The sequence below is a fragment of the Aegilops tauschii genome, chromosome 1, assembly GCF_002575655.3.
Source record: "Aegilops tauschii subsp. strangulata cultivar AL8/78 chromosome 1, Aet v6.0, whole genome shotgun sequence".
NCBI classification, from domain to species: Eukaryota; Viridiplantae; Streptophyta; class Magnoliopsida; order Poales; family Poaceae; genus Aegilops; species Aegilops tauschii.
In genome coordinates, this window is record NC_053035.3 from 75848680 (window position 1) to 75920768 (window position 72089).

A 72089-nucleotide genomic window follows, 5' to 3' on the forward strand; every position below is an offset into this window, starting at 1 on the left:
GTGCTCGCATTTATCCTGGATTTATTTCAGGAATTCCGGCGAAAAGCTTTCAGTGAGAGGAGACGTTCCCGTCGACTACGAGGCGCCTACAGTGACTTCGTAAAATCTCAAGATGATATGCCGGCTCAGTCTCTCGGAGGTGCTTATAGGGGTAGGGTGTGCGTGTGTGCGTTCATAGGGGTGAGTGTATGCGCGTTTATATGAGCGCTTGTGTCTGTACTGTGTTAAAAAAAACATCCCTGCGATCAGATAAAAGATAGCAGCCTCACGAACGATGTGTGCCTCGCCGGGCAGGGCTCCCATAGCGATTGCACCTCTGTCCGACCGACGCGAGCGATAGGTTCATCTCGATGGGTGATGCCATGGGCGATGGTGGAGGAAGCGAAGCATCCGCTATCGATTGGAATCCATTTGCTGGCGATCGAGGATGTAAATCACAATGGAATAATGGCAATTGACGACCGATAATTACAGGTCAGTTACCATGCTGATTCGTGCTTGTTAGAGATATATTTGGGTTATATGTATTTGTTAGTCTAGGATTTGTAATCCATCTCCTACCTTATCTTCAGAAGAGACTTCTTGCCCTTCGAGTCTTGTACTCAATATATACTCGCTCTCGAGACTCAATAATACATCCATCATATTACACCAATCTCTTTATATCCCTCATAACATGGTATCAGAGCCAAGAGGTCTTGAGTTTAAGACCCAGCTGGCGCAATTAAATTGCAGCCCATTTTCAATCCACATTTAGGCCTAAGGGAGCCACACGTGTGGGGGAGTGTTGACATATAAATGTATTGTCCAGTCTCTTCCACCAGATCGGTCTTTTGGTTGCATTGGCTAGAGCATGCACTTCAACATGGTATCAGCCTAATCGATCCAACCCTAGCCGCCGCCCACCGCTTCAGCCCCGCACGCCTCCCAAGGGGCGGTCGGCCTCCATGACCGCTGTCGGGGGCCGCGCCGCCCGTACCTAGGGTTCGTCCATCGGTCGTGTTGACCGACTGTCCTAGAGTCTTTTTTCCCGAGCCCTTGCTCTGGGTTTTTCTCATTTTCGCCGGTCATCTTGATCGGTGTTTACTCTTTGGTTTTCTGATCTAAGATCGGTTTGCGTTGCCCGCCGCCGCCGTCGAACCCCGTGCGCCTTTACTCCAACGCCGGCACGACCGGCTGACTCCATCACCGACCCGGCGGCCTCGCATGACAGGCGGCCCCTCATGCCCGTCGTCCGCACGCCGGCCCGCCCGTGATCTACGCCGGTCGTCTCCGCCCTGCTCCGACTGGGACTCCTGCATCGCCTCTGTTGGAAATATGCCCTAGAGGCAATAATAAAATGGTTATTATTATATTTCTTTGTTCATGATAATTGTCTATTATTCATGCTATAATTGTGTTATCCGGAAATCATAATACATGTGTGAATACATAGACCACAACATGTCCCTAGTGAGCCTCTAGTTGACTAGCTCGTTGATCAACAGATAGTCATGGTTTCTAGACTATGGACATTGGATGTCATTGATAATGGGATCACATCATTAGGAGAATGATGTGATGGACAAGACCCAATCCTAAGCATAGCGCAAAGATCGTGTAGTTCGTTTGCTAGAGCTTTTCCAATGTCAAGTATATTTTCCTTAGACCATGAGATCGTGTGACTCCCGGATGCCGTAGGAGTGCTTTGGGTGTACCAAACGTCACAACGTAACTGGGTGACTATAAAGGTACACTACAGGTATCTCTGAAAGTGTCTGTTGGGTTGACACGGATCGAGACTGGGATTTGTCACTCCGTATGACGGAGAGGTATCTCTGGGCCCACTCGGTAATGCATCATCATAATGAGCTCAATGTGACTAAGGAGTTAGCCACGGGATCATGCATTACGGTACGAGTAAAGAGACTTGCCGGTAACGAGATTGAACAAGGTATTGGGATACCGACGATCGAATCTCGGGCACGTAACATACCGATTGACAAAGGGAATTGTATACGGGATTGATTGAATCCTCGACATCGTGGTTCATCCGATGAGATCATTGTGGAACATGTGGGAGCCAACATGGGTATCCAGATCGCGCTGTTGGTTATTGACCGGAGAGTCATCTCGGTCATGTCTGCATGTCTCCCGAACCCGTAGGGTCTACAAACTTAAGGTTCGGTGATGCTAGGGTTGTAGAGATATTAGTATGCGGAAACCCGAAAGTTGTTCGGAGTCCCGGATGAGATCCCGGACGTCACGAGGAGTTCCGGAATGGTCCAGAGGTGAAGAATTATATATAGGAAGTCCAGTTTCGGCCACCGGGAAAGTTTCGGGGGTTATTGGTATTGTACCGGAACCACTGGAAGGGTCCCGGGGGTCCACCGGGTGGGGCCACCTATCCCGGAAGGCCCCATGGGCTGAAGTGGGAGGGGAACCAGCCCCTGGTGGGCTGGTGCGCCCCCCATGGGCCTCCCCCTGCGCCTAGGGTTGGAAACCCTGGGGGTGGGGGGCGCCCCACCTGGCTTGGGGGGCAAGTTTCCCCCCTTGGCCGCCCCCCCCCCATGTAGATGGGATCCTAGGGCCGGCGCCCCCCCAGGGGGCCTATATATAGTGGGGGGAGGGAGGGCAGCAGTACCCTAGCCCCTGGCGCCTCCCTCTCCCTCCCGTGACACCTCTCCCTCCCGCTTGCGCTTGGCGAAGCCCTGCCAGGATCCCCGCTACTTCCACCACCACGCCGTCGTGCTGCTGGATCTCCATCAACCTCTCCTTCCCCCTTGCTGGATCAAGAAGGAGGAGATGTCCCTGCTCCGTACGTGTGTTGAACGCGGAGGTGCCGTCCGTTCGGTGCTCGGTCATCAGTGATTTGGATCACGACGAGTACGACTCCATCAACCCCGTTCACTTGAACGCTTCCGCTCGCGATCTACAAGGGTATGTAGATGCACTCCTTCCCTCTCGTTGCTAGTAAACTCCATAGATGGATCTTGGTGATGCGTAGAAAATTTTAAAATTCTGCAACGATCCCCAACAGCCTCGACCTGGCGGCCTTGCCCCATGTGGTAGCCCATCATAGCTGTCGTTCGCGTGCCGACCCGCCCATCAATCCACGCCACCCACCTCTGCCGCATCTGCATGGCGGCCCTGCGTCTGCCTCGCCGGCCTCGTCCCCGGCTGCGTCAGGCTCGTCGGCTGCCTCAGCTCGGGCGCTGCTGCTATGTTGGTCGCTTCAGCCTCGCTGCCAGGGCGTTTCCGCTCTTTTGGCAGCCCGGGTGCTGACGCGCTAGTACGCACGTCGTCCCATGTTGTTCGTCATCGTTGGTCTCATCTCGGACTTTGCTGCCACCCCGCCTCCACTAAGCGGCGTCCCCGATCTCGGGTGCGATCGGCTTGATCACTCGCTCGCCGCCGCGATCCACCTCATCTATGCTGCGAGACTGATCTGGTCCGTGGATTGCGCGCGCCTTCGCAGGTCCCGTGAAGACTGTCCCGAGTACAGCATGTCTCTCCACCGATCGAGCATCGGGCTGCCGCTGCGTCACCCAGTTGGGCCGCAGCGTCGCCGCCCCATGGTTCTACCCATGGCTGCATCGACCCACGTGCTGCCGCTGCGTCGCCTCTTTGGGCCATAGTGCCGCGGCCCGCGGTCCACCGCCGCCCCAAGGATGTGCATTCCAGGTCGTCTCCATGGCTGCACCGACCCTCGCACTACCGCTACGTCGCCCCATCGGGTCGTAGCGAGCGTGGCACGCAGTCTACACTACAGCCCGAGGCCGTCCCTGTGGTTGTACTGACTCGCGCGTCGTCGTTGTGTCACCCCTTCGGGCCGCATCGCTATTGCACACGGTCCTCGCCGTCGCCCCGAACCGCCCGCCCACCTCTCCTGCGTCGCCCCTTTGGGCCGTAGCGCCGCGACACGCGGTCCACCGTCGTCCCCGTGCGTCGACTCCCTGTTGTACGTGCCGCGCCGCCTTCCTTGGCACGGGAACACCACCGTCCGCACCGGTCTTCATCATCTTGTCGGGTTTCTCGCCTACTTCGACTATCGCCGCCGCGCTACTAACCTAGCCGCCGCCGCTGCCGCTCTTCTTCAGCCGCCGCCGCTGCTACCCCTGTAGCCGCCGCCACCGGTCCACCCCCTTCGTCTTTGTCCAGCACCAGCCTGTCACCAGCGTCACCGTCATCTACCCCGACCACTTCATCTACTCCGACAACCGCGGGCGACATTGGCCCCGCACCGATTGGCACTGCAACCGTCATCGAGTCCTTCTCTGCTGGCCTCTCTGACTTCTCCGATGTGGCGTATAGCTCGTGCAGGTCCCAGTCTACGCATGCCTGGTGCTGACAACAAAAATGTGTGCCTTCGTCCACGACGTGTCCCCCAGGCTGGCAAGCCTGGTGCGGCGCTTCAACTTCGCCTTCGTCCGTCTACGCATACCCGGTACTGGCAACGCCGATGCGTACCTTCGTCTACGACGTGTCCCCGGGTTTGGCAAACCTGACGCGACGCTTCATCAACACCGTCTTCTTCCCGGCGCACCACTACTTCGACACCACTGCGCCCATGGCTAACTCGGCACGTCCTTGCGCCCGCGGCTCCACGACGACTTCCTTGACACCGGCCACCCCGACTCGATATCGACCACGGTGTTTTCCGCACGACTATCTCGACCACGGCTACACCACCCACACTCTTGGCTACCTCGACAACGTCATAAAGGGCTATCACCTCGCTTGAGCAACTCGTCGGCTTCCTCTATAGCCCGCTGCAACTGCGGGGGATGTCAGCCCGTCGGCTGCTAGTCTCTCCAGTCTGACCGTCCGCGACGCTCCTATTGTCTGCGACACTACAGCTACGACTGCAGGGGATGTTAGAGATATATTTGGGTTACATGTATTTGGTAGTCTAGGATTTGTAATCCGTCTGCTACGTTATCTTCAGAAGAGGTTTCTTGCCTCCAAGTCTTGTATTCAATATATACTCGCCCTCTAAGCTCAATAATACATCCATCATGTTACACCAATCCTTCTATATCCCTCCTAACAGTGCTCTTCTGTTTCTACAGGCGCGACCATATACATAGTCTCGACTGTGGCGAGGTTCCTTCCATATCCCCTCCTTACTTCGTCAATACCGTCTTCGGCAGCCATGGTTGATGCTTCATCTATTCCATACTGCCAGTCTCCCCACACCCCTCTCCCCAATTTTATCTCCATCGAATTTAGTATTCTTTAGGTCGACGGATTAGAGCTCGGTTCTGCTAGCTTAGTTCTCACTTCTTGCGGAGTAGCATTCTAGCATTCTTCTTGCAACATATGCTTTCCTGCGTGCACATCTACCTTTTCTCAAATGTCTACGACGCTCCCATCTGACTCCAATTATTAAGTTCTGAATAGCACAAATTTTGGTTCTCTTAATAACCAGCGAACAGTAGCAGCAAGGCCGTGCAATTTTGTAGTTTCAGACCAACCCGACTGCTACTCTGTGTGATTCGGTATGATTAAAAGACGATTGAATTAGAGGTTTCTTATCAATGTGGCTGCTGAATCTACTACTACTTTCAATAATTATCTCTGTCATCTCTTTCCAATTTTGCTGATCGATAGGATTCTGTGTATGGCTGCAAACCCGAATTTATGTTCCTTTACTGAATGTTCAGTTGACAAGAATATTCTGTTAATAATAATTTATATAATAATTCGAAATATTGCACTTAGATTTATTATCCTGTCCATATAATTAAAATTTGGATTCTTTTATGCAGCTTTTGCTAGGCCTTCATGAAATATAGAAGGTTTACACATGCTCTCTTCTTTTGTGCATTGTGGAGTGTGGCTGCCCTCCCTAAGCTGTCATGCTCTTTTCTCTATCTGCAACTCATGATCCCTTGTATGCAATCTTTGATTTTTTATCTACTAATGAGAGGGAGGTTGATATGGAGCTCTTGATGGGCATTATGTATGGTGTAATATCGCTCAGAAGTAAATTTCTTAGTGAAAATGATGCTCTCCGAGCTAATTTTTTTTAAATAATACATTTTTTTATTAAATTACACAAATATTACGCCGAAAAAATATTTTTCACAAATAATACACCGTCGGCCCGCAGCGGGCCGACTGGACCTTACCGGCCCACAGCAGGCCGATCGGCTTGCTGCTGGCCGACTGCTGGCCCGCCTGGCACGCGTCGGCCTCGGATTGGGCTGGCCACGTCGCGAGGGGGAGGGAGGGAGCTGTCGGCGCGGGCGTGCCCCTGTCGGCCTACCGCGGGCCGATCGGCCAGCTGCTGGCCGACAGGGTGCGGCCCCACCTCGCGCGCGGCTGGCCGGCTCCCTGCGGCCTTATCCTCCCCTTCCTCCATTCTTCTTCTGTTCTTACCTTCTCCTCTCTCTACACAAAAATGCCACCAATTTATACACCTAAATGAGCAAGTTTTTCGCGATTTTGGCACCGTGAATGGATTCAACTCAGTTAGGGCAGCCAAAAGAGGTCTCGATCTACTGATGGGATAGCTCGTGGTGGTCGTGGTGAGCATTTTGGTGGAGGTGGTGGTGGTGAAGTTGGGGCAGTGTGGTGGAGGTGAAGCTCATCGTTCGTCGTTCTTCGTTGGAGGCGGAGCACCGGTAGTTTGGTGGCCGCCGTTCGTCGTTCTTCGTTCGCATGCACGCTTCAAGGGTATATTTCAGCAAACATTTTATTTTTCATAGGTGCTCCGGTAGTATTTGTTAATATGTTTTGATGTGAAATAAATTAGGTGTGAGATTATTGTTATTTGCCCCGGTAGTATACGTAAATATATTTAGATGTCAACTAATTAGTTGTGTAAAAATGTGTAGTTGCTCCGGTAATATTCCGTACTATATGTGGATGTCAAGTATTTAGGAGTGTCAGTATTTGTAGTAGTTCCGAAAAAAGGTCCGTAATATAGGCAGTCCAGTCAAATATATTAATCTGTCAATATTTGTAGTTGGTACGGCAAATATTCGTAATATACTTGTAGGTGCGTGAATTGTATTAGTTGCTCCGTTAATATTCTGTAATATATAGCTAGGTAATATATAGACATGTCTAATATTTGTTAGTGGGGTATATTAAGTTGTTGCTTAATACTTGTATTTCGTTGTTGAAAAAAAAATAGGTGAGTCGAGATGTCCGATGTAGTGAAGTTCAGATTTTACTACGGTCCTGGTACTGTCCAAACAACTGAGATGGGAGCAGATCTGAGTGAATTTACTCACATAGAGGTGCCAATGAGCGCACCACAAACATGGTCTGTCAGTCAGTTGAAAGAATGGATTGCGGCAAGTTTAGATCTTGATACTGAAACACACACCGTCGGTGTTCATGCATTGTGGACACGGTCAAGTTCAATAATTTACTTTTATTTGAGGCCAATAGAGGGAGACTCCGATTGGGTGCGGTGGTTACAAGGTTGTGAACGAATGGGATGCAATCCTGTTGCTTTAGTGCTTCCCGTCGTGAAGGAGGTCACTGCACATGAAGGCGAGGGTGGTCGTGGGAGAGGTTCTCTATAGGGCGACCAGATGTACGTGTTCGTGAGCCTATAGACGCCATATTTGATGTTAACGGCTTCGACATGCCTACTTTCGGTCTGTGTTGGACACGTCGCGAAGTATGCACCGTGTTGTAGTTTAATGCAACTTTTTTCTGCACAAGAGATAGTTCGATGCTAGCGGCCACTAACTTTTGTTTTCTGCAGAGACCCTTTGCTAGTGATCAGACCAGGAAGGCATACACATCATTGAACGAGCAGTTCGATGCATACACCGGGGTCATCTGGCAGCCCTACACGGAAGCAGCCATACAAGCGAGATACCCTGGTGGTATGTCTGTGCTATGCACAAGGGACCAAGATTACTGGATGACAAAATCAAAGGTCATCTTTGATGTCTTCGTCGAGGAGATGGCACAACAGAGGGTTATGAGGCAATTTGGTCTTCTGCAGTTGGAGCTGCCTCCCCCTATAGAGAACCCGGTGCCAGCACACATCCACAGGTATTAACCAGTTTTTCAATGTTGCATTATCTTCATAGTACTCCATTGGAGCTTTAGGTAATTGTTGAACACACACCACAATTTTAGGACGACAAGGAAGGACATGACCAGGACAACTGCTGACTGGCTAGTTAGACTAGAGCCGTATGTTATAGAATGGGAGACAGCAAACACACATCTATGGCACAAGAATCACGATTTTGATCTGGATGAATTCAATCTCTATTTGCGGCGCTACATGACCGGAACACGGTTACGCATCGTTGAGCATTCCCACCCAGAGGAGATACCGGATCCTACTCCGTCGGATATGTACCCGAGCTATGACACTTCGGGCTCTAGGCAGTACGCGGTAAGATTTATTTTCTTTAAGTAATGTTGTCACATACTTTGACGTGCAAGAGACAGACATTATTAATCGTCATGGAAATTTGCAGGCTACCTTGACACACGAACTCTACGCAGACGTGACCACCTTTGGACGATCACTGTCGTCTGGACCTCTTCTTCAGCACCGTCCAATGCTACAGCCCTTCTTGGAAAGAATTCAGAATAAGATACGGACTGTGTACGAGGCTATCACGTGCACCCGGAGAACCGACGTTGTTCAGCACCAGCAGCAGCAACCGCGTCACTCCACGCACCGACATCAACCACGTCCACGTCTAGCACATCAGCCGACAACCAGGCCACCCCGTCCTGACCAACCTTGCAGTTCAACGTGGCAGCAACCACAGCACTATGGTCCCACGTCGAGCTTCGTGTTTTCTCCATAGCCACAGCAGCACGGTCCCTCGTCGAGCTTCGTGTTTTCTCCACAGCCACAGCAGCACGGTCCCTCGTCCAGCTTCGCGTTTGAGCCAAAGCAGCCGTCACATCCAGCAGGTATGTGTCTTCATATTTTTTGTTTTCAATATTAATTGACGCGACCTCATTCTTCATGATGAAACGTTCCATCGCACAGGAGCATACGGATATCAGGCATCTACGTCGGCATCACATGATACGTGGGGGAGTGATCAACATCCCGAGAAGAACATACAGGCTCAGATGTCGCAGCACACCCAGTGGATGAACATGTTTTCGACTCCTCCACCAGGCCCCACACAGGATGCACAACATGACCAGGAAGAGTCTGAGATTTCTCCTCGTCACATTAGGCCACCCAACAGGTGGGGATGGTCGCCGCTTCCAGATCCGCCTCCCCGCCAGGCCAGACGTCGTCACTGACGCTTCTATCTATCCGTACAGACATTACCATCTATTTCTGTGTGAGACTTATGTCTATTCTATGTATGAGACAAATGACTATGTACTTATGTATGAGACATATGCCTACTCTATTTTAGTATTCTGTTATCTGAACTACAAGATCATATTTAGATAGAACATAATGCTCATACAACAAGACATTACAAACAACTAGATAGAACAAAATTAAACGGTACGTACGACTGAACTTGCAACATACAGCATAAAAACTACATGAAGTCATCATCGTCATTCTCGATCGATGCAGAACTCTTGCCCTTCGACGGTGAAGAACTCTTGCCCTTCGACGGTGAAGAACTCTTGCCCTTCGACGATGCAGAAACCTTGCCCTTCGACGATGCAGAACCCGGAAGCGGCGGCATGAAGATATCATCTTCGTCCTCGCTCTCCTCAGTCCATAAACATGGATTATTTGCTGCAATCCTTCTGAAAGTTTCACTCTTCGGCACCACTACCTTCTTCCACCTTTCATGCAACCTAAGAAGTTCTTTACGTACCTCCTCATAGGTCCTTTCAGGCCACCCAGACCGACGTAATTCGTGAGCCAACTCATTCATTATGGTGTCACTACCGGTGAGTTCGTCCCATGGAACTATCCTATTGTCCATCCTGAAATCGGTAGCTAGCCTCAGAAGAGTCCTGCTCATCCCAGGGTGAAAACTAGGATCGAAAGGATAATGCGACATCTCAACTACACTACACTGGAATGCTTATCCACCTCCGTCCGAAGGGGGTTTTATAGGTAGAGAGGACAAATTGGCGGGAAAGAACGACTGCAGTATGGCGGGAAAGAGTTGGCGGGAACATATGGCAGGAAACGGGTGGCGGGAAAGAGTTGGCGGGAACATGGTATGGGGCAAAAAAAATCTGTAATATGGTATGCATGCACCAGTCGGCCCACAGCAGGCCAATTAGTCCCTGTCGGCCCACAGCAGGCCAATTAGTTCCAGTCGGCCTGCTGCAGGCCGACTGGACCCTTGTCAGCCCCGAGTCCCCAGTCGGCCTGCTGTGGGCCGACTAGGACCAGTCGGCCTGCTGCGGGCCGACGGTGTATTATTTTTTAAAATCATTTTTTGAGCGTAATATTTGTGCAAATTAATAAAAAAATGTATTACTTAAAAAAATTAGCGCTCTCCGACACATACATGTGCAGATATGCTTACTACTATAGGGAAAGTTCTAAATGGATTGTGCAATACACTATGCCAGATTATCTTGCTAAGTTGTGTGAGACTATGCAGTATCTGTGTATTCACGAGGGAGATAACTCAAAGCTCTGTTTTAATGTTCTTTTTAATTAAGAAAATGTATGTTATGTCCTATTCTATTTCATTAGTTATGGCCATTTTAGTGTAGCTTTTAAAATTCCAATATATCAGTGTGTTTCCAGCCTTAGTTTGTGCTAATTTAGGACACTACAAATTTACAATTCAAGTAAAGTTAAAGCTGATAAGGTTATACAAGCTTGTCATGCCACTTTTGGCTGTCAGGTTCAGGTGAACAAAAGTCCATGATTAGACGTGCTTATCTTCAGTCTTCTATGTGGATGTTCTACCCTCATTTAAACTTTGATTATTTTAATCAAGCTGAACCCATGGGCAAGAACTGTCATGTGTACTGATACTAATATGTATCTTACTTCTTTTTCTGCGTTCATTTTTTCCGAGTCGGTTTGGAGATTAAGGGGGTGTTTGGTTCAGAAGTCCTAGGACTTTTTCTACTCCCAGGGACTAATCAAAAAAGACTCTCTAGTAGAGTCTTTTTCTAGTCCCTGTAGAAAAAGTCCCTCCCGTTTGGTTCCTAGGGACTTTTTAGGGACTTTTTCTAGTCTCTGGGACTAAAAAGTCCCTGAACCAAACACCCCCTAAAGTAATCTGCAGCTCAAGTATGGTAAGAGCACTAACCCTGGAAGGTGCTTTGACTTGGACAAACTTGCTATTTTTTGGAAGATCGAGGAATACATAATAAGCTCTTGAAAAGAAAAAGAAAGGGGATACTAAACTGCTCATATTCAGATATTAGGATGGTCTTTCAAGTTTGCAATTTTGCAAATTTTGTATTTAGGTTATCTATGCAAAAAATTGTCCTTGTGCTTCCGTGCTCGACTACACCATGTGTGGTTGATTAGTTTTTTATTCATGGCTATATTCTTGACTGCATGTTAGATGTAATGATGATGGCCATTTGTTAGATTACAGAGGAAAGACTCACTGATATCTTCCTCGACGTCCATACGCTCCAGTCACTGACCAGATTTACAGTTGCCTCGAGGCAAATTGGAACGTATCATGAAGTACTATGGTCGCTTAACTTAAATTTCTTGTGGTATAACTTCTTAGACTGTTCTGGTAGGTTGACACATATGCTAATGACAAGTTGTTGCAGTTTGGGGACATGATTGCTACTGTGTAATCTTTAAATTTCAGAATTAGATTTATACTAATTTGTAGTATTTGATACAATTTGTTCAGAATTCCCGAAAGTGTCTTGACAGGGCTAGCACACTACTCTTTTTGTTCATGATGAAGTTAAGATTGTAAGTAAGAAACGTATGATGAACAGAAATTGGTTGTTGAATAGTTATATTAGTTACTACTCCCAAGTATATCATTATCCCTAAGCTTATGTTGAACTTGCTCCAAAAGATCGATGTGGAACATACCAAAGAAGTCATGTCTGCTACGCTTTTGTGTTTTACTGTGAGAGTCTAATGTCAAAAACCAGATATGATCTAATGTTAGCCAATTTATTTCTTGGTGTTATATCACTTGTTCTAAATGGCTGGATTTGGTCCATTGGCTCCTTTCCATGGTCTTCTTCAGAATAATGAATGATTTGAAGCACTAAAAACTCACGACGCATGCCTCTCTGTATTTTTGTAACTCCTACCATCTTACTGTCAAAATTGACGGGCACGGCAACGCGTGCCATAATGGTCTAGTCTACCCGTATAATGACAGCATGCACCTGTCTGGCCGTCGTCTCGGCAAATCAGAATGAGGCAGGCCCAAATCTGCTACTCTTAAGCAGCGGCAGCGCAAAACAGAAGAAAAACAGTCTCTCCCGATTAACCCACCCAGTATCCTGACTATCAAAAGAAATGAGTTTGTAAAGTCTAGTAATAAGACTGTGATTTTCTTCGTCGAGAAACGAGAAGAAATCAGAAGTTCAATGCGTGGGTGTACAACTCCCCCCTGAACATGCATGGCAAGCTCGAAGACTTAAAGGCAGGCTAAGAAGATCTGCAAGTAGATGTGCAGTCTGACTGGGTGAGCTACACAGCCATCCGTAGATCCAAGAGTGCCACCAGCTGCCTCACCTGCTCGACCTCAGGAGGAGGCGCGCGGAAACCCCGGGCGAAGGACAGCAGAGGGCCTTGGGCAGTGACGCGCCAGGGACCAGGACCGGGGTGGCAGTGTGCAGAGGACCTCAGATGCGTGGGTCGCCGGCCGGGAGGAGGATGGCAATGGGAGGTTGTATCCGGCTGTGTGGGCCGCGACGGCCGGCGCACTGGGGCCGGCGGCGGCGGGAGGCGCGCTGCGTTCGGGAGGTTGGGATGGGGTTCTAGTCCTAGGACAATTCTTTTGGGAGAGACACGAACAAAGCGAATAGTGATTGAGGGTAGTCCAGGTGCGGATGCAAATTGTGGTCTGAATCGATGACATTTGGAATACGAAACGAGTGCTAAGTTTGTGGTTCGTGGATGGCAGGTATGATTTCCTTCTTTGGCGTATTAGTCGTGGTGGGGTAAGAGATCTGGAGTTCGATGGCGTGTCCGGGGTGTTGCCCCGGTCCGATTCGTTCAACGGTAAGGGCTTTACTATTAGCTATGGAGGTGAACTGTCATTCTTTTCTTTGGTGGCTGTTGTGTGGTGCCGGAGGTAGGTGACGGCGTTGGTGTCAAGCTCAGAAATGTTTTGCTATATTTTTAGTTTTGTCATATCGATTCTTACATGACTTTGTATTTTGATTTTTATGATGTGAATAAGACATATATTACCATGCAACAAAAGAATCGATTGGGCTGTTTGTCTCCTAACACGGTCGCTACGGTTGGGATAAAATCGCGTGTGCACTGTTGCCGGCCGGGCCGTGTTTGATCGAGGGGCGAGCATCCGGCCACTCGTTTCAGCCAGAAATCGCGTGGGCACTTTCAAGATTTTAGGAAACATTTATCACGCTATATCTAAACACGCTCTGTGCTTAGCTGCAAATGATCACGAAGCACGCCAACAAGCGTTCCGTTTCCCCTGAATTTGAGCGCATACCTCCATACGGGCACGGGTGCTGCGCTTCGCATATCTATACTGACATGTATGACCCATCCTGGACCATGCAAACCTCTTCACATACTGCGTACGCCCGGTGCATAGGGTCTACAGCAAACTTGGAAACCTGTAGTCGGAACATTATTGCCATGTGGGACACCTCCTGATCGCGTGATGAGGAGCTGGGGGCGGGGAATGGACGGGCCGATGGGGGTATGGGCGTCGTCCCCTTCTATATCAGGCGCATACCCATCGACCCGTCTCTGACACAGGCATTTCTCCCGCAGAAGAGCCAGAGACTACTCCACTTCTTCTTGCTTTGCTTGCCCCATCTTTACCGCAAGTGTTCCTGCTGCCATTGCTCTGATCCGACCTCGGGGGCTGCACCGATGGCTGAATGGAGTGCCTGTTTCGACTGGGACGTGGCGGCCTCGGCGGCCGAGAACCACTACACGAGCTCCGGGCATGGCGGTGTTGCACAATACTTCGTCCATAATGATGGTGGTGCTCCAGTCGGGGTGGTCGTCATCCCGGGCGCCAGATCAAGAGCTTCTGGTTGCATCAGCGAGATGGATCCCACCAGCTTCCCTGGCTACGGGAGCAGCAACGTCCCTATGGCAATCGCGGCGCCTGCTCGGGGGCCGCCGCGTGCCAGATCTAGCGGCCAGCAGCTGAGACAGTTCAGAGGGTCGTGGACCGTGGAGGAAGACACGTATGTAGAAAATCCAACCCTAATTGCAAACCTTTTTCTTTGTCCTTCATTGGCGGCAACATCGTTAGTTTTCTTTGTGATTTTATTGCAGGCTGCTGAGGGCGAAGGTGCATGAGTTTGGCATAGGGAAGTGGACGAATATCGCGATGTACCTCCCTGGCCGGAGCGGGAAGCAGTGCCGGGAGAGATGGACCAACCAACTTGACCTGAACATTGAGGTGATCTCGCAAGATCTAAATTTCTTAACTCCCTAGTCCTTTCTAGCAGCTTGATCTGGGGAATTTTGATGATCTATGATCGAGTGTGCTTACAAAAGAAATTCTTCGTTGCGTTAATCTGATTCGTCACCATTTGGAAGTGGGTATTAACTCCCGGATAAATAGTTAGTAGTCTTGCATGTCTTTAGTCTAATGAGTAAATGTGGCAATTAATTTCTTCATTTAGGCTAGTAAATGATCACCCAAGTAATTTTTTGAAGAAAGAAATTTGTAGGGAAGTAATTTTCTAAATTAATAGGGATTGATGTTCCTGCCCACACATTAGCATTTGAAACGTGTACAAGGATTCTGTGTTCAATCCGTAGATAAATAAAATCTCACTTGCATGTACAAATATCCAAATTTACTACTCTCTCTATTTACAAATGTAAGATGTTTTAGATATTTTAATATGGACTGCAATGATGACTGGATAAGTGAACAAACACGCTAAAACAAATCTATATGCATACAATTCAAAAAAAGTTAGAACATCTTATATTTGTGAACGAAGGAGTAATTGACATTGTGTCTCATTTTTTATTAAACTAGATAATTGCCCGTGCATTGCAAAAGGAGTATAAACACTCTCATAGATTAGCCTGTGATTGCACATCTATTATTATAATCTTGGGAAGTTTTTGTATGCAATTATCATGATTTACCTGTCATCTTATTGTTAAGCACTTATTTGGTAAGAATTTATAGAACTACCAAAGAAAATATTATTTAGGAGAAATATCAGAGATGGGAGTCAAAATGTCATCTTATTGTTAATCACTTATTTGGTAATAATTTATTGACTTGCCAAAATATATTATTATCTAAGAGAAAAATCATATATACGAGGAAAAAATCAAACAGGAGAACGGAAGGGGGAACTATATATAGAGAGAGGTTTGACAAAGGAGAGGGTGAAATGTGAACATTAGGTTCTTTTTAAGTAGTAGAGAAGAGAAAATATTCTTAGCCACTAAGTGATAACCCAATTAAAAAACTATCTTGATTATTTGTCAAATTATTGCTTCTACCTATTTGTGACTTGCGACAATTTGGTATCCCTAAAGTAAGAGTCGATGTTCCAGCCCACAAATTAGCATTTGAGATGAGGTACTTTCTTTAGTTGAATCATATGATTATACATCAAAATTTGCACCTATAGTTTGGTCACCATTCGGAAGTGGGTATTAACTCCCGAAAAAATAGTTAGTAGTATTGCATGTATTTAGTCTACTCAGTAAATGTGGTAATTACTTTCTTCATTTAGACCACTAAAAGTAATTTTGGGAAATTAATAGGGACCGATGTTCCTGCCCACACATTAGCATTTGAAATGTGTATGTGAATTTTGTGTTCAATACATTAATAAAAAATCACACTTGCACTTTTACAAATATCCAAATTTGCTAATTGACATAGTGTGTCCTAATTTTTAAATTCTTGGCCACTAAGTGATCGCCCAAACATTACCGAATTTGGACCGCAATAGCCATGGACCGTTCGTTGTCCAGGATGGCATTTGCAAATGGCAGGGCTGGTAGTTTTAGTGTTCGGGGTTGGTATTTTTGACAACAACAACAAAAAGCATGGCATTTTGTTTATTTTAGTGCATTTTTATCAAATAAACTGCCGGCATCAGATCTTGATCCTATGGTATGTGGGGAATTTGCTGGGATTTCGTCCCCATGAATGTTCCCCGAATAGAGATAAGACTGCCAATTTTTTTTGTCTTGGTTATTTGTCAAATTATTGCTGCTGCATATTTGCAGCTTGCCTCAATTGGGTATTCCCTAATGTAAGAGTCGTTCCAGCACACAAATTGCATTTGAGATGTGGTACTTTTATTAGTTCAATCATATAGATAAAATAAGTCACATGCTGATAGTCGGATGATACACATGTTCCAAAAACTTGATGGTGTTTATTTGTGGAATTGCTGCTTTTTATTTATTATGGTTTTCCTGAATTTGGTGAATATGAGTAGATGTTCCTGCTCCCGGGTTAGCATTTGAGATATGTGTGGGCTGCAACAAAATTTAGCTCCCCTCCACTCCCTCCAGACCGAACTGACTGCGCAAGGCGGACCCTACTTCGGTATGCAGGTGCAGTCTCCTTCGCCGAGGGAAATTTGCACGCCACCAGCCCGTGCACCAAGCCCCCTACCCACTGCCATGAGCCCTATGATGAGTTGTGCACGCATAAACCCATGCACCGACCCCCACCCCCGTTCCTCTTTGGGCATGATGAAGAACCGCATGCCCATCTTCATACCTCGCTTCACGGCATTCCCAGTGCTCTTGCACAACAACCCAATGATGACATGATTGGATGCTTTGCATGCAAGTTGCACTCCCGGCAGGGCCAACGCCTGGCGCGCCACTTTTTGTGTCAGTGTTGCCTCCCATTCTCCCTGCTCCTAGCTCCACTCCGCCCTAGTCACCCACAACAAGGAGGGAGACACTCGTGAAGGTCACCGACTTCGACAAGTCAGCATAGCCCATGCTTGCATGCCAAGAATAGGGTCATTCCCATTGCCCAGCTCCTGCAGAGGCTTCTCTACCAACGGATGGGAGTCATTGGTGAGGTTGAACAAGTCAAAGAGGAAGAGGTTGAATCTTTGTGGCTCTGTTCTAGGAGAGTCTACCAGACATAGCGTCGCGCTCCAGACGCTTTTCAAACTTGACTAAGATTTGACGACGATTGTGGAGTGTAGAAATATATTGCCCATCTCTCTCAACCGGTTCGGTTTTCTGGATGTGCTGGTGGAGCATGAGTTCAATATGGTATCCGAGCCAAGAGGTCTCAAGTTCAAGACCCTACTAACATAGTATTAGTAAAGACTCTGCGGCCTACATCGATCCCACGCCTAAGGACTAAAATAGCCTAGACGTGAGGGGAAGTGTTGAAACATATTGCCCATCTCTCTTCAGCAATACAGATTTTTGGATGAACCGCCTGGTGAATGAATATAGTATGGAGGATGCTTTGATGGAGAATTATGGCAAAGGTGGCCATGTGATGCCATCGCCGACGAGTGAGTATGTCACGGGGACAACCTGGTCCCTTGGTTCACCTAATGATGCATTCATGATCCATCACCCAGTCACTCCCATGTTTGAGACAATGTATAAGATTTTTCCTCCTCCGCCCATTGATCCTCGGGTGACAGTAACAAGTGTTAGCATCTCTCTCTTTAAGACCTGTGATCCTCGAGATTGGTGCCTTGGTTCCCACAACCTGATCCCTTGTTCACTGAATCAGTATTTTGGGCTTATTAGCCTTATGCATGGAGTGGCCAAGCTCATTGACAAAACTCTTTGCATGAGGTTGGTTCTGCACATGCACAAATTTCTTTCATTAAGATGAGAAGAATCCATGATAACTTCATTTATGTGCCCAATGTGGCTAGAAGATTTTTACCACATCAATACACACATGCTCCTCTTCAAGCTCAACGTAAAGAAGGCCTTGGATTACTTTAGGTGGGGACATTTTACATAAATGTTTAGTCACCATGGCTTCCAAGGCCACATCCGGGGATGGATCTCGACCCTCCCCTCCTTGACTTCTTCTCGAGTTTTCCTCAATGGGATTGCCGAGGACTAGATCAAGCATGGTTGTGGACATTTTCAGGGGTGCATTGTCCCATTTGCTCTTTGAGCTCTCCATTGACGTGTTGCACCATATATTTAGCAATTATATGACCTAAGGAAAACCTCATCCTCTTGGTGGGCATCACACGAGCATTCGTGGTTCCCTTTACCTTGACGATGTGGTTGTTTTATGTTCCATCAAGCAAGAAGTCTGATTCCTCACCACGATTGCCTCTTCTGGATATACTATTAGCCTTGTTACAAATTGTAGAAAGATCCATGTTGCACCTATCTGGTGCAATAACTGTTGGGAACGTAGTAATTTCAAAAAAATTCCTACGCACACGCAAGATCATGGTGATGCATAGCAACGAGAGGGGAGAGTGTTGTCCACGTACCCTCGTAGACCGACAGCGGAAGCGTTATCACAACGCGGTAGATGTAGTCGTACGTCTTCACGATCCAACCGATCAAGTACCGAACGTACGGCACCTCCGAGTTCTACACACGTTCAGCTCGATGATGTCCCTCGAACTCCGATCCAGCCGAGTGTTGAGGGAGAGTTTCGTCAGCACGACGGCGTGGTGACGATGATGATGTTCCACCGACGCAGGGCTTCGCCTAAGCTCCGCAACGGTATTATCGAGGTGTAATATGGTGGAGGGGGGCACCGCACACAGCTAAGAGATCTCAAGGATCAATTGTTGTGTCTCTGGGGTGCCCCCCTGCCCCCGTATATAAAGGAGCAAGGGGGAGGCAGCCGGCCAAGGGGAGAGGCGCGCCATAGGGGGGAGTCCTACTCCCACCGGGAGTAGGACTCCTCCTTTCCTTGTGGGAGTAGGAGAAGGGAAGGGGAAAGGAGAAAGAAGGAAGGGTGCGCCCCCTTCCCTAGTCCAATTCGGACCAGACCATGGGGAGGGGTGCGGCCACCTTTTGAGGCCTTTCTCTCCTTTCCCGTATGGCCCATTAAGGCCCAATACGAATTCCCGTAACTCTCCGGTACTCCGAAAAATACCCGAATCACTCGGAACCTTTCCGAAGTCCGAATATAGTCGTCCAATATATCGATTTTTACGTCTCGACCATTTCGAAACTCCTCGTCATATCCCCGATCTCATCCGGGACTCCGAACTCCTTCGGTACATCAAAACTCAATAAAACTGTCATCGTAACGTTAAGTGTGCGGACCCTACGGGTTCGAGAACTATGTAGACATGACCGAGACACGTCTCCGGTCAATAACCAATAGCGGGACCTGGATGCCCATATTGGCTCCCACATATTCTACGAAGATCTTTATCGGTCAGACCGCATAACAACATACGTTGTTCCCTTTGTCACCGGTATGTTACTTGCCCGAGATTTGATCGTCGGTATCTCGATACCTAGTTCAATCTCGTTACCGGCAAGTCTCTTTACTCGTTCCGTAACACATCATCCCGCAACTAACTCATTAGTCACAATGCTTGCAAGGCTTATAGTGATGTGCATTACCGAGTGGGCCCAGAGATACCTCTCCGACAATTGGAGTGACAAATCCTAATCTCGAAATACGCCAACCCAACAAGTACCTTTGGAGACACCTGTAGAGCACCTTTATAATCACCCATTTACGTTGTGACGTTTGGTAGCACACAAAGTGTTCCTCCGGTAAACGGGAGTTGCATAATCTCATAGTCATAGGAACATGTATAAGTCATGAAGAAAGCAATAGCAACATACTGAACGATCGGGTGCTAAGCTAACGGAATGGGTCAAGTCAATCACGTCATTCTCCTAATGAGGTGACCCCGTTAATCAAATGACAACTCATGTCTATGGCTAGGAAACATAACCATCTTTGATTAACGAGCTAGTCAAGTAGAGGCATACTAGTGACACTCTGTTTGTCTATGTATTCACACATGTATTATGTTTCCGGTTAATATAATTCTAGCATGAATAATAAACATTTATCATGATATAAGGAAATAAATAATACTTTATTATTGCCTCTAGGGCATATTTCCTTCAGTATCCCACTTGCACTAGAGTCAATAATCTAGTTCACATCGCCATGTGATTTAACATTAATAATTCACATCACCATGTGATTAACACCCATAGTTCACATCTCTATGTGACCAACACTCAAAGGGTTTACTAGAGTCAATAATCTAGTTCACATCGCTATGTGATTAACACCCAAAGAGTACTAAGGTGTGATCATGTTTTGATTGTGAGATAATTTTAGTCAACGGGTCTGTCATATTCAGATCCGTAAGTATTTTGCAAATTTCTATGTTTACAATGCTCTGCACGGAGCTACTCTTAGCTAATTGCTCCCACTATCAATATGTATCTAGACCGAGACTTAGAGTCATCTAGATTAGTGTCAAAACTTGCATCGACGTAACCCTTTACGACGAACCTTTTGTCACTTCCATAATCGAGAAACATATCCTTATTCCATTAAGGATAATTTTGTCCGTTGTCCAGTGATCTACTCCTAGATCACTATTGTACTCCCTTGCCAAAATCAGTGTAGGGTATACAATAGATCTGGTACACAGCATGGCATACTTTATAGAACCTATGGCCAAGGCATAGGGAATGACTTTCATTCTCTTTCTATCTTCTGTCGTGGTCGGGCTTTGAGTCTTACTCAATTTCACACCTTGTAACACAGGCAAGAACTCTTTCTTTGACTGTTCTATTTTGAACTACTTCAAAATCTTGTTAAGGTATGTACTCATTGAAAAAACTTATCAAGCGCCTTCATCTATCTCTATAGATCTTGATGCTCAATATGTAAGCAGCTTCACCGAGGTCTTTCTTTGAAAAACTCCTTTCAAACACTCCTTTATGCTTTGCAGAATAATTCTACATTATTTCCGATCTACAATATGTCATTCACATATACTTATCAGAAATGTTGTAGTGCTCCCACTCACTTTCTTGTAAATACAGGCTTCACCGCAAGTCTGTATAAAACTATATCTTTTGATCAACTTATCAAAGTGTATATTCCAACTCCGAGATGCTTGCACCAGTCCATAGATGGATCGCTGGAGCTTGCATATTTTGTTAGCACCTTTAGGATTGAAAAAACCTCCTGGTTGCATCATATACAACTCTTCTTTAATAAATCCATTAAGGAATGCAGTTTTGTTTATCCATTTGCCATATTTCATAAAATGCGGCAATTGCTAACATGATTCGGACAGACTTAAGCATCGCTACGGGTGAGAAGGTCTCATCGTAGTCAATCCCTTGAACTTGTCGAAAACCTTTCGCAACAAGTCGAGCTTTATAGACAGTAACATTACCATCAGCGTCAGTCTTCTTCTTGAAGATCCATTTATTTTCAATGGCTTGCCGATCATTGGGCAAGTCAACCAAAGTCCATACTTTGTTCTCATACATGGATCCCATCTCAGATTTCATGGCCTCAAGCCATTTTGCGGAATCTGGGCTCACCATCGCTTCTTCATAGTTCGTAGGTTCGTCATGGTCTAGTAACATAACTTCCAGAACAGGATTACCGTACCACTCTGGTGCGGATCTTACTCTGGTTGATCTACGAGGTTCAGTAATAACTTGATCTGAAGTTTCATGATCATCATCATTAACTTCCTCACTAATTGGTGTAGGTGTCTCAGAAACTGGTTTCTGTGATGAACTACTTTCCAATAAGGGAGCAGGTGTAGTTACCTCATCAAGTTCTACTTTCCTCCCACTCACTTCTTTCGAGAGAAACTCCTTCTCTAGAAAATTTTCGAATTTAGCAACAAAAGTTTTGCCTTCAGATCTGTGATAGAAGGTATACCCAACAGTCTCCTTTGGGTATCCTATGAAGACACATCTCCGATTTGGGTTCGAGCTTATCAGGTTGAAGTTTCTTCACATAAGCATCGCAGCCCCAAACTTTAAGAAACGACAACTTTGGTTTCTTGCCAAACCACAATTCATAAGGCGCCGTCTCAACGGATTTTGATGGTGCCCTATTTAACGTGAATGCAGCCGTCTCTAAAGCATAACCCCAAAACGATAGCGGTAAATCAGTAAGAGACATCATAGATCGCACCATATCTAGTAAAGTGCGATTATGACGTTCGGACACACCATTACGCTGTGGTGTTCCGGGTGGCGTGAGTTGCGAAACTATTCCGCATTGTTTCAAATGTAGACCAAACTCGTAACTCAAATATTCTCCTCCACGATCTGATCGTAGAAACTTTATTTTCTTGTTACGATGATTTTCAACTTCACTCTGAAATTCTTTGAACTTTTCAAATGTTTCAGACTTATGTTTCATTAAGTAGATATACCCATATCTGCTTAAATCATCTGTGAAGGTGAGAAAATAACGATATCCGCCACGAGCCTCAACATTCATCGGACCACATACATCTGTATGTATGATTTCCAACAAATCTGTTGCTCTCTCCATAGTTCCGGAGAACGGTGTTTTAGTCATCTTGCCCATGAGGCACGGTTCGCAAGTACCAAGTGATTCATAATCAAGTGGTTCCAAAAGTCCATCAGTATGGAGTTTCTTCATGCGCTTTACACCGATATGACCTAAACGGCAGTGCCACAAATAAGTTGCACTATCATTATCAACTCTACATCTTTTGGTTTCAATATTATGAATATGTGTATCACTACTATCGAGATTCAACAAAAGTAGACCACTCTTCAAGGGTGCATGACCATAAAAGATATTACTCATATAAATAGAACAACCATTATTCTCTGATTTAAATGAATAACCGTCTCGCATCAAACAAGATCTAGATATAATGTTCATGCTCAACGCTGGCACCAAATAACAATTATTTAGGTCTAAAACTAATCCCGAAGGTAGATGTAGAGGTAGCGTGCCGACCGCGATCACATCGACTTTGGAACCATTTCCCACGCGCATCATCACCTCGTCCTTAGCCAATCTTCGCTTAATCCGTAGCCCCTGTTTCAAGTTGCAAATATTAGCAACAGAACCAGTATCAAATACCCAGGTGCTACTGCGAGCATTAGTAAGGTACACATCAATAACATGTATATCACATATACCTTTGTTCACCTTGCCATCCTTCTTATCCGCCAAATACTTTGGGCAGTTCCGCTTCCAGTGACCAGTTTGCTTGCAGTAGAAGCACTCAGTTTCAGGCTTAGGTCCAGACTTGGGTTTCTTCTCCTGAGCAGCAACTTGTTTGCTGTTCTTCTTGAAGTTCCCTTTCTTCTTCCCTTTACCCTTTTTCTTGAAACTGGTGGTCTTATTGACCATCAACACTTGATGCTCCTTTTTGATTTCTACCTCCGCAGCCTTTAGCATTGCGAAGAGCTCGGAAATTGTCTTACTCATCCCTTGCATATTATAGTTCATCACGAAGCTCTTGTAGCTTGGTGGCAGTGATTGAAGAATTCTGTCAATAACGCTATCATCCGGAAGATTAACTCCCAGTTGAATTAAGTGATTGTTATACCCAGACATTTTGAGTATATGCTCACTGACAGAACTATTCTCTTCCATCTTGCAGCTAAAGAACTTATTGGAGACTTCAAATCTCTCAATTCGGGCATTTGCTTGAAATATTAACTTCAACTCTTGGAACATCTCATATGGTCCATGACGTTCAAAACGTCTTTGAAGTCCCGATTCTAAGCCGTTAAGCATGGTGCACTAAACTATCAAGTAGTCATCATATTGAGCTAGCCAAACGTTCATAACGTCTGCATCTACTCCTGCAATAGGTCTGTCACCTAGCGGTGCATCAAGGACATAATTCTTCTGTGCAGCAATGAGGATAATCCTCAGATCACGGATCCAATCCGCATCTTTGCTACTAACATCTTTCAACATAATTTTTCTCTAGGAACATATCAATAATAAACACAGGGAAGCAACAACGCGAGCTATTGATCTACAACATAATTTGCAAAATACTATCAGGACTAAGTTCATGATAAATTTAAGTTCAATTAATCATATTACTTAAGAACTCCCACTTAGATAGACATCCCTCTAATCATCTAAGTGATTACGTGATCCAAAGCAACTAAACCATGTCCGATCATCACATGAGATGGAGTAGTTTCAATGGTGAACATCACTATGTTGATCATATCTACTATATGATTCACGCTCGACCTTTCGGTCTCCGTGTTCCGAGGCCATATCTGTTATATGCTAGGCTCATCAAGTTTAACCTGAGTACTCCGCGTGTGCAACTGTTTTGCACCCGTTGTATTTGAACGTAGAGCTTATCACACCCGATCATCACGTGGTGTCTCAGCACGAAGAACTTTCGCAACGGTGCATACTCAGGGAGAACACTTATACTTTGATAATTTAGTGAAGGATCATCTTATAATGCTACCGTCAAACAAAGCAAGATAAGATGCATAAAGGATTAACATCACATGCAATCAATATAAGTGATATGATATGGCCATCATCATCTTGTGCTTGTGATCTCCATCTCCGAAGCACCGTGCTTGTGATCTCCATCTCCGAAGCACCGTCATGATCACCATCGTCACCGGCGCGACACCTTGATCTCCATCATAGCATCGTTGTCGTCTCGTCAATCTTATGCTTCTACGACTATCGCTACCGCTTAGTGATAAAGTAAAGCATTACATGGCGATTGCATTGCATACAATAAAACGACAACCATATGGCTCCTGCCAGTTGCCGATAACTCGGTTACAAAACATGATCATCTCATACAACAAATTATATCACATCATGTCTTGACCATATCACATCACAACATGCCCTGCAAAAACAAGTTAGACGTCCTCTACTTTGTTGTTGCAACTTTTACGTGGCTGCTACGGGCTTAGCAAGAACCGTTCTTACCTACGCATCAAAACCACAACGATAATTTGTCAAGTTGGTGCTGTTTTAACCTTCGCAAGGACCGGGCGTAGCCATACTCGGTTCAACTAAAGTGAGAGAGACAGACACCCGCCAGTCACCTTTAAGCAACGAGTGCTCGCAACGGTGAAACCAGTCTCGCGTAAGCGTACGCGTAATGTCGGTCCGGGCCGCTTCATCTCACAATACTGCTGAACCAAAGTATGACTTATATCGCCCACAACTCACTTGTGTTCTACTCGTGCATAGCATCAACGCATAAAACCAGGCTCGGATGCCACTGTTGGGAACGTAGTAATTTCAAAAAAAAATCCTACGCACACGCAAGATCATGGTGATGCATAGCAACGAGAGGGGAGAGTGTTGTCCACGTACCCTCGTAGACCGACAGCGGAAGCGTTATCACAACGCGGTTGATATAGTCGTACGTCTTCACGATCCGACCGATCAAGTACCGAACGTACGGCACCTCCGAGTTCTACACACGTTCAGCTCGATGACGTCCCTCGAACTCCGATCCAGCCGAGTGTTGAGGGAGAGTTTCGTCGGCACGACGGCGTGGTGACGATGATGATGTTCCACCGACGCAGGGCTTCGCCTAAGCTCCGCAACGGTATTATCGAGGTGTAATATGGTGGAGGGGGGCACCGCACACGGCTAAGAGATCTCAAGGATCAATTGTTGTGTCTCTGGGGTGCCCCCCTGCCCCCGTATATAAAGGAGCAAGGGGGAGGCAGCCGGCCAAGGGGAGAGGCGCGCCATAGGGGGGAGTCCTACTCCCACCGGGAGTAGGACTCCTCCTTTCCTTGTGGGAGTAGGAGAAGGGAAGGGGAAAGGAGAAAGAAGGAAGGGTGTGCCCCCCTTCCCTAGTCCAATTCGGACCAGACCATGGGGAGGGTGCGGCCACCTTTTGAGGCCTTTCTCTCCTTTCCCGTATGGCCCATTAAGGCCCAATACGAATTCCCGTAACTCTCCGGTACTCCGAAAAATACCCGAATCACTCGGAACATTTCCGAAGTCCGAATATAGTCGTCCAATATATCGATTTTTACGTCTCGACCATTTCGAGACTCCTCGTCATATCCCCGATCTCATCCGGGACTCCAAACTCCTTCGGTACATCAAAACTCAATAAAACTGTCATCGTAACGGTAAGCGTGCGGACCCTACGGGTTCGAGAACTATGTAGACATGACCGAGACACGTCTCCGGTCAATAACCAATAGCGGGACCTGGATTCCCATATTGGCTCCCACATATTCTACGAAGATCTTTATCGGTCAGACCGCATAACAACATACGTTGTTCCCTTTGTCACCGGTATGTTACTTGCCTGAGATTTGATCGTCGGTATCTCGATACCTAGTTCAATCTCGTTACCGGCAAGTCTCTTTACTCGTTCCGTAACTGATCATCCCGCAACTAACTCATTAGTCACAATGCTTGCAAGGCTTATAGTGATGTGCATTACCGAGTGGGCCCAGAGATACCTCTCCGACAATTGGAGTGACAAATCCTAATCTCGAAATACGCCAACCCAACAAGTACCTTTGGAGACACCTGTAGAGCACCTTTATAATCACCCATTTACGTTGTGACGTTTGGTAGCACACAAAGTGTTCCTCCGGTAAACGGGAGTTGCATAATCTCATAGTCATAGGAACATGTATAAGTCATGAAGAAAGCAATAGCAACATACTGAACGATCGGGTGCTAAGCTAACGGAATGGGTCAAGTCAATCACGTCATTCTCCTAATGAGGTGACCCCGTTAATCAAATGACAACTCATGTCTATGGCTAGGAAACATAACCATCTTTGATTAACGAGCTAGTCAAGTAGAGGCATACTAGTGACACTCTGTTTGTCTATGTATTCACACATGTATTATGTTTCCGGTTAATATAATTCTAGCATGAATAATAAACATTTATCATGATATAAGGAAATAAATAATACTTTATTATTGCCTCTAGGGCATATTTCCTTCAATAACACCAACCTTGATGACATACTCTAGTCTTTCCCGACATGGTTCTGATCCTTCCCCATATGTTACCTTGCACCACCCTCATGGTCAAAATATTAAGGATGGTATACTTGCAACACTTTGAAGATTAAGCCACTGGGAATTTAGCACCTTGGAGAGGGAAACATTTTGATACCGCGGGTTGAATGGTCTTGATCAAGGCGGTGCTCACAGTTATGGCCATACACCATCTTACACCATTTTGCCTCCTCATGGAGGTTTTTAAGAAGATTGATAGCTTGAGGTGTGCCTATCTTTGGACGAGGATAGACAAAGTGACCGAAGGCAAGTGCAAAGTTAACTGGGAGCAACTTTGCAAGGTGGGGGAGTTTGTTGGCCCAAAAATTCTTAATCTTGGAAGTTTGCGATCATGCTTTGCTTACTAAGGTTACGGCTTGACTAGGATGACCCACAGAGGGTGAGGATGTCATGTAACAATGATGAAGTGTTCTATTAGTGGCGGCCACTTAGGTATGAATGGTGAGAGAACTAAAGCGAAATTTTGGGAGTCATCATGGCTGGTGGGACTGATGCATAAAGATATCGCACAAGAAAGGTGGCATTATGGACAAGGTTTTAAGAGATAAGTTTTGGGTTCTACAGACTGGTAGTCAAGGAGGCCTCAAGCTAGAGCACATCCAATAATTCATCATTTTGTAAGACAAACTTGCCAGTTCATGTCGTCATCCAACTGGACATTTAAGATACAACCATGAGAAAGCTGACCAACGATGGGAATTATACCACCTCGTCGGCTTACAAGGCCCAGTTCACTGGCCTCATCTGATCCAACTTGCATGCCACGGCTTGGAAGGTTTGGGCATCCTAAAATGTAAGTTCTTTGCTTGGTTATCCATCGAAAATAGGATTGAACGACAGAGGTTGCAACGTTGAGAGTGACCAAATTGCGACTGGTGCCCTCTTTGCAACCAAGTGCAAGAATTAGTGGCTCACCTCGTCATCAAGTATCAGTTCTTGCCTCAAGTATGGAATGACATGATCTCTTATCTTGGTCTTCATGCTAGTATGATGCTTTGTCATCGTTTTGAGATGAAGTAGTCTTGGTGGAAAGAAGTCCTCCTCAATAATTTGCAGCCGAGGAAATCTCTATATTCTTTGCTCCTTCTTGTTCGATGGGAGATTTCTAAGGAAAGGAACGCGTGTGTCTTTCGAAATAAAGTGATGCCGATGGCAGTCATTGTTCGCCTCATCCAAGATGAGGCGCCTCTTTGGGCTATTTTGGGGGCTAAGCATTTGAGTAATGTAATGTAGGAGAGTAATTTGGTGTCTTTGTGGTTGTTATTCTACGAACTTCTCTTGTTAATCAATAAAAAGGTAAATACTTTTCGTTGTTCCAACGAAAAGAGCACAAAACCTATACATAAAAATGACACTTGCACTTGTGGCATAATTGATATTGCTAACTGGATTTTTTTTCTGAAAGTTTCGTAAATCTTGGGCACCACAAATTTCACAATATTGATTCCCAAAATTGTAGCACACGCAAAATATGTGAAATTTTTAATAAGATATCCGCAAAACGAATAAGACATGCCATTTTTTGTATGGTTCGATCCTCTCCAAATAATTATTCACATACTAACTTTTTCTTTCCATTTTTTCTATCAGGCTCATTCCACCATTTCATCAATTTATATATGGCATAGATCAATTTTATGAGAGCATTGCTTAGTTGGAAGTCTCTAACCAATAGATTGCTAAGATATTTTGATATTCTCGCTATGTTTTCTGATCTTGGCAAATTTTATCTTGTTTCAGAGTGTTGCATTAGTTTTTCTTTTGTTTCAACATCGGCAAATCTAATATGAACCAAGTGCATTCTTATTTGTTGGTACACAAGAAATCATTATGATGCACTTCGAAACAAGATAAATGTTTTAATAAAATTTTGGTACTCTTGAACAACACAAATTTTGCCAACAACCAAAAAAGGTAAGATAAATCTAAAAGCAACGACGAACGGTGGATGCATGCACGGCATTTCCATGCATGGTAGAAAAATGACTCTCGGCTGACTTCTAATTAAATAATGCTTCTGTGCACATGAGTGTTGTGTTGCGTTAAAAAAAGTAAAGGTAGTAGATACTACTTTCGGTGTGTTGTGGTGTGTTCAATTGTACTTCAATTGAATGTTATGCCATAAATAATTAACTCATGAATACTTCCCTTGCAGATGAAAATCTGGACCGACGCGGAAGACATGGAGCTGATCGAGTTGCATCAGACCTGGGGGAACCGCTCGTCAATGATCGCCCGACTACTCTCTGGTCGGCCGGCGAACGCCATCAAGAACCACTACAATGCCACCAAGCGCAGTCTGAACTCAAAGCGCCAACTCAAGAAGAGGAACAGCGAGCAGCCACCACCTGGCCAGCTCTCCCTTCTTGCGGAGTACATCCGTAGCCTGGAGCTGCACACCGGATCACCCACGGAGACACCTCCAATGTCACCGTTGTATCATGACCAAGAGCACGGTGGGCGGATGGGGATGGCCGAAAGAGACGCTGCTGTCATCACCGCCCCTACCATGCAGGCACACCAGACCTACCCCAATCCGGCCATGACTGGTATGTACTACCACCCAAACCCGGCCAACATGCAATACTGGGCGCCATATTTGAATGTCGCTGATGGAAAAAACGAGGGGTACTCATACTACATCCCTCCCAACGCGCACCTGAACCACCACATGTCCTACGGTTTGTCGCCGATGCAGATGGTTTGTGAGCAAGACATCCAACAGGCGCCCGATGGGAGCATGAACATGTCTGTGTTCACTGGACAACATACCCTCCCGGCAAGCAACCTGAAAGCGGTGGCAGAGATGCACAGTGATTCCTTCGCCAATAGCCAACTGGGCAACGTGGGTGGTGGAGATGGCGATTGGTCCTACTACTACGGCATGGACGTGGCTGGTCCGAGCGGCCCTGCTGGAGGTAGTGGTAGCGGTAGCGACCCTGATGACATCGACGTGGTGCAGATGGCCTCGAGGGAGTTTGCCTCGTAGGACCGGGAGGTGGTCACCCTCAATTGACTAACTAGATTCAAGTGAGACATACATGTCCCCATAGGATTTCATGTCTAAGGAGAACAATGAGATTATATGTGTGTTGTGCTTATGTACTTTGTTTGATTTGAGTATTTTGTAAAGGTACTTTATGTGGTCCATTTGGGGAAGTACATTAATTTCTTCAAGTTTGCTAATCCGTGGGAAATTGTTTCGGTAGAGAAGAGGTAGAAAATGAGGCAATTGCAAAGGTGAGATGGCCAGCCGCGACATCTCTAATGTGCTCGAGACAGAAACGACGCTGCTAGCCTCGGCATCTCCATGGAGAACTAGCAGTGGGTTGATAGGTTCAGATTGAGAGGTGTGTGGTCGTCAATTATAGAATACATGGCACGGTGGGGGGGAATTAGAGGGAAGGCATGAGCAGCAGCAGATCGGACAAGAAAGGGTAGTGAGGCAACGAGTGGCAACATTGTGAGTTAGGGTGGAGGCGACGGTCCTGCCGACGATACGAATGGGTCAGTAGGAAGAGGAAACCACTAGAGGAGGGAAAAGGGTGGCCAACAAATCAGCTAAAATGAAAAAGGAATGGTTAATTAGGCGGTTACTTTATTGTACTAGTTGAGATACACTTGAGCTTCAGTTGATAGAGTTGAATAAGTGCAGTTGAAAAAAATATAGTTGTGTTGCAAACATCGCAATTCATATAGTGTAGCAATAGGCGATGCAGTTTTGAAAGTGCAACTGAAACATGCGATGCAGTTGAAACATTGTTGTTGAACGAGTGATATATGTAGTTGAAACACATGAAAAATATAGTTGAAACACATGATGAAGTTGTGAAAATGCTGTTGAATGAACTACATAAAGTGTATACTTGTTTCTTACCAAAAAAACATTTATGAGTTAGTATTCTGCTCATGCATATGCTTATGATCTGCTTCTTTTAGAAATTTGGTGAAGCCATGTCATTATTATTTTTCACTACTTTTGCGTAGAGCAGCATATTGTCGACAATATCCTTTATCTCCTCCACTATTGCACTTCCTCTTCATTTTTTTCTAGTTGCACTCGATCAAGGGATCAATATGCATTGACGGATTTTGACATTCTCTTCATATTCTCCAAACTTGAGTGGCCGATAGAGCCATACATCATAGTGGTTGATCTCTCTTTTATGCAAGGAGCTACTCCATTCCTATCATCTCCCTTCGCAATGTAGCTTTGTATTTGTGGCACTTCTCGTGCCTCTCATGTCTTTGTTTACTAAAAGTGCCTCGATTGTCTTACGTTTACGTAATCACTATACCGCAGTTCACCATGAGACCGATGTAGCAACATAAATCGTGGGATAAACAATGTCAATGTTGGATTTTATGTGTTCCAAGCGGCAATGGTGATTGCACTCTGCAAGGCTCTGCTCAGAATGGTATGTGCAGACATGGTCATGGTGTAGCTCCATAATGCTTGAGAGGTATCTTCAAATATATGCTCTCTTTCGGTGTATGTTTGCAACTAAACTATGGTATAAGGGGGGTTCCATACCCTACCCCCAATCGACCAAATTTCATTTATGGAATCCTAACTCTTGGTTTTTATCAAATCATCGTATATCTTATATCTTATATTTATTAATTGGAAGCACTAATCGAGGCTCCATGTTTAACCCTAGAAAACTAGGTAATTGTCCATGTGATCTATATATTAAGTAATTACAGCCATTAGATAAGTATACCTCCCCCGCAAAAAATGATGAGTATACTTCAAAGAGTTCTGCCCGGCTATTCCACATGGAACCCTCCTTACAAAACTCTTCCGTGTGGTATGCCCAGAACGCAATCAATCTCCGCTACGCAACCCATTGGCATGTTGTCGGCCGAGCCTACCACTGTCTTTCCTCTTCCCCCGCATCTACATGTGTCCTCTCCTCTATCATCTTTCTATCTTTGACTTGAAGAAGGTTCATCGTGCTGCAATCGATCTGGAAGAAAAATACCCAAATCCTCACCGATCTGGAAGGTTCATCGTCGTTTCCATTCAAGGAATCACGGATCCCGCGGCAACTGCGTAATTTGGTCTGGCCAGATTCAAGAACCTTCCAAATCGATCTGATTGATGGGCAGCATGGCGATTTGATACGTCTCCGTCGTATCTACTTTTCCAAACACTTTTGCCCTTGTTTTGGACTCTAACTTGCATGATTTGAATGGAACTAACCCGGACTGACGCTGTTTTCAGCAGAATTGCCATGGTGTTATCTTTGTGCAGAAACAAAAAGTTCTCGGAATGAACTGGAACTTCACGGAGATTATTTTTGGAAATAATTAAAATACTGGCGAAAGAATCAAGGCCAGGGGGCCCGCACCCTTTCCACGAGGGTGGGAGGCGCGCCCCCTGCCTCGTGGGCCCCCTGGAGCTCCACCGACCTCAACTCCAACTCCATATATTCGTGTTCGGGGAGAAAAAAAATCAAAGAGATAGATTCATCGCGTTTTACGATACGGAGCCACCGCCAAGCCCTAAACTCTCTCGGGAGGGCTGATCTGGAGTCAGTTCAGGGCTCCAGAGAGGGGAATCCGTCGCCGTCGTCATCACCAACCATCCTCCATCACCAATTTCATGATGCTCACCGCCATGCGTGAGTAATTCCATCATAGGCTTGCTGGACGGTGATGGGTTGGATGAGATTTATCATGTAATCGAGTTAGTTTTGTTAGGGTTTGATCCCTAGTATCCACTATGTTCTGAGATTGATGTTGCTATGACTTTGCTATGCTTAATGCTTGTCACTAGGGCCCGAGTGCCATGATTTCAGATCTGAACCTATTATGTTTTCATGAATATATGTGAGTTCATGATCCTATCTTGCAAGTCTATAGTCACCTACTATGTGTTATGATCCGGCAACCCCGAAGTGACTATAATCGGGACCACTCCCGGTGATGACCATAGTTTGAGGAGTTCATGTATTCACTATGTGTTAATGCTTTGGTCCGGTACTCTATTAAAAGGAGGCCTTAATATCCCTTAGTTTCCATTAGGACCCCGCTGCCATGGGAGGGTAGGACAAAAGATGTCATGCAAGTTCTTTTCCATAAGCACGTATGACTATATTCGGAATACATGCCTACATTACATTGATGAATTGGAGCTAGTTCTGTGTCACCCTATGTTATGACTGTTACATATGAACCGCATCCGGCATAATTCTCCATCACCGATCCAATGCCTACGAGCTTTTCACATATTGTTATTCGCTTATTTACTTTTCCGTTGCTACTGTTACAATCACTACAAAACCCAAAAATATTACTTTTGCCACCGTTACCGTTATTTCCATACTACTTTGCTACTAAACACTTTACTGAAGATACTAAGTTATCCAGGTGTGGTTGAATTGACAACTCAACTGCCAATACTTGAGAATATTCTTTGGCTCCCCTTGTGTCGAATCAATAAATTTGGGTTGAATACTCTACCCTCGAAAACTGTTGTGATCCCCTATACTTGTGGGTTATCAAGACTATTTTCTGGCGCCGTTGCCGGGGAGCATAGCTCTATTCTTTGAGCCACTTGGGATTTATATCTACTGGTCACTATGAAGAACTTGAAAGACGCGAAAACAAAAATTTATCCCTCAACTACGAGGGGATGTAAGGAACTGCCATCTAGCTCTGCACTTGATTCACCTTCTGTTTTGAGTAAGCTTGCGACACCTAAACCTGCTTCTGCTATTAATTCTGATATGTCGCATGTTATTGATGATGCCACTTCTGCTATGCATGATACTTATGATGAAACTGCTTCTATGCTTGATACTACTGTGCCACTTGGTGAATTTCTTGATGAACAACTTGCTAGGGCTAGAGAGAATGAAATTATTGAAACTGATAATATTGATGAAAGTGATGACGAGGATTCTCCACCTAGATATGAGTTGCCTGTTGTGCCTGAGGGTTATGTTATGGATGAAGAAACCGCTAGAGACTTTCTTGCTTGCAATGATAGAAGTGATCTTAAGAAATTATTAGCTAAGCTGAAACAAAAAACTCTGAATGCTAGAATGAAATATGATCCTTCTTATGCTACTTCACCTATCTTTGTTACTGATAAGGATTATGAATTCTCTGTCGACCCTGATATAATTACTTTGGTTGAATCTGATCCTTTCTATGGCTATGAATCTGAAACTGTTGTGGCACATCTTACTAAATTAAATGATATAGCCACCCTATTCACTAATGATGAGAAAACTCGCTACTATTATATCCTTAAAATATTTTCGTTCTCATTAAAGGGTGATTCTAAGATATGGTTTAATTATCTTGATCCTGGTTGTGTGCGTAGTCCCCAGGATATGATTTATTACTTCTCTGCTAAATATTTCCTTGCTCATAAGAAACAAGCTGCTTTAAGGGATATATATAATTTTGTGCAAATTGAAGAAGAGAGTCTCCCACAAGCTTGGGGGAGGCTTCTCCAATTACTTAATGCTTTGCCTGATCATCCTCTCAAGAAAAATGAAATACTTGATATCTTTTATAATGGACTGACCGATGCTTCCAGAGACCACCTGGACAGTTGTGCTGGCTGTGTTTTCAGGGAAAGAACTGTTGATCAAGCTGAAATTCTATTGAATAATATGTTGACTAATGAAAATAATTGGACACCTCCTGAGCCAACTCCTAAGACAACTCCGAAGAAAAGGGGTGTTCTATTTCTCAGTCCTGAAGATATGCAAGAGGCAAAGAAATCTATGAAAGAAAAGGGTATTAAAGCTGAAGATGTTAAGAATTTACCTCCTATTGAAGAAATACATGGTCTCAATTTACCGCCTGTTGAAGAAATACATGGTTTTAATCCATCACCTATTGAAGAAACACACGGTCTTGATAATCCTACACAGGTAGTAAAGGTAAATTCTCTTTATAGATTTGATGAAGGTGATATTCCTTGTTATAAGTCTGCTAGCCAATGCTTAGATGAGTTTGATAATTTTATTGTCAAACAAGAAGATTTCAATGCTTATTTTGGTTGACAATTAAAACACAACGCTTATATGATTGAACACTTGAGTGATTATATGTCTAGAGTTAAAGGTGAACTTAAACTCATTAGTAAACATGCTTCTATGGTTACCACTCAAGTAGAACAAGTACTTAAAGCTCAGAATGATTTGCTCGGTGAATTGAATAGTAAGAATAATGACTTTGCTGTTAGAGTTGCAACTAGAACTGGTAAAATGACTCAGGAACCTTTGTATCCTGAAGGCCATCCTAAGAGAATTGAGCAAGATTCTCAGAGAAATAATGTAGATGCACCTAGTCCTTCTAAAAAGAAGAAAAAGAAAAATGATAGGACTTTGCATGCTTCTAGTGAACCTGTTGCTGACACACCTGAGAATCCAAATGATATTTATATTTCTGATGCTGAAACACAATCTGGTAATGAACATGAACCTCGTGATAATGTTAATGATGATGTTCATGTTGATGCTCAACCAAGTAATAACAATGATGCAGAAATTGAACCTGATGTTGATCTTGATAACCCACAATCAAAGAATCAACTTTATGATAAGAGAGACTTCGTTGCTAGGAAGCACGGTAAAGAAAGAGAACCATGGATTCAGAAACCCATGCCTTTTCCTCCTAAACCATCCAAGAAAAGATGATGAGGATTTTGAGCGCTTTGCTGAAATGATTAGACCTATCTTTTTGCGTATGTGATTAACTGATATGCTCAAAATGAATCCTTATGCTAAGTATATGAAAGAAATTGTTACTAATAAAAGAAAGATACCGGAAGCTGAAATTTCCACCATGCTTGCTAATTATACTTTTAAGGGTGGAATACCAAAGAAACTTGGAGATCCAGGAGTACCAACTATACCATGCTCCATTAAAAGAAATTATGTTAAAACCGCTTTATGTGATCTTGGAGCCGGTGTTAGTGTTATGCCTCTCTCTTTATATCGTAGACTTGATTTGAATAATTTGACACCTACTGAAATATCTTTGCAAATGGCCGATAAATCAACTGCTATACCTGTCAGTATTTGTGAGGATGTGCCTGTTGTGGTTGCAAATGTTACTATTTTAACGGACTTTGTTATTCTTGATATTCCCGAGGACGATAGTATGTCTATTATTCTTGGAAGACCCTTTTTGAATACTGCAGGGGCTGTTATTGATTGCAACAAAGGCAATGTCACTTTTCATGTTAATGGCAATGAGCATACGGTACACTTTCCGAGGAAACAACCTCAAGTTCATAGTATCAATTCTATTGGAAAAATTCCATCGATTATTTTTGGAGGTTTTGAATTTTCTCTTCCTACTGTCACAAAGAGATATGATATTCTTATTATTGGGGACGTGCATATCCCTGTTGAGGTAACATAGTGTTATTCGAAATTTCTCCGGTTCCATGTTATTCGGAATGAGTTTGTTAACCAGACTTGATCAGCCTTGTTAGTGGATTCCTTTTGATGAGCATGAGATGGATGAAGTTAGAAAGCACAACCTTCTGTACCCTCCTTTTACTTTCCGTTTTCTAGATTAAATAAAGTAAAAATAGTATTTTCTGTCAGTTTTCTGAATTATCCATGCAATAAAAAAATACCCCGAAAATAAAAGTTCTCCAAATGCCCCGAAATTGGAATATGATTTTTTCTGGAATATTTGAGAATATCTGGCACTGAGAACACAGCAGGGGGAGCAAGCACCTGGCCACGAGGGTCCATGGCGCGCCCCTGCCTCGTGGGCCCATGGTGGCTCCCCTCCACTTATTCCAGCCACCACACACTCCTTCTTCCTCCGAAAAAAATCACCAACCAGCTCAAGCACGAGTTCTAGCTCATTTTGCTGCGATTTTCGATCTCCTTGCTCAAAGCACCTCTCACAAAACTGCTTTGGGGGATTGTTCCTTGGTATGTGACTCCTCCAATGGTCTAATTAGTTTTTGTTCTAGTGCCTTATTCATTGCAAATTTTTGCTGCCTAGGTGACCATGTTCTTGAGCTTGCATGTCAAATTTATATGGTCCCAAGTAGTTCTAATGCATGATATAGTCTCTAGGCACTTGTAGGAGTAGTTGCTATCAATTTTGTTGAGTTTGGTTCACTTTTATTTGAAGTTACTAAAATTTTCAGAAATTTTTCAGCGGAAGAAATATGTTTTGGAAAATGTACCAAGGTGGCCCTTCAAGGAAGCAAGGACCCAAGCTCGCAATGCGCGATGCCGACGATGAACCACCAAGGGACGCTCAAGTGCGGGCTTGTGAATGGCCTTCAGAGGACTTCATGGATCTAGCAGGAATCAAGGAAGAATTTAACGCATATGTGCGTAACGCTGATCTTGTGAGCTTCGAGGCAGATAAGTGCCGTCAGTACCACTATATCACTGATTCCTTTGTGAGAAGGTTTGAATTTTCATCATCACGCAATTCTCAAACTGTCCTGTTTGATCTTTATGAAAATTCTTATACCATGGACTTAGAGGATTTTAATACTGCTTACAAGCTTCCACAATTGGGTAGTCTTAGTGAGCCTCGCAAATCTGAATTTAGAGATTTTCTTGCTGGTATAACTGTGAGGGAGTCTAGAGATATAACACAAGCTACCATAGGGAGCATTCATTTTCCTGCTATACATTATTTTGCTCTCTTCATAGTTAGGTGTATAAATGGTAAGGATGAAGCATGCCACATGTGTGTCCCTGATCTCAGTGTTCTCAGGAGTGTTGTATTAGGAGATAAACATTATAATTTGGGAGCCATTGTTGCACGTAGGTTGCATAATAATAGATTTAATGGAGATTTCTTTGGTGAAATTTATGCAACCCGTTTAGCTAATTTTCTTAATATACCCATTCGTGATTATGATATGGAATTGCCTCCTTGTTATCTAGATTTTAATGCCATGGTTCACCATCGGTTTGTTGAGAGGAATGAACCGCCTCTCCAGTATCGACTAATCTTTGACAGGCGTCACGCCGTCAATATTGTCCTCCCTGCTCCTATTCTCTTTGACTTTCAGGAAAAAGGGAGACATGTTATAACCAGGGAGGAGGCAAATGAGTACGAAAGGAGGACGAGGGCAGCTCGCCTCCAAGCTGCAGCCGACGATGCAATAGGCGCTGCATCTCAGTACGACCCCAACTATAACTTTGGATATCCGCCAGGCCAGCCGTGGCAATAGACTAACTTAGGGCAAAAGCCTAAGCTTGGGGGAGTACGTATTTCTCACCGACACTACATTTATGCTCACACGCTCATGCTAGTTGTCGGTGCTCATACTCTTTCATTGTACTATCCATGCTAGTTTATTTTCTTTTTCTTGCTTTCTTCTTGTGTGTTTGAAAAACCTTAAGAAAAAACCAAAAAATAGTAGTAGCTTTTAGCTAGTTTACTTTCTTGCTTGTAGTAGTAATAATTAAAAGAAAACCCAAAAGATTTCTTATTCTTCTTTTGCTTGTTGGGAGCTTTCCCATGTAAATAGTTTTATTTCTTTTCTTTAGGGGTCGATAGGAGAAGACCATAATGAAATTGTTGAAGTGGCCCTTATATGCATTGTTGTTGATTTAACCAAGAGCCCATATTGCCTTGTCTTCTCCTATTTATTGAATGCTTGCAGATTCCAGCTTAGTCCAATGCACGTGCACTATTATTATTATTCACATCATTCGGTCATGCAAGTGAAAGGCAATTATGACAATATATGATGGACTGATTGAGATGAGAGAAGCTGGTATGAACTCGACCCCTCTTGTTTTTGTAAATATGATTAGTTGATTGATACGTCTCCAACGTATCTATAATTTTTGATTGTTCCATGCTATTATATATTCTGTTTTGGATGTTTAATGGGCTTATTTATACACTTTTATATTATTTTTGGGACTAACCTATTAACCGGAGGCCCAGCCCAAATTGCTGGGTTTTTTTGCCTATTTCAGAGTTTCGTAGAAAAAGAATATCAAACGAAGTCCAAACGGAATGAAACCTTCGGGAACGTGATTTTCGGAACAAACGTGATCCAGAGGACTTGGAGTCCACGTAAAGTAATCAACGAGGAGAGCACGAGGCAGGGGGCGCCTACCCCCCCCCCCCCCAGGCGCGCCCTCCACCCTCGTGGGGCCCATGTTGCTCCATCGACGTACTTCTTCCTCCTATATATACCTACGTACCCCCAAACCATCAGAGTCATCCACGAAAACCTAATTCCACCGCCGCAACCTTCTGTACCCGTGAGATCCCATCTTGGGGCCTTTTCCGGCATCATGCCGGAGGGGGCATTGATCACGGAGGGCTTCTACATCAACACCATAGCCTCTCCGATGATGTGTGAGTAGTTTACCTCAGACCTTCAGGTCCATAGTTATTAGCTAGATGGCTTCTTCTCTCTCTTTGGATCTCAATACAAAGTTCTCCTCGATTCTCGTGGAGATCTATTCGATATAATCTTCTTTTGCGGTGTGTTTGTCGGGACCGATGAATTATGGGTCTACGATCAAGATTATCTATGAAAAATATTTGAATCTTCTCGGAATTCTTTTATGTATAATTGGTTGTCTTTGCAAGTCTCTTCGAATTATCTGTTTGGTTTGGCCTACTAGATTGATCTTTCTTGCAATGGGAGAAGTGCTTAGCTTTGGGTTCAATCTTGCGGTGTCCTTTCCCAGTGACAACAGGGGCAGCAAGGCACGTATTGTATTGTTGCCATCGAGGATAACAAGATGGGGTTTATATCATATTGCATGAGTTTATCCCTCTACATCATGTCATCATACTTAAAGCATTACTCTGTTCTTTTGAACTTAATACTCTAGATGCATGCTGGATAGCGGTCGATGTGTGGAGTAATAGTAGTAGATGCAGGGAGGAGTCGGTCTACTTGTCACGGACGTGATGCCTATATACATGATCATACCTAGATATTCTCATAACTATGCTCAATTCTATCAATTGCTCAACAGTAATTTGTTCACCCACCGTAATACTTATGCTCTTGAGAGAAGCCACTAGTGAAACCTATGGCCCCCGGGTCTATTCTCTATCATATTAATCTTCCAACACTTAGCTATTTCTATTGCCTTTTAGTTTACTTTGCATCTTTATTTCTCTTTATCATAAAAATACCAAAAATATTATCTTATCATATCTATCAGATCTCACTCTCGTAAGTGACCGTGAAGGGATTGACAACCCCTTTATCGCGTTGGTTGCGAGGTTCTTATTTTGTGTAGGTGCGAGGGACTCGAGCGTAGCCTCCTACTGGATTGATACCTTGGTTCTCAAAAACTGAGGGAAATACTTACGCTACTTTACTGCATCACCCTTTCCTCTTCAAGGGAAAAACCAACGCAGTGCTCAAGAGGTAGCACGAAGGATTTCTGGCGCCGTTGCCACGGAGTCTACGCAAAAGTCAACATACCAAGTACCCATCAGAAACCCTTATCCCTCGCATTACATTATTTGCCATTTGCCTCTCGTTTTCCTCTCCCCCACTTCACCCTTGCTGTTTTATTCGCCCTCTCTTTTCCGTTCGCCTCTTTCTCGCTCACTTCTTGTTTGCTCGTGTGCTGGATTGCTTGCTTGTCACGATGGCTCAAGATAATACTAAATTGTGTGACTTTACCAATACCAACAACAATTATTTTCTTAGCACTCCGATTTCTCCTCTTACCGATACTGAATCTTGTGAAATTAATGCTGCCTTGCTGAATCTTGTCATGAAAGATCAATTCGCCGGCCTTCCTAGTGAAGATGCCGCTACCCATCTAAATAGCTTCGTTGATTTGTGTGATATGCAAAAGAAAAAAGATGTGGACAATGATATTGTTAAATTCCTTTTTCGCTTAGAGATCGTGCTAAAGCTTGGTTTTCGTCTTTGCCTAAAAATAGTATTGATTCATGGAATAAATGCAAAGATGCTTTTATCTCTAAGTATTTTCCTCCCGCTAAAATCATCTCTCTTAGAAACGATATCATGAATTTTAAGCAACTTGATCATGAACATGTCGCACAAGCTTGGGAGAGGATGAAATTAATGATACGTAATTGCCCTACACATGGTTTGAATCTTTGGATGATTATACAAAAAAATTATGCCGGATTGAATTTTGCTTCTAGAAATCTTTTAGATTCGGCCGCGGTAGGCACTTTTATGGACATCACTTTGGGAGAAGCTACCAAACTCCTAGATAATATTATGGTTAATTATTCTCAATGGCATACTGAAAGATCTACTAGTAAAAAGGTACATGCGATAGAAGAAATTAATGTTTTGAGTGGAAAGATGGATGAACTTATGAAATTATTTGCTAATAAGAGTGTTTCTTCTGATCCTAATGATATTCCCTTGTCTACCTTGATTGAGAATAATAATTAATCTATGGATGTGAATTTTGTTGGTAGGAATAATTTTGGTAACAACGCTTATAGAGGAAACTTTAATCCTAGACCATATCCTAGTAATTCCTACAACAATTCTTATGGAAATTTTCATAAGTTGCCCTCTGATTTTGAAACTAGTGTTAAAGAATTTATGAATTCGCAAATGAATTTCAATGCTTTGCTTGAAGAAAAATTGCCTAAGATTGATGAATTGGCTAGGAACGTGGATAGAATTTCTCTTGATGTTGATTCTTTGAAACTTAGATCTATTCCACCTAAGCATGATATCAATGAGTATCTCAAAGCCATGAGAATTTCCATTGATGAGTGTAAAGAAAGAACCGCTAGGATGCGTGCTAAAAAAGATTGCTTTGTGAAAGCGTGTTCTTCTAATTTTTATGAGAATAAACATGAAGATCTAAAAGTTATTGATGAGTCCCCTATTAAATCGTTTTTTGCAATATGAATCTTGATAATGATGGGACTGAATATGAGCCACCTTTACCTAGAAGGCGTTCCAAAAATTTGGAGTTTTTAGATCTTGATGCAAAAATTGGTAAAAGTGGGATTGAAGAGGTTAAAACTTTAGATAGCAATGAACCCACTATTTTGGATTTCAAGGAATTTAATTATGATAATTGCTCTTTGATAGATTGTATTTCCTTGTTGCAATCCGTGCTAAATTCTCCACATGCTTATAGTCAAAATAAAGCTTTTACTAAACATATCGTTGATGCTTTAATGCAATCTTATGAAGAAAAACTTGAGTTGGAAGTTTCTATCCCTAGAAAACTTTATGATGAGTGGGAACCTACTATTAAAATTAAAGATCATGAATGCTATGCTTTGTGTGATTTGGGTGCTAGTGTTTCCACGATTCCAAAAACTTTGTGTGATTTGTTAGGTTTCCGCGAATTTGATGATTGCTCTTTAAACTTACACCTTGCGGATTCCACTATCAAGAAACCTATGGGAAGAATTAATGATGTTCTTATTGTTGCAAATAGGAATTATGTGCCCGTAGATTTTATTGTTCTTGATATAGATTGCAATCCTTCTTCTCCCATTATCCAATATCAGATTCAGGGGGAGGAGTCCATATCTAGGGAAGAAAATCTTTGGAATTCATTGCATATCCTTAAATCTTTGGGGACATGTCTATATCCAAATGAAGTACTAAGTACTCACCCATTACATGTCATCCCAGTCTTGGTACTCTTGTGGTTTCCTGAAATTGCTTTCTTTAGAGTGTTCTTGTATTATCTAATCCTGTTTTCTCAAGTTCACCTCTTCCAAAGCCAGCTCAAGACCACAAGGTAAGTATATGCACCACACTCATGTTCATGATGATCTCTTGCTAATGTACATATTGTTTGCAAGAAGGATTCATGAACATGAAGGTACACTTATTTTATCTACATCATTTGCTCTGATGCATATAGCCAAGATACATGTAACTCATTGCTTGCTCTGACATGCTTATGCATTCACATGCTCTTATATTCGATCTTCACACGATTGCATACGTGTAGGGGGAGCCTATGCATGTTACATGTCTTTCCAAAGCTTTATTTGTTACTCTTCGTATCATTTATCTAAAGCTTTGATGTATGTTGTCATCAATTACCAAAAAGGGGGAGATTGAAAGCACAAGTGCTCCCTGGGTGATTTTGGTAATTAATGTCGACATATCTCTTGTTGGACTAATACTTTTATCTAGTATATTTCAGATGAGTTCAACAATGGCGTGGCAAGGACAAGAGGATGTGGAACCCCTTCAAAATGCTAAGGACAAAGATTGGCAAAAGCTCAAAACTCTTCATTTTCATTTAGTGATCCAAGATCACATTGCGTCCATAGGAAAGCCAATACTATTAAAGGGGATGAGGTGTTGCTTAATGGTCTACTTGCTCAAAGTGCTTAGTGATATTGCTCCAAAACCTCAGCCACTTTCTCATTTCCACATATGTCCAAAACCCAAAGTCAAACTCGGCCCCACCGATTTGATCTATCCGGCGCCACCGAGCTCAGTTGACATAGCCACTGCCAGAAACCCTAGACAATTCGGTCTCACCGATGCGGATCTTGGTATCACCGAGATGGCCTTGCAAACTCTATGTTGCCTATTGTAATTATTTCGGTCTCACCGAAATGTTCAATCGGTCCAACCGAGTTTGCCTGACCAACTCTCCGTTTGCTCATTGCTGAAATCGGTCTCACCGAGTTCAAACAATCAGTCTCACCGAGATGAGGTTTTGCCCTAACCCTAGCACATCGATCCCACCGAGATTCCTAACGTTCACATTTTGAATTGAATCGGTCTCACCAAGTTCTTCTATTCGGTGTGATCGAGTTGGGTCAAATGTGTGTAACAGTTGGATTTTGTGTGGAGGCTATATATACCCCTGCACCCCCATCTCCATTTGAGAGAGAGCCATCAGAACGTGCCTAAACTTCCACTACTCATTTTCTGAGAGAGACCACCTACTCATGTGTTGAGATCAAGACATTCCGATCCAACCACAAGAATCTTGATCCCTAACCTTCCCCAAGTTGCTTTCCACTCAAATCATTTTTCCACCATAGCCAAATCTGTGAGAGAGAGTTGAGTGTTGGGGAGACTATCATTTGAAGCACAAGAGCAAGGAGTTCATCATCAACACACCATCTATTACCTTCTGGAGAGTGGTGTCTCCTAGATTGGTTAGGTGTCACTTGGGAGCCTCTGACAAGATTGTGGAGTTGAATCAAGGATTTTGTAAGGGCAAGGAGATCGCCTACTTCGTGAAGATCTACCTGAGTGAGGCAAGTCCTTCGTGGGCGATGGCCATGGTGGGATAGACAAGGTTGCTTCTCCATGGACCCTTCTGTTGGGGATCGTAGCAGAAATTAAAATTTTCTACGCATCACCAAGATCAATCTATGGAGTTTACTAGCAACGAGAGGGGAGGAGTGCATCTACATACCCTTGTAGATCGCGAGCGGAAGCATTCAAGAGAACGGGGTTGATGGAGTCGTACTCGTCGTGATCCAAATCACCGATGATCCAAGCGCCGAACGGACGGCACTTCCGCGTTCAACACACGTACGGAGCGGTGACGTCTCCCACGCCTTGATCCAGCAAGGAGGAGGGAGAGGTTGAGGAAGAAGGCTCCAACAGCAGCACGACGGCGTGGTGGTGGTGGAGTGACAGTTCTCCGGCAGGGCTTCGCCAAGCACACGCGGAGGAGGAGAGGTGTTGGGGAGGGAAGGGGCTGCGCCTTGGGAAAGGTATGGCTGCCCTCCCACCCCTCCACTATATATAGGGGCAAGGGAGAGGGGGCCGGCCCCCTCAGATCCCATCTGGTGGGAGGGGCGGCGGCCAGGGGAAGGTGGCTTGCCCCCCAAGCAAGGGGGGGGCGCCCCCCTTTAGGGTTTCCCCCCAAACCCTAGGCGCATGGGCCCTAGGGGGTTGGCGCCCAGCCCACTAAGGGCTGTTTCCCTTCCACCTACAGCCCATAAGGCCCTCCGGGGCAGGTGGACCCTCCCAGTGGACCCCCGGAACCCCTCCGGTGGTCCCGGTACAATACCGATATACCCCCGAATATTTCCGGTGACCGTATGGTGACTTCCCATATATAAATCTTTACCTCCGGACCATTTCGGAACTCCTCGTGACGTCCGGGATCTCATCCAGGACTCCGAACAACATTCGGTAATCACATACAAACCTTCCTTATAACCCTAGCGTCATCGAACCTTAAGTGTGTAGACCCTACGGGTTCGGGAATCATGCAGACATGACCGAGACACCTCTCTAGCCAATAACCAACAGCGGGATCTGGATACCCATGTTGGCTCCCACATGTTCCACGATGATCTCATCGGATGAACCACGATGTCGAGGATTCAAGCAATCCCGTATACAATTTCCTTTGTCAATCGGTACGTTACTTGCCCGAGATTCGATCGTCGGTATCCCAATACCTCGTTCAATCTCGTTACCGGCAAGTCACTTTACTCGTTCCGTAATGCATGATCCCATGACTAACTACTTAGTCACATTGAGCTCATTATGATGATGCAATACCGAGTGGGCTCAGAGATACCTCTCCGTCATACGGAGTGACAAATCCCAGTCTCGATCCGAGCCAACCCAACAAACACTTTCGGAGATACCTGTAGTGCACCTTTATAGCCACCCAGTTACGTTGTGACGTTTGGTACACCCAAAGCATTCCTACGGTATCCGGGAGTTGCACGATCTCATGGTCTAAGGAAATGATACTTGACATTAGAAAAGCTTTAACAAACGAACTACACGATCTAGTGCTATGCTTAGGATTAGGTCTTGTCCATCACATCATTCTCCTAATGATGTGATCCCGTTATCAATGACATCCAATGTCCATGGTCAGGAAACCGTAACCATCTATTGATCAACGAGCTAGTCAACTAGAGGGTCACTAGGGACATGTTATGGTCTATGTATTCACATATGTATTACGATTTCCGGATAACACAATTAAAGCATGAACAATAGACAATTATCATGAACAAGGAAATATAATAATAACCATTTTATTATTGCCTCTAGGGCATATTTCCAACACCTTCGTGGGTGGAGCCCTCCGTGGACTCGCGCAACTGTTACCCTTCGTGGGTTGAAGTCTCCATCAACGTGGATGTACGATAGCACCACGTATCGAAACCATGCCAAAAATCTCCGTGTCTTCATTGCATTTGCACACTCCAATCTCATCCCTTTACTTTCTTGCAATTAGCATGCTTTACTCTTTCCGCTGCTTATACTCTTTCCTTGCTTGCTTGAAATGTATTGTGAATGTTTAAACTTGTGCTACATCAACTTGAAGAACTTAAAAATTGCTACTTTTGCTTGTTGAGTGTCTAATCACCCCCCCCCCCTCTAGACACCTCTTCTCGATCCTTTCAACGGGAAATATGATAATAACCATTTTATTATTGCCTCTAGAGCATATTTCCAACGCGGATCCTATTTAGCACATAGCTCGGTGGATAGCGACGTAACATGCACCCCCTACGCGAGCGTGTTGTTTCATTTGGGTCGACCCATTTCAGTTTTTCCTGCCCACCATTTTTGGAAGGTTCTAGAATCTTCCCAGAACCGATTTTTCCTTTTTTGGTTTCTTTTCAAATCCATTAAAGTTTTTCCAAATTCGTTAATTTTTTTGAAATTTACCAACAATTTTCGAATTCATGCATGTTTTTTTAAAATTCACAAATAGTTTTTAAATTTGGAATGTTTTTTCAAGATTGTGAACACTTTCAAAATATCACAACCTTTTTCAAATTCGTATTTTTTTTAGAATATCATGATTTTAAATTCACAAACTTTTTCCAAATCTACGATTCTGTTTTTTGAATTTGTGAGAAATTTTGAAATATGGAAAGATATTAAAAAGTTCTGAACATTTTTTAAAATTTACGAACATTTATCAGATCAGGCTCATATTTTAAAATGCATGATCTTTTTAAAAATTTGGGATTCGTGAGTTAAAAAAGCAAAATAAAAAAGAAAAAGGAAAATAGGAGCGTCCCCCCCCCCTTCCCAAATGGGTCGGCCCAAAGGGCGTGTGGGGCGTGCGGGAGACTATACCTTTCCTATAGCTGATTTCTTTTTTGAAGGATGAATCGTACGCTCGCTTGAAGGGGTTTCATACTTTCATCCCTCTGTAGCTACTGGGCCAGCCCATCCCCAGCTTTTATTTTTGCTCTTTGATCATTGAGACGCTCGCTCGATTCTTCTGGGTTTTTATTTCATCATTTTCTTTCGTTTCCTTAGATCCTTTCTTGTTTTTCGTTGTTTCTCTTTTTGGGTTTCATCGGTTTTTTCTATTCTCTTCGTGTACAGAATATGGAAAAAAATACACGTTTAACATTTTATTCAAATACATGAAACATTTTTTGTTTACACGTTGAACATTATTTCATATACATAATTAACAAAATAAACTCAAACATACTTTTTTTGGCAATTTTTTTATACACATTCTACATTCTTTGTACATCAGGTACATTTTTTGTACATACATTTTAGCATCCATCAGTTACATGATTAATAAAATTAATATATATTTTTTATGTCTACTTTCTTCATACACATTGTATATTGTTTTATACAATGGTAACATTTTTATATACATGTTTAGCATTTTTACAGTTGCATGATTAACATTTTTAATACATATAGTAGTGTCTACTTTTTGCATACACATTGTACTTTCTTTAGCATACATCTCAGTCGACTGAGATCTAGCAAGTGACGGAGCTAGGGGGACTAGCAGGAGCCATGGCTCCCCCATGACCCAGGAAGTGTAGTATAATACTTGAATTTTCCTTCAGATTTCAAGAAAATTTCTGAAGATTACTAATAGTTGGCCCCTCCTATCAATACTAACACGTATTTGGCCCCCCTAGTTGATTTTTCCCGGCTCCGCCGCTGGATCTAGCCACACCCATTTTAATATGCACTACATACAGAGTAAAATAGATGAATCTCATTCTAAAATCTGTCTATATACATCCGTATCTACTCTGCATTGAATTTTTTTAAAAAGATTTATATTTAGAAACAAAGAGAGTACCATTTTTTACAGAACATTATATATGCATGCGTGCATGTGTTTAAGATCGAATGGTCCAGATAAAAGTGACTGATATTTCAGGCAACTGACATACCATATGCGATCCTTTTTTAAGCCCTACAAGCCGCATGCCGCACGTACCGAGTCGTAATACATACAGGGACGACCCGGGCACACGCTACGCCTTGCACAGCCTCTCCATCTCCGCCGCGAACCGCTCCATGGCCGGCCGTGGCAGCACGATCGGCACGGCAACCGCGTCCTCCCCGTCACGGTCCTTGACGGGGACGAAGAAGGTCACGCCGAAGACAGTGTCGGCCGGGCCGCCGTGCACCGGCTCGCCCCACCCGAAGTCGACGCGGTGGAACCCGGCGTGCCGGTTGTCGGACACGACGAACAGGTTCTGCAGTGCCAAGAACGGCCGGCCGCGCAGAACCAGCACGTCGACCGTGGAACGCACGTACTCGGCGGTCACCGCAGCCTTCGCGCGCCGCACCAGCGCCACCGCGTCGGCCAGCGAGCCACCGCCGCGCAGTGCAGCGACGTCGGCCAGCGCCGCCAGGGGCACGCACGCGTTTCCGTAGTATCCGTCCGGCAGGCCCAGCTCGACGAAGGCCCGGAAGTTGGCGATGATGACCAGCCGCGCTTCCTCGCCCAGCGGGACCTCGAGCGCCGCCGTGCGGGCGCGCCAGAGGTATGCCGCGAGCGCCTCGAAGGTGGTGGCCTTGTCGCGAACGAGAGGAGGGAGGTGCTTCTTGATCGCGGCGAGGTCGGCGGGGCCGAAAGTGAAGGACCGCATGACCATGTCGCCGGCCGGCGGCGCCGGCGGCGGAATAAGGTCGAACTCGCTGTGCGGGAACGACGGCATAGGCGGGCTGCGCGCCTCCAGGAGCTCACGGGACCACGCGGGCGCGACGGTCGGCGCCGAGAGGCCGCGGGCGAGCTCGGCGACGGCGTTCATGAACTGGGCGATGCCGATGGCGTCGCACATGGTGTGGTTGAGGCGAAGCGCGAAGATGAAGCCGCCGCAGAGCAGCCGAGTCACCTGGTGACCATGATAGAATAGTGCATATTTAACTCATGCATTCAACAAATGCAAATTAACCACCATTAGATATACCTGGATGAGCAGCAATGGGCAGTTGAGTACGCCGCTGGAGCCCTCCACGTCGAAGAGCAGCTGGTCCATGCACGGGAACGGCGGCCTGAGCCCGGCCGCCTGGAGCTCCTCCAGCCGCACGTCGGCGTCGGCCTCCACGAACATCACCCCCTCGCCGGTGCAGTCGACCACCAGCTTCCGCCCCTCCACCTCCCTGAGCCGCCCAGCCAGCGGGTAGTAGTGCACTAGCGCCTCGCCGAGAGCGCGCCGGATGACTCCGGCCGGGTGAACCGGCGCGACGTCGTCGTCATCCATCACGCGGGCACGGTAGATGAGGGCGAAGGACACGTGCCCGCGCAGCGTGTCCTGGTCGTCGATCTCAGACAGGCGCTTGGTCTCACGAGGCGTCAGCGCGGCCGGGCCGACGAGCTCCGGGTCGCGCCGGCGCACCGCGAACGCCAGCGTCGGCATGGCGGTAGCCGTGTGGACGAGCTCCTTGGAGTCCGGCGCAGGATGAGATTGGAACAAGTTGGAAACCATACGTCGAGAGTTACTCTCGGCAGTGATACTTGTGCAGAGCGCGAATTGTTCGCAGCCGGAAAGCCCAGTATCCGAGAAGTCCAACAATGCAGTGCGCGACATTTTGGAGCAAAGCTGGAAAACGTCCTAGTGCTCGGTTAAAAGGGGAGAAACTTAGATACCTGGCCGGGAGCTCTCGTCTTATAACATTATGCCGTATTTGTCTGATTTACATGGACTTGATGGAGTAGTTTGGACCAAAACAAAGGAGCAAGTTAAACTGCTTCAAACATTGGAGCTGACCGGATCCGCATGCGCACCCTCCCAGGATCTGCAAATGCTCCCAACTCGTGCTTTCACACCGTCAAAATATTCGATATCCACACAATTTCATCTTCGCAAGTTTTTGACCTTTAGAGCAACTCCAACACGTCGACCCAAATGGACGGCATTTTTGTCCGCTTTTTGTCCGCTTGGATCGGCCGCCCGCTCGGCGTCCGTCCTCTTTAAGATTTGGGTCGGCATTGCGCCCAACGGCCGCGACCCATTTCATGTCTGCACGCAAATTTTGAAAAAGGCCTGCAGCCATAGATCATGCCAGCGGCCATGTCGTCGTCCGAAGTTCATGCTGGTACCATGTCAGTGCCGGCATACAATGCCAGCTTTAGAAAAACACCACACAGTTCAGCTAGCGCACTTGCCAGCGGCTGGCGCACTTGCCAGCGGCCGGCACACATGCCAGCACACAAAAAGGGGCGGGAGTTCGACCATGCCATCGCGGCCGTGGTCATGCCAGCACACTTGCCGGCATACAAAAAAGGATGGCGCTCGCCGCCATAGGTCACTCGTCGTCGAACTTGAGCATGTCGGTCTGCATCTTCTCGAACCACGGCATATTCCTTGGCAAGCCGGTGTTGAGATCCACCTTGAGTCCTTCTTGGTCAGCATGTCCTCCACGGTTGCGATCAAGGCATTCAACGCTGCATCCCACTTGTCCTCCTTTTTGGAGTTGGTCTTCTCCCGCGGCCGTGGCTTCTCGCCGTCCCCAACCTCCTCCACAGCCTTCTCCCCCCCCCCCCCCCCCACGCGACATGAGGACGGCATATTGCGCCTTGAACTTCTCCTCATCTTTGATGACTCTCCAACAATGCGAGAGGTTGAAGAACTTGCCATCGTGTTGGACCTTGAATGCCTCCAAAGTTTGGAATGCCTACAAATGAAATTGAATGCAAGCATATTGGCAAATGGATATGGAAATGGACATGCAAGCATAAACGGAATGACACAAAGAGGGGTGCTTGCTAGCATACCATGCCTTGCATGCCGATGCCGCTCACGGGGCGTGTCTTGATGCTCTCAAGAGTGGCACAAAACTTGTTGCACTCTTGTTGGACTCATGCCGATGCCGCCATGTATGTCTTGGTCCGCCTACTCTTGCGCTTCGTCTTCCCCCCGGCGGCTTGCTTGGCAAGCTCGTCCTCGGACAAAGGCTCCCCTTCGATGTCCAATTCATCTTCTTCCTCGAGTCCGTAGTCCTCCGGAAACTCATGGTCGAGCAGGAAACCGTCCAGGTCCAGGCCGACCTGATCATGCATGAAGGCGACATGATCTTGATCAAAGGTGGACGACGTGAACGGCCCTCGGCCGTCCTGGCTTTGTGTCTCGTCGGGATCGTAGCCAGCCCCGGCGGCATCGCCAGCGGCCGCCACACCACCCTCGAAGATGATGTTCTGCATGTAGTGGTCGTCGCCGGAGGCCGGCATTCCGTGGAACAGGTTGCATGCGCCCGGCAACACGTCGGCTGGCATGTGTTGCGCGCGTTTCCTCGCCCCTCCGGATGACGAGCCACCGGCCACCGGGGTGGCGTTGATGTTGATGGGCGCGGGCGTGGAAGGCGCCACCACGCCCACCTCGGGGGAGCGTTCCTCGGAGAGTCGGGAGGCTTGCGGGTAGACGTGGAAGCCGGGCATCGGCTGCGTGGCTGTCGGATTCAGGGCTCCGCAAACCCAAGAAAAGGTTCGAACTCTGGGGCGTGTGCGAAGAACTCAACCCCTTCAGCCAACCAGTTCGTCGCCCCCATGGCCTAGCTCGATGAACAAGGAAGGAAATGGACACGGCAGTTTACCCAGGTTCGGGCCACCTTGCGGTTTAAAACCCTACTCCTGCTTTGTGGTGGATTTGCCTCACGAGGGGCTGAGGATGAACTAGTACAAAGGAAGGACAACCTTGCGAGGTCTGCTCTACTGTGGATGTGAGCTGAAGGGATTCTCCCCTTGCTATGGTGGTGGCTAACCTATACTTATAGTGGCATTGGTCCTCTTCCCCCAAACGTAGGCGGGAAGGGATCCCACAGTGGCCAATTCGAACGGGGACAGTACATCTTATCCTGACGAAAGGTGGTCTTCGCTTGCAAAGCCTCTGGTCGTGACGCTATGATGGGCTCGGCGATGACATCCGTCCTGCTGTCCTGGCGGTCTTGGTCTTGTTGCACGGGAATGGAAACCTTTGGGCGATTCCTCAGGACCCCGCGCATGCGCTTGCCTCCTTAGCACCAAAGAGGAAACCTGCTGCACCGCGCCCGCTGGCGCCCGCCTGGCCTTGGTCGTCATGGCTTGCGTCACCGCAACCTCATGAGGTTGAGCACCTGCATAGAAATCTCCACTCCTCAAGAGGCGGCCTGGGGAGGCCGCTCCCTCCGGAGGTCTTGATGTCGCCCCCCTCGCGAGGGTCTTGTCTTGTTGGTGTTGTAGATGGGTCGTACCGGGCCATTGATGGAGCCACGCCATGGGACGCAGGCAGGCAAGTCTGGGTACCCTGGTTCCCAGAACGCCGACAGTAGCCCCCGGGCCCAAGGCATGCTCAGACTTGGCTTTGAGGCGAAGCCAAAGGGCAAGGTGAGGGAGTCCTGGATTAGGGGGTCCTCGGAAAGCCGGACTATATACCTTGGCCGGACTGTTGGACTATGAAGATACAAGATTGAAGACTTCGTCCCGTGTCCGAGTGGGACTCTCCTTTGCGTGGAAGGCAAGCTTGGCAATTCAGATATGTAGATCTCCTCCCCTGTAACCGACTCTGTGTAACCCTAGCCCCCTCCGGTGTCTATATAAACCGGAGGGTTTAGTCCGTAGGACAAAAACAATCATAATCATAGGCTAGCTTCTAGGGTTTAGCCTCTACGATCTCGTGGTAGATCAACTCTTGTAATACTCATATCATCAAGATCAATCAAGCAGGAAGTATGGTATTACCTCCATCGAGAGGGCCCGAACCTGGGTAAACATTGTGTCCCCCGCCTCCTGTTACCATCCGCCTTAGACGCACAGTTCGGGACCCCCTACCCGAGATCCCCCGGTTTTGACACCGACATTGGTGCTTTCATTGAGAGTTCCACTGTGCCGTCACGATAAAGGCTTGATGGCTCATTTGATCATCGGCAACGATGCGATCCAGGGCGAGGTTTTTCTCCCCGGACAGATCTTTGTATTCGGCGGCTTCGTACTGCGGGCCAACTCGCTTGGCCATCTGGAGCAGATCGAGAGCTACGCCCCTGGCCGTCAGGTCAGGTTTGGAACTTAAACTATACTGCTGACATCCGCGGAGACTTGATCTTCGACGGATTCGATCCCATGTCAGGTGCGCCACACAGTCATGACGAGCATGACTTAGCTCTGCCGTCGGACGGTGTTCGGGAGATCACACCTGTGGCCACTCCGGCCCTCAATCCAGAGCAGATCGCGCCGTCCGAGGACGGGTGGATGGACCCCGCCACGGAGGCCGCACACTCAGCGGTGATAGAGCCGAATACTGACTTCACCTCCTATGAGACCTGTGTTGCCGGACCCTTGGATTCGTCCCCGGCCATGGGCTCCAAACCGCCTGCGTCCGTGCCTATCGAATCTGATTGGGCACCGATCATGGAGTTTTCCTCCGCGGATATCTTTCAAGACTCACCCCTGGGCGACGTGCTAAATTCATTAAGGTCTCTCTCCTTGTCATGAGGCCCTTGGCCGAACTATGTCTGGCTTGAGTGGGAAGCAGACGACGAAGAAATTTGTTCCCCACCCACCACCCACTTAATAGCCACTATCGACGACTTAACCGACATGCTCGATTTCGGCTCCGGAGACATCGACGGTATGGATGACGATGCAGGAGAAGAACAGGAACCACCGCCCACAGGGCGCTGGACTGCCATCTCATCATATGATATATACATGGTGGACACCCCAAAGAAAGCGATGGCAATAAGGCAACGGAGGATAATCCCCCCGAGAAGCAATCTAAGCACCGGCGTCATCGGCGCCGCTCTAAGCCCCGCCATAGCAAAAGCAGCGATACCGGCACAAGAGACAATAACGCTGCAGATAGTGCCGAAGACGAAGACAATCCCCTCCAGCCAGGTTTCGAGCGGGAGGATGGGCAAGCTAGGCCTAAGGAACAGGCATCAGATGGAGAATCAGAGGATGACAATTACATGTCCCTCTCCAAAGACGAGGTGAGCCTCGGCGATGAAGAATTTATCATGCCCGAGGATCCCGTCGAGCAGGAGTGCTTCAAGCGCCGGCTTATAGCCACAGCAAAAAGCCTGAAGAAAAAGCAACAACAGCTTCAAGCTGACCAAGATCTGCTAGCGGATAGATGGACCGAGGTCCTGGCGGCCGAGGAATACGAACTCGAGCGCCCAACCAAAAGTTACCCAAAGCGCAGGTTGCTACCCCAACTCGAGGAGGAGGCACTAAAGCCTATACTTCCAGCGTATGACGCGGCTGACCGGCCACCTCGTGGCCGAGACAAAGCGGCATATCAGCCCGAAGTCCAGCCCACACCCCGCCGCCAGTCAAACAGAAACACCAAGGCCCGGGGCAACACGCAGGACCTGCGAGACGTATTGGAAAACAAAGCAGGACATAAAAGATCGATCTACGGATCACGAGGGTGCGCCCCAACGCGTGACGACAACCGTCACGCCGGATATACTAAAAGCAAATCCGGCCGGGACGAATACAGCAGACAAGACTCGTATGAACTGCGTCGTGATATAGCCCGGCACACAGTTGCCGCACACCCCCTATGCTTCACCGATGAAGTAATGGATCATGAATTCCCAGAAGGGTTTAAACCCGTGAACATTGAATCATATGATGGTACTACAGACCCCGCGGTATGGATAGAGGATTTCTTCCTCCACATTCACATGGCCTGCGGGGATGATCTACACGCCATCAAGTATCTCCCGCTAAAACTCAAAGGGCCGGCTCAGCATTGGCTGAATAGCTTGCCGGCAAACTCCATCGGAAGCTGGGAGAACCTGACAGACGCATTCCTGGACAACTTCCAGGGCACTTATGTGCGACCACCGGATGCTGATGATTTAAGTCACATAACACAACAGCCCGGAGAGTCAGCCAGGAAATTCTGGACTCGGTTCCTAACTAAAAAGAACCAAATTATCGACTGTACGGATGCCGGAGCCCTAGCGGCCTTTAAACATAACATCCGTGACGAGTGGCTCGCCCGACATCTCGGCCAAGAGAAGCCAAACTCCATGGCAGCCCTCACGACACTCATGACCCGCTTTTGCGCGGGCGAGGATAGCTGGTTGGCCCGTAGCAACAACACAGCAAGCAACCCTGGCACATCAGGGACCAGAGATAGCAACGGCAAACCCCGACGCAACAAACACAAGCGCCGCAAAAATAGAGAAAACGCCAAAGATACGGCAGTCAATGCCGGATTTAGTGGCTCTATGTAACACCCACGATGTGGCTATATCTCCCACGTGTCGAGGCACGACTTAGAGGCATAACCGCATTGTGGTTTTGTCGCAAGAAGGGTCATCTTCACGCAATCCCATGTAATGAATGGGATAAAGAGTTGGCTTACAATCGCCACTTCACATAATACATAAATAAATCATACATCAATCAGAGTACACACATAGGTCCGACTACGGAACCAAAAGAAAAGAAGACAACCCCAAATGCTAGATCCCCGATCGTCCCAACTGGGCTCCACTACTGATCATCAGGAAACGAAACATAGTAACGACCAAGGTCCTCGTCGAACTCCCACTTGATCTCGGTTGCATCACCTGCACTGGTATCGTCGGCACCTGCAACTGTTTTGGAAGTATCTGTGAGTCACCAGGACTTAGCAATCTCACACCCACGAGATCAAGACTATTTAAGCTTATGGGTAGGAGAAGGTAGTGAGGTGGAGCTGCAGCAAGCACTAAGCATATATGGTGGCCAACATACGCAAATAAGAGCGAAAAGAGGAGCAAAGGAACGGTCGCGAAGGTAGAAATGATCAAGAAGTGATCCTGAAACTTCTTACGTTCATACATAACCCAAACCGTGTTCACTTCCAGGACTCCGCCGAAAAGAGACCATCACGGCTACACACGCGGTTGATGTATTTTAATTAAGTCAAGTGTCAAGTTCTCTACAACCGGATATTAACAAATTCCCATCTGCCACATAACCGCGGGCACGGCTTTCAAAATTTCAAACCCTGCAGGGGTGTCCCAACTTAGCCCATTATAAGCTCTCACGGTCAACGAAGGATATTCCTTCTCCCGGGAAGACCCGATCAGTCTCGGAATCCCGGTTTACAAGACATTTCTACAATGGTAAAACAAGACCAGCAAAGCCGCCCGATGTGTCGACAATCCCGATAGGAGTCGCACGTACCTCGTTCTCAGGACACACCGGATGAACACTACGTACAACTAAAACCAGCCCTCAAGTTTCCCCGAGGTGGCGCTGCAAGTGGCTCTAGTTTGGACCAACACTCCGAGGAGCACTGGCCCGGGGGGGGGGGTAAAATAAGATGACCCTTGAGTCTGCAGAACCCAAGGGAAAAAGACTTAGGTAGGCAAATGGTAAAACCAAGGTTGGGCCTTGCTGGAGGAGTTTTATTCAAGGCGAACTGTCAAGGGGGTCCCATAAATCACCCAACCGCATAAGGAATGCAAAATCAAGGAACATAACACCGGTATGACGGAAACAAGGGCGGCAAGAGTGGAACAAAACACCAGGCATAAGGCCGAGCCTTCCACCCTTTACCAAGTATATAGATGCATTAATTAAATAAGAGATATTGTGATATCCCAACATATCCATGTTCCATCATGGAACAAACTTCATCTTCACCTGCAACTAGCAACACTATAAGAGGGGCTGAGCAAAAGCGGTAACATAGCCAAACAACGGTTTGCTAGGAAAGGTGGGTTAGAGGCTTGATATGGCAATATGGGAGGCATGACATAGCAAGTGGTAGGTAGCGCGGCATAGCAATAGAGCGAACAACTAGCAAGCAAAGATAGAAGTGATTTCGAGGGTATGGTTATCTTGCCTGAGATCCCACAAGGAAGAAGAACGAGTCCATGAAGAAGACAAATGGATGTAGTCGAACGAATCCTCACAACTCCGGAACGAACTCGAAGCTAACGAGAAAAGCAAACCCGGAAAGAAACAAACAGCATAATAAACAACCACCACATACACATGGCATGATGCACAAACAAGTATGATGCATGTCCGATTTAATGAGGCATGGCATGGCAAAGTGCATAAACAATACTACAAATTAAGTGGAGCTCAATATGCAACGATTCGCATATGTACCCAACAATATTAAATGTTGTTAACCATGGCAAGGGGTGAAGCATAAATAAACTATCTATTTAGGCAAGTATAAATGAGGCAGGAAATAACAAACAAGAATTCCAGAAAATCCTCATGTGCATATAGCAATTTAATGCAAACACAATTTTAAACATTTTAAATGTTATCATGATGCGGATGACATATGCAAGGTTTGAGCATTTATGAAAATGTTGACATGAAGGATGATATAGAGCATTTTGTCACCATGGCGGAACGAAAGGGTGCCATGGCAACATATCGGTACCGGTAACTCGATTGAGATACCGATGCAAAAGAGAAGTGTGCGGATGTGTGGAACACGCAAGAGATGGTGGGGTGCTCCCGGTAACCGGGTTCCCACGGGTCAACGGCATGGCAAACTAGGAGAAACGTGCAATGACAACTCGGAAACGGTGCAACCACGAGCATCTCATACAACACACATGCATTCGTTCACGGGCGTCGTTCTCGGCGGTATACCTTCGTAGCGTGCATTTTTAGAGCGGTTCAAAATCGTCGAGGGAAGTAGTCGTTCATGGGTCGTCGTGGGAAGTAGTGGTTCACGTATCGAAGAGGAACTTGACGGATCCGAGGTCTCCAATGTAGTGGTACACATTTCGTAGACGAACTTGGCGTTCCGGAGAGGGTACTTGCCGGATCCACAACACTGTGACCGTTCGTGGCAGGGGAACTTGGTGTTCACGGGTCTCCCAAAGACGTCGTGGTACTTGGCGTCCTTGGCGATTCCGGAGACGGCGGTAGAGGTATTTGATGTGTCACCATGTAGTCGTACACTTGTCGGAGAAGATCTTGGCGCATCCAAAGCGAAGCAACACAAAAGGGCCTCGGTTCTTGGTGGTCAACGAAGGGAGGCGGGCGGCGAAGCAGCAGCAACGTGTCGGCACTGTACAGCCACGACGGACACCATGGCCGTGAGGTGGAGGGGCCCTGGCATGAGACCAGCAGCGGGCCCGCGCGTGCAGGAAGGCGGTGAGGTCGACGGCTTGGCCAAGTCGCGGCGGAGCGACGGGGAACAGCGGTGGGCGAGGAAGCAGAGGGGAGGCGTCGCGTGGAGGAGAGTCGACGGGGCGGCGCTCGCCGAAGTCGGGGCCGAAGGGAACGGATCGAGGGGCTCCTCCCCTGGCGAGGGAGCTGACGAGGTGGTGGCGCCATGTAGACGAGGAGGCGGGCGAGGAGGTCCTGGCACGGTGGCGAGCTTGAGGTGGCTGACGACGGAGAGGTGCAGGCGCGAGCAGGAGGTTGGGCGCGCGTGGAGAGGCTCGGGGTTGAGCTACTGGCGCTCGACGAAGACGGCGCGGTGGACGACGGATGTGAGCGCAGGTCTCGCTCCTCTCCCTGGCGAAGCAAGGAAGAAGGAGGGGATCAAGGGAGAGGGGCGCTGGAGGAAGATGGGGCGCTGCAGGAGGGAGAGGGTGAGATCGAGAGGGGGGGATCGAGCAGGGCTCTCCCTGGCTCGATGCATGCATGTGTGGGTGGCGGCGGAGGGGGACGAGAGGGGTTGAGGGGTCGAGCGGCTAGGGTTAGGAGGGTTAGGTGGGCCGGCGCTGGTTGGTTAGGCCCAAGAGGCCGGCTGGGCTGCAAGGCTGCGCTCTCTCTCTCTCTCTCTCCCTCATATTTCTTTTAATAGAAAAGAAATTAGAGAGAAGAAAAGAAAGGAGGGGTTAAGGAAAGGATTTGTGCAAGGGGCTATTTTCCCGGACTCATAAAAATGTGCTTGATCCCGAAAAAATAGAAGTGGGCACACGTGTGAAGTTGAATTCAAACTCATTTGAATTTAATTCAAATGGTTTGAACTAGGACGAGGTTCTAGGAGTGTCCAAAAAATGTTGAGAATCTTAGAGGATCCTCGATAACAGAGATGAGAATTATTGGCAAAGTTTGGGGAACAAACTTGAAATGGAAAAGGCATGGCGTTTATTATGCAAGTGTGTTATGGTTAATTCCAAAAGAATGGAATATTTATTATAGCTCCCTAATATTGGGAGGATATGTTATAAAGAGAAGTCATCATATGAATTCCCTCGATTTAAATAGATCAAAAATCTATGCAATTTATTTAGTTGAGTTTTAAAAATTAAATGACATGATGGCATGATGACATGATGCAATGCAAAATAAATAGAGCAAGCAAAAAGAAACACACGGCGAACACGAAATATATGGAAGTCTTCTGGAGCATCGGTCACGGGGCGTTACAACACTCCACCACTACAAGAGGATCTCGTCCCGAGATCTAGGATTGCACCGGAGAGAAAACGAAAAGGGAAGAGGTAAAACAAATTGCTTCTTTGACAAACGAGTGAAACCAATGAACCTTGAGAGGTTGAAAACTTGAAAGAAGAATACGACAGAGTTGAACAAAATTGAGAAAACTCCGGTAGAAAAGAGAAAACAAGGAATACCATGTGAACCTTGGAGGTTGCAAAGCTATGAATGACGAGTACAATGGACAAGAAGGAATTGAAAACACTCTGGCTGAAACGAGATAAACAAGGACCAAGGAAGAACAAATTCGGACATCACTCCGGTTGAAGAGATGCAAGACTTGATAAGATGAAAGAACCTGAATGAGAGCACAACACTCTGGTTAAATGGGTAAGCATGAAAAGAATATGATCTTGGCAAAACGAGATGATGGGTGAAGAGAGCAACATCACAGTGCCTCCGGAAGAAATAAATAATAGAAGATAGATCCTTGGAATAAAGAATGGAGAAGAAAATGACAACTTCTGCTACAAATGAGCTTGGAAAGCATCCTTCCAAGAAGGTTATAACGGAGTTGTTGGGAAATCAACAACGAAAAGAACAAGCTTGTTGTGGGCTTATGGAACACATCTCAAAATTATGAGGTGACAACCCGCCACTAACGGAAACAATTGCTTGCTTGAGATCAATGAAGAGATGAAAACTTCTCTCGCCGAGAGGATAGGAGAAAACTTGGATCATTGATAAGCACCATAATAGCAACATTCCTTAGGGAAGGCTTTAGGTGAAACATGACACAAGATAAATCCAACGAAGAGATTGGTGGATTTAAAATATCTCATTCTTGACAACATGTGAATCATGAAACGCGAACTCAAATTGTCAAGAATGACATAACACCACCTCAAAGGATAAGGTATAACGAATTGCACTTTAGAATGCAAGATGAAGAATGCTTGGACTCCACAAGACAAAACATGTGTTGAACACTATGTTTATTTTAGAGTATAGCTTGGCGGATCATAACTTCGAGAGAAATCTTGAAGAACAATTGAAGAATGAAAAGAATCCTTGACGAACCACCATGTAGAGCCTCCATGAAGAACTCCGTTAAACAAAAGGATGATAGAAAGAAAAGAGAAGTTGAAAGAACAAGGTGAAGTCTTGCAATGATTTAGATGGAGCTTCAGGACGATATAATGAGGAAACTTTGAACTCCGGAAAGAAAAGATGAAGCATCTCGAACCGAGAATGTGATATGATGAACAAACTCCGAAAAGAAGAGATGAACAACTTAGAACTGAGAAATTGATACCATTACGAACTCTAGAAGAAGGAATTAATCACTTGGATGAAACAATAATAAGAATTACGTTATGCGTATCCTTCACCAATTTAAATTGATGACAAGCAACGGATTTTGGCATACTACTTATTTTCGTAGAAAGGATTAAGATAGATATGGCGCAAACTTGGGAAGGTCTTCAATGAACCACCGGTAGGATTGGAAAGAAAGAATGAATCTATATGATAACGAAGGAAGAGAACTCTTGAACGAACCACCATAAGAATTGAAAATGAACGACGAAAAGATAAAGAAACACCGGGAAGAATTAGAAAATGAACGAAGATACTTGAGAGAATTTAGATACAAGTGAACGAAGAGATCATGAGCTGATTAGAGAATACTTGAACGATGCACCAGAATAATATGGAGATGACCGAAGAGACATCAATTTAGAATAATTGGAGAACGAGGCTGAAAACTTAGAACGAAGAAATCTTCTGAAATGATGGCCTTTGGATGATCAAGAAATGAAAACAACTCATGAAATGCTCCGGATGGGTATGAAAAGAATTCTCACAATCGAAAAACAATTATGAGAGGATGGCATGAAGCTAGAACCATGAATCTTTGGAAGAACGAGTAAGGATTTAAGAGGAACTCCTCTTCGGTCTTCAAAATCCGAGAATGACGACGAGAAACACCACCATGAATTGTTGAGATACTCCGAGATGAAAATAAGAAAGGTTGAACCAACAATGAAAAGAATTTGGAAGATCTTGGAAAAAGACATCTGACTGATGAAAATTCATTCGTACGTCAAACTTCGAAAGAATTTGAGAATCGCTCCGGATAAATTAGAAGAGTCAGGTAAGATCTTGGGAAAAGACCTGTGGGTTAGGGCCCACTCAAAAGATACACCGTTAAAAAGGTCGCTTGGAAGAGAGATTGCGCCAGTTGAATTAAATGGCTTGAATGAGATAACAACCTCGAAATAGCTTGAACGGATCTTGAATGAAAACACGAATCTCCTGAGATATCTTCAACACTCCGGAACACATGGAAAGCGAGAGGTGAATGATTAAGAGATACACCGGCATGAGAAAGCATTTGAAAGGAGGAAAGCAATGTGACCAACATTGAAGGCTTGAATTTAGTCCACTGGAGAAGAAAAGAATGAAGAATGATAAACTTGAAGAACATCTTCATGAGAACCACCGGGTAAGAACATTGATTGAAAAGAATGAAGGGACTTCACATGAATAAAATGGATACTTGGTTAAGACATCTGAATCCTTGAAGAAAGAGGGTGGGAGGGCGGGAAAACAAAGGCAACTTGGGGCAGATGGAATAAACACAGTTGAGAAAACTTATAATTGATCTTGCGGATGGGGAGAATGATGGGATCATCTCGAAGAGAAACGCACCGGCTGGAAATAGAATTAAGATGGCAATCTCGATGATCAAGAAGGATTAGTATCCACATTGGAATATGAGAACACCACTTAGAAAAGATATGGAATCAACACTTGACAATGAAGCAACTCGAATACCACAAAACAAAACAAAACAAAGGATTGGCTCGCAGAATAAACCGGAAACAAACATATGATAGATCCCGTATCGTATCATGTGTGTGTTGGAAAGATATCCTACGAGATACTTGAATTCCCACTTATAAACTCCCGAAACTTTCTGGTTATGCAATCTGGTGTTGGGGATACAGGGGACACAAAATATCTCACCCAAACTAACAATACCTAGATCCAGCTGTATCCATCCTTCAACACATAACCAAGAAACCTTCGGAAATCATTTACCTCAACCTTCGAAAAGCATCCGTTATACGAGTTATGGCAATACTCCCGAACTCCCGCCCCAGTACTGGGTGGCGTCGAGGTGATCTCACCAACAACTGCATAAAAGAGATTTTCGATGTCGGCGAAACTCAGGTATTCCAGAACTGCAACGATAAAATTGTGACGACAACACCTCGGAGCTCAACTCCCCGGGACACTGCCACAACCCCTAAATGTCAGGAGGCACCAAGAACAATGTTCTCGTCACAAAACCATCGGAACGATTCCAAGATACCCGCGTGATCCTAAATTTTTTTAGTGAAATTTGAGGAGAGGAAAGTCAAAACATCTACGTCAGGAGGCCTCACCAGAGCGACGAAGGGACTGAGGAGTAAAAAGAATCCTACTCTCCGATATGTATAATCCTAAGACTCAAAACATTTTTGTTCTAGACTCAACAACGCCAGCAATTCGATCAAGCAGGGGGCTCCTAAGTCGGGATGGCTCTGATTACCAACTTGTAACACCCACGATGCGGCTATATCTCCCACGTGTCGAGGCACGACTTAGAGACATAACCGCATTGTGGTTTTGTCGCAAGAAGGGTCATCTTCACACAATCCCATGTAATGAACAAGAATGGGATAAAGAGTTGGCTTACAATCGCCACTTCACACAATACATAAATAAATCATACATCAATCAGAGTACACACATAGGTCCGACTACGGAACCAAAAGAAAAGAAGACAACCCCAAATACTAGATCCCCGATCGTCCCAACTGGGCTCCACTACTGATCATCAGGAAACGAAACATAGTAACGACCAAGGTCCTCGTCGAACTCCCACTTGAGCTTGGTTGCATCACCTGCACTGGTATCGTCGGCACCTGCAACTATTTTGGAAGTATCTGTGAGTCACGAGGACTCAGCAATCTCACACCCGCGAGATCAAGACTATTTAAGCTTATGGGTAGGAGAAGGTAGTGAGGTGGAGCTGCAGCAAGCACTAAGCATATATGGTGGCCAACATACGCAAATAAGAGCGAGAAGAGGAGCAAAGGAACGGTCGCGAAGCTAGAAATGATCAAGAAGTGATCCTGAAACTACTTACGTTCATACATAACCCAAACCGTGTTCACTTCCCGGACTCCGCCGAAAAGAGACCATCACGGCTACACACGTGGTTGATGTATTTTAATTAAGTCAAGTGTCAAGTTCTCTACAACCGGATATTAACAAAGAAATTCCCATCTGCCACATAACCATGGGCACGGCTTTCGAAAGTTCAAACCCTGCAGGGGTGTCCCAACTTAGCCCATTATAAGCTCTCACAGTCAACGAAGGATATTCCTTCTCCCGAGAAGACCCGATCAGTCTCGGAATCCCGGTTTACAAGACATTTCGACAATGGTAAAACAAGACCAGCAAAGCCGCCCGATGTGTCAACAATCCCGATAGGAGTCACACGTACCTCGTTCTCAGGACACACCGGATGAACACTACGTACAACTAAAACCAGCCCTCAAGTTTCCCCGAGGTGGCGCTGCAAGTGGCTCTAGTTTGGACCAACACTCCGAGGAGCACTGGCCCGGGGGGTAAAATAAGATGACCCTTGAGTCTGCAGAACCCAAGGGAAAAAGACTTAGGTAGGCAAATGGTAAAACCAAGGTTGGGCCTTGCTGGAGGAGTTTTATTCAAGGAGAACTATCAAGGGGGTCCCATAAATCACCCAACCGCGTAAGGAACGCAAAATCAAGGAACATAACACCGGTATGACGGAAACTAGGGCGGCAAGAGTGGAACAAAACTCCAGGCATAAGGCCGAGCCTTCCACCCTTTACCAAGTATATAGATGCATTGATTAAATAAGAGATATTGTGATATCCCAACATATCCATGTTCTATCATGGAACAAACTTCATCTTCACCTGCAACTAGCAACGCTATAAGAGGGGCTGAGCAAAAGCGGTAACATAGCCAAACAACAGTTTGCTAGGAAAGGTGGGTTAGAGGCTTGACATGGCAATATGGGAGGCATGACATAGCAAGTGGTAGGTAGCGCGGCATAGCAATAGAGCGAACAACTAGCAAGCAAAGATAGAAGTGATTTCTAGGGTATGGTCATCTTGCCTGAGATCCCGCAAGGAAGAAGAACGAGTCCATGAAGAAGATAAACGGATGTAGTCGAACGAATCCTCACATCTCCGGACCGAAACCGAAGCTAACGAGAAAAGCAAACCCGGAAAGAAACAAACAACATAGTAAACAACCACCACATACACATGGCATGATGCACAAAAAAGTATGATGCATGTCAGATTTAATGAGGCATGGCATGGCAAAGTGCATAAACAATACTACAAATTAAGTGGAGCTCAATATGCAACGAGTCGCATATTGATGAAACACCACATCAAATATTTAGTTCTTTCTCGTTTATGTACCCAAAAATATTAAATGTTGTTAAACATGGCAAGGGGTGAAGCATAAATAAACTATCTATTTAGGCAAGTTTAAATGAGGCCGGAAATAACAAACAACAATTCCGGAAAATCCTCATGTGCATATAGCAATTTAATGCAAACACAATTTGAAACATTTTAAATGTTATCATGATGCGGATGACATATGCAAGGTTTAAGCAATTTATGAAAATGTTGACATGAAGGATGATATAGAGCATCTGGTCACCATGGCGGAACGAAAGGGTGCCACGGCAACATATCTGTACCGGTAACTCGATTGAGATACCGATGCAAAAGAGAAGTGTGCGGATGTGTGGAACACGCAAGAGATGGTGGGGTGCTCCCGGTAACCGGGTTCCCACGTGTCGACGGCATGGCAAACTAGGAGAAACGTGCAATGACAACTCGGAAATGGTGCAACCACGAGCATCTCATACAACACACATGCATTCGTTCACGGGCGTTGTTCTCGGCGGTATACCTTCGTAGCGTGCATTTTTAGAGCGGTTCAAAATCGTCGAGGGAAGTAGTCGTTCATGGGTCGTCGTGGGAAGTAGTAGTTCACGTCTCGAAGAGGAACTTGACGGATCCGAGGTCTCCGATGTAGTGGTACACATTTCGTAGACGAACTTGGCGTTCCGGAGAGGGTACTTGCCGGATCCACAACACTGTGACCGTTCGTGGCAGGGGAACTTGGTGTTCACGGGTCTCCCAAAGACGTCGTGGTACTTGGCGTCCTTGGCGATTCCGGAGACGGCGGTAGAGGTATTTGACGTGTCACCATGTAGTCGTACAGTTGTCGGAGAAGATCTTGGCGCATCCAAAGTGAAGCAACACAAAAGGGCCTCGGTTCTTGGTGGTCAACGAAGGGAGGCGGGCGGCGAAGCAACAGCAATGTGTCGGCACTGTACAGCCACGACGGACACCATGGTCGTGAGGTGGAGGGGCCCTGGCACGAGACCAGCAGCGGGCCCGCGCGTGCAGGAAGGCGGTGAGGTCGACAGCTTGCCCAAGTCGCGGCGGAGCGACGGGAACAACGGTGGGCGAGGAAGCAGAGGGGAGGCGTCGCGTGGAGGAGAGTCGACGGGGCGGCGCTCGCCAAAGTCGGGCCCGAAGGGAACGGATCGAGGGGCTCCTCCCCTAGCGAGGGAGCTGACGAGGCGGTGGCGCCGTGTAGACGAGGAGGCGGGCAAGGAGGTCCTGGCACGGTGGTGAGCTTGAGGTGGCTGACGACGGAGAGGTGCAGGCGCGAGCAGGAGGTTGGGCGCGCGTGGAGAGGCTCGGGGTTGAGCTACTGGCGCTCGACGAAAATGGCGCGGAGGACGACGGATGCGGGCGCAGGTCTCGCTCCTCTCCCTGGCAAGCAAGGAAGAAGGAGGGGATCGAGGGAGAGGGGCGCTGCAGGAAGATGGGGGCGCTGCGGGAGGGAGAGGGTGAGATCAAGAGGGGGATCGAGCAGGGCTCTCCCTGGCTCGATGCATGCGTGTGTGGGTGGCAGCGGAGGGGAACGAGAGGGGTTGAGGGGTCGAGCGGCTAGGGTTAGGAGGGTTAGGTGGGCCGGTGCTGGTTGGTTAGGCCCAAGAGGCCGGCTGGGCTGCAAGGCTGCACTCTCTCTCTCTCCCTCATATTTCTTTTAATAGAAAAGAAATTAGAGAGAAGAAAAGAAAGGAGGGGTTAAGGAAAGGATTTGTGCAAGGGGCTATTTTCCCGGACTCATAAAAATGTGCTTGATCCCGAAAAAATAGAAGTGGGCACACGTGTGAAGTTGAATTCAAACTCATTTGAATTTAATTCAAATGGTTTGAACTAGGACGAGGTTCTAGGAGTGTCCAAAAAATGTTGAGAATCTTAGAGGATCCTCGATAACAGAGATGAGAATTATTGGCAAAGTTTGGGGAACAAACTTGAAATGGAAAAGGCATGGCGTTTATTATGCAAGTGTGTTATGGTTAATTCCAAAAGAATGGAATATTTATTATAGCTCCCTAATATTGGGAGGATATGTTATAAAGAGAAGTCATCATATGAATTCCCTCGATTTAATAGATCAAAAATCTATGCAATTTATTTAGTTGAGTTTTAAAAATTAAATGACACGATGGCATGATGACATGATGCAATGCAAAATAAATAGAGCAAGCAAAAAGAAACACACGGCGACCACGAAATATATGGAAGTCTTCTGGAGCGTCGGTCACGGGGCGTTACACTCTAAGTCCGGTCAGCGGAAAGGGCCACTCAAAAATGACAATTCGGGTTCGTCCAGTCTGGACCGCATACTCGACCGTCCATGGCAAATTCATGGCACCCCAGGAACACCAGCCAATCATACCAACAGAGAATGCTGGGTCTGCAAACAAGCCGGTAGGCCAGGCGCCAAAAACAAAGATAAGGGGTCCCAAAGCGATGATGGCGACGAGGAGCCCAGATCACTGAATACAGGAGGGCAAAAGAAATTTCCCCCGCAAATCCAAATGGTGAACGTGGTAAACGCCACCCACACTCCCAACCCGGACCGGATGCGCACCCTCAGGGATGTCGACTTAACGAAACCAGTCGTCCCACAATACAAAGTAGGGCCGATCACCTTCAATTCCACGGATCGTCCGGTTAACACCAATCAGGGCAATTCGGCCGCACTAGTCCTCGACCCAATAATTGACGGGTTCCACCTCACACGAGTCCTCGTGGACGGAGGCAACAGTCTAAACCTACTTTACCAGGACACAGTGCGCAAGATGGGCATCGATCATTCAGTGATCAAGCCCACTAAAGCCACCTTCAGAGGTATTATACCAGGTGTGGAGGCCCGCTGTACAGGCTCCATCGCCCTTGAGGTAGTCTTCGGATCACCAGACAATTACCGTGCCGAAGAGTTAATCTTCGACATCGTCCCCTTTCACAGTGATTATCAGGCACTGCTCGGACGAACCGCGTTCGCTCGATTCAATGCGGTGCCACATTATGCCTACCGTAAACTCTAGATGCCCGGTCCGCGCGGCGTCATCACGGTTAATGGCAAGGCCGAGCTTTCCCTTGGTACCAAAGAGTATACCGCTGCTTTAACAGCAGAAGCAACGAGTGGCACCTTTCAATCGAACCTTGAGTCAACGGCCAGGCTCCCGGACACCGCCAAAGGACTCCGAACTACTTCGCGGCAGGATAGCCCAGCTCGTCCAGAGCTCAATTAAACACTCCGGCGAAGGCCAGCACAGGCCACATACCGCGGCTCAACCGCTCTGCGGCACACAAACATTTCCTACATTTTCTTTGCAGGTTCACTTTTGCGCAGACCAGGACTGGCGATATGGAAGCAGCTCGAACACGCAAGGGAATCCTTAGATATTCCCCGCGATGACCATCCAACTATACTCCGGATCCGCACACAGCTTCTTCCCCCTGGTCTCAGCTGGTTCCACAGTCATATTTCTTTTTTATCACATTACCTGTACTCATACGCATCGACGTACTATTCAAATACAACATGTGGATTTATATGACGCTTATCTGCTGTTATTTCTTATTGAAATTCTTTTTTCAAGTGGCATCCGTACACCGCGATACGCCTTAAATATGCCAGGGGCTTCATTTTACCCATAATATGGCAATAAAGTCCGAACACCTTCATGGAAGTTTAGCACCCCGAACTTATAGCATTATATGCATCAGCTCCGAATCATGTCTTGGGTCAAATGTTGGGTTTGCCCGGCTCCCATGTTTTGCTGCCTTATGTTCCGCTATATCGGCTAAGGCGGCACAGGGAGAACTACTGCGATTGTGTCCCGGTTCTTTCGGACGAGCACATCAGTAGATAAAGCCGAAAACTGATTGTCATGATACGGCGAGAGCTGGTCAGCTGTTTGAGAGGTCGTAAAATCTTTAAGGATTTCTCCCGCATAATGCCATAACCAATGCAGCATGCAATGGATCGGTTTTTCTTCCGATCAGGTGCTTATAGAGCCCCTCGTGCAATCTTCCGAACACCAGGGGTTGCGCCTACCTTCCTTTTCTAAAGCTCCTATGGCTAAGTGAGAGTGATAAAGCCCTATAGTCCGATTGCCTGGTTCGTTGTGCTGAACACCTCCTTCGAAGGACCCAAAACTGGGATAAAGAGTGATCAGGTTTATCCCAAACACCCCCGTACTTCCTACGTGGGGGCAGAAGCCGACGACTGGCCAACTCTCAGGATTAATATATAAAACGGCCGTGCAGGAGGATAAAACAGGCAATAAATAATAGAAATGACCTTGTTCAACATTACAAAGGACAACATGATTGTATTCATGGAAATATAATGTCCTTGGTGCATTGCTCCGCCGCAAGGCAGGATCCTTTCAGGACACTTTCATAATATAATTCGGGCTTGCAGTGCTCCTTCCCCTCTAGCGGTCCCTCGGTCATCAGCTTTTCAGCATCCATCTCCCCCAGTGCACCTTTGCGCGGGCGAAGGCCATTCGTGCACCCTCTATACAGACCGACCGCTTGATGACGTCAAGTCGAGGGCAGGCACTCACAAGCCACTTCACGAGCTCGAAGTAGCTGCTTGGAATCGGCTCAGCGGGCCATAGCCGGATAATCAAATCCTTCATGGCTAGTTCGGCCGCCCTATGCAGTTCGATCAGCTATTTCAGTTGATCGGCAAAAGGCACCGGATAATTCGGTGCCAGATACTGCGACCAGAAGAGCTTATCCGCAGTGTTCCTTTCTTCGGCTCGGTAGAATTGGGCGGCATCCGATATGCTGCGGGGCAGCTCCGCACATACCCCTGGAGAAATCCGAACTCAAAATTAGAAGCATGATTTTCTCCTCAAATACTTGCTTTACATGAAAAAAGCCTTACCCGCCGTGATCTTCCTCGCCTCTTGGATCTCCTGTAGGGCGCCTTGGTTTCCCCCAGGGCATCGCGCACGGCCTGATGAGCCCTGGTGAGTTCGGATTCTTTCTCCGTTAAACTCTGCTCCAAGGTCTCGCATTTCTTCACGGCCTCTTGAAGATCTTGCTTAGCTTAAATAACCCTGGCCTCGTGCTTCTCACGAAGGGCCTGCTCTACGGCTGCCTTTTTCTCGGCCTCGGCCATAGGCTTCTTAAGAGCTTGAACTTCGATCATCGTCCCTAGCGCAAGTCATGAAACATATTTTATCATACTGGAAATTCGTTCGCACTGAACGCGAACAAGGCTTGTGCGTACCTTGTTTATCTTCCAACTACCTTTTCAACTGGCCAAGTTCTTCTTTGGCCCGCTCCAGACTTTGATTCAGTCTGAAGACCTCCGCAGTATGAGAGGCAGCAGTCGCTACAGACGCCTGCTTATAAAAGAAGAGAGATAGATGTCATCAAGTGAGTCTTCCTGCGAACATAAATTTGATCCTCTGTCCGGTTCTTTCTTTCACCGAACAGTGTATCAGGGGCTACTATCCATACTATGACACTCTTCGAAACCTCATAAAACATACCTCAAAGCCTCTTATAAGGCTGATACAGGCTTCATTCAGTCCACTCTCAGCAGACTGAATCTTCTCAATCACCGCACCCATAAGGGCACGGTGTTCATCGACGATGGAGGCGCTATTCAGCGCCGACAACAAAGCATCCGGCACCTGTGGTTGGACAGAGGTTGCCGGTGGAACAGGCACACCCCCTCCAGCCGAGGGAGGCCGCCTGCTTGATTCTGGAGCCGTATTGGTCTCCGGAATTGCGTCCGTCTGGGGGCCGAATTCAAGATGGCCCCCGTCGTCAACTCCCATGGGAATCTTCTCCCCCATGTCTCCGGCCCCTGAAGTTTGACCTCCAGGCACCGCCTTCACGATCTCCCCCCCTCCTTTGGGGGAAGGGGCCTTCGGGGGCGTCCCGCTCTCCATAGCATCCGAGCTCAGCAAATCCTCTGACGAGGATTGTTCGGTGCGGGACCTCGCCGGACTACAAAAAGTACGGCTCAGGTTAAAATATCATGCCATGATGACTCTGGACGCATAAACGTGTTCGGATTTTATATACTCAAGAGTTCACCAGGGGCTGGGCCCTGGGATCCCACTCTGGGCTGCTGTCGGCGGCTGCTGTGGATTCCTCCAGAAGAGGAGTTTTTCCCCTTTTAGGCGACTCGGCCTCCAAGTGTATGGAGGCCGTCCTCTTTTTTCTTCCCCCCGCTGGGGATTCGTCTTCCTCCTCCTCCTCGTCCTCTTCGGAGGCAGAACGGGCGTTGGAGCCTTCGGATATTGTGTCCGAAGTGCCACGGCGACGAAGGTCGCCCCGTGTCTTTTTGGCCTCCTTCTCGGCCTTCTTCTTCGGCGCCTTGTAAGGCGCCGGGACCAGCATCTTCGTTAGAAGTGGGACGGCCGGTTCTTCGGGCAGCGGGGTCGGGCAGTGGATCCGCCCCGCCTTCTTCGTCCAGCCCTAGGAGAGTTGTGGAAAACACATTAAGCATTTCCCTTGGATTATGCGGATAAAACGTATAATGACTTACCGAGCTTGCAGGGCGGGACAGTTCGTACCCGCGGTCCTCGGCTGAGTCCGGCCATGATTTGCCGGGTTTGAAAAGCACCTTCCAGATGTCTTTGTGCGAGGAGCCAAAGAGCTCTCGCAGGGTCTGGTGCTTGGCCGGATCGAATTCCCATAAATTGCAAGTCCGGTGTTGACAAGGCAGGATCCGGCGAACTAACATCACCTGGACTACATTGACAAGTTCGATATTCTTGCCTTCCATATCCTTAACGCGCGCCTGGAGCACCGACAGTTCGTCGGACGAAGACCAGTTCAGGCCCTTCTTGGGCCAGGACGTAAGCCACAGAGGGGCTCCGGATCAGAACTCGGGAGCAGCGGCCCATTCCGTGCCACGCGGCTCAGTGATGTAAAACCACTGCTGTTGCCACTCTTTGACGGAATCATTAAAAGTACATGTTGGCCATGTGACGTTGGGCATCTTGCTCACCATAGCGCCCCCGCACTCGGCGTGCTCGCTGCTCACTACCTTGGGCTTCACATTAAAGATCTTCAGCCATAAGCCGAAGTGTGGCGAGATGCAG

At 46.4% G+C, this 72089-nt stretch overlaps 2 protein-coding genes across 2 annotated transcripts; one reads left to right on the forward strand and one right to left on the reverse strand.

Annotated features, from left to right (window-relative positions):
- Window positions 1-13930: 13930 nt before the first annotated feature.
- LOC109774418 (uncharacterized) lies at window positions 13931-30191 on the forward strand. Its single transcript, XM_020333137.2, has 3 exons — window positions 13931-14253; window positions 14345-14471; window positions 29191-30191. Exons 1-3 carry the CDS (start codon window positions 13931-13933, stop codon window positions 30022-30024), a joined length of 1284 nt encoding a protein of 427 aa, XP_020188726.1. The 3' UTR covers window positions 30025-30191.
- Window positions 30192-48036: 17845 nt separating this feature from the next.
- Window positions 48037-49788, reverse strand: LOC109774421 (benzyl alcohol O-benzoyltransferase-like). Its single transcript, XM_020333140.4, has 2 exons — window positions 49146-49788; window positions 48037-49070 (listed from the first exon to the last, which is right to left on the reverse strand). Exons 1-2 carry the CDS (start codon window positions 49764-49766, stop codon window positions 48204-48206), a joined length of 1488 nt encoding a protein of 495 aa, XP_020188729.1. The 5' UTR covers window positions 49767-49788; the 3' UTR covers window positions 48037-48203.
- Between the last annotated feature and the right edge of the window lie 22301 nt (window positions 49789-72089).

What these genes read in the sequence shown, in the direction of transcription:
- LOC109774418 (XM_020333137.2), top strand. Translation starts at nt 13,931, where the DNA reads ATGGCTGAATGGAGTGCCTGTTTCGACTGGGACGTGGCGGCCTCGGCG. An exon ending in TGGACCGTGGAGGAAGACAC is followed by an intron (nt 14,254 to 14,344) that starts GTATGTAGAAAA and finishes ATTTTATTGCAG; the next exon opens with GCTGCTGAGGGCGAAGGTGC. An exon ending in AACTTGACCTGAACATTGAG is followed by an intron (nt 14,472 to 29,190) that starts GTGATCTCGCAA and finishes CTTCCCTTGCAG; the next exon opens with ATGAAAATCTGGACCGACGC.
- LOC109774421 (XM_020333140.4), bottom strand. Translation starts at nt 49,766, where the DNA reads ATGTCGCGCACTGCATTGTTGGACTTCTCGGATACTGGGCTTTCCGGC. An exon ending in GCCCATTGCTGCTCATCCAG is followed by an intron (nt 49,071 to 49,145) that starts GTATATCTAATG and finishes CATGGTCACCAG; the next exon opens with GTGACTCGGCTGCTCTGCGG.